The sequence below is a fragment of the Argentina anserina genome, chromosome 5, assembly GCF_933775445.1.
Source record: "Argentina anserina chromosome 5, drPotAnse1.1, whole genome shotgun sequence".
In the NCBI taxonomy this organism is placed as follows: domain Eukaryota; kingdom Viridiplantae; phylum Streptophyta; class Magnoliopsida; order Rosales; family Rosaceae; genus Argentina; species Argentina anserina.
In genome coordinates, this window is record NC_065876.1 from 27747301 (window position 1) to 27808363 (window position 61063).

Consider the following 61063-nt stretch of genomic DNA (forward strand, 5'->3'; position numbering starts at 1 on the left):
GAACAGTATTAATTTTTTTTTGTTTAATTGGAGCATTCTCTACTCTCTCCCACACTCAATCTCATCACCCACACCTACACTTACACCCACCTACATCCAATCTCCCACACCAACATCTTCAATTTCACACACATATACGACATTTTTTTTTCTTTTTTTCTTCATGTTCTTCTTCTCCTCCCTATCTTTTTTCCATTTTTTTAGTTCTTTGTTTCCCATAATCTTAAAAAACTCTTAATTCCTAAATTAAAGTGATTGATCACACTTAGGAGTTGAGACCTTGGGATTGAACTCACTCCACCAACCAGTTATGCACAACAATGCTGAATCTATAGGAAATGAAGAAGTTATAAAAGAGTTGAAGAGCTATCGACTCATAGTGTTAAATTTAGTTAGTTTAAGTTTTTCTATTGTATGCATTTGAGGGATTAGACTAATTATGTTCCCCATGACTAGGTGTATCCATTTTGGCTTCGATTAATAAAAAAAATTCACACTGTTGAGATTATCAATATTTTCTTCTTATTCGGTTTAAAACTTCAAGCATCCTCTAAGCAAACATCCAGGATCCGCCACTGACCGGGAATCCCAGGGATGATGAGTTGATGTAATAAATCAAAGTGTCGAAAGAGAAGTTTTAAATACACACCCCTAATTACTTAATACACATCCATATTGTATTGAAGTCTCAAATCAATTTTTATAAGTATGCAAATGACCGAAACGAACATGTGTAATAAATTTAGAGAATATGAAGAAATTAATGTTTAGAATGTTTTTTCTTTTGGAAACTAATAAAGCAAGAAAAGGAATTTAGATGGAAAGTTAATAATGGAATAAGAAGTGGAAATTTTCAATCATCTATATCTATCCATAAAAGGTTCATAGTTTCCAAATTTAGAATACGTCAAATAAAAATATTCCATGTTAAAACGTTATGAATTTCTAATTTCATTAAATTTAATCTTTTTTCCTTCATCCAAACACACAGTTGAGGTATGTATTCTTCATCTTGTTTATCACTTAAATCGGTAAGAATTTGCCAATAATCAATTAGAACATATGGTCATTATATATTAAAATATACTAATTATACGAAATTATAAGGTATTTTTAGTTAAGGGTATTGTGGGTGCTTTAGGGTGTGTATTTAGTTAAATACTAGAATGAAAAAATAAATGTGTAGTATATTAAGTAGTGGGTGTGTATTAAGTAATACATGGTGTGTATTTAAAATTTCTCGTGTCGAAATATAAAAATAAGGAGAATAATTTGGTATTATCACGTAGTACTAAAGTATCGTATACAATATATAAAATTTTCTTGAATAGACCAAGGCTTGAAAAATCGCATCAGTGGACAGTGGACGAGAAATGCATTCAACAAGACACATCAATCTGATTACTAATTTACTAAATGATCAATTCATTGATATCTATTCACTACAAGATCATTTCTTTTCTCCCATGAGGGATCGATGATATCTATTTACTACAACATTTGTTGATATGAATTCGTTGAATCATGCTTAAAGAACAAAGCAGACTCATGTTTAAGTCAACAGGGAGCAATTAAATTATTTAATCGAACATTTATAAGTTTTTACCAAATCTGACATACTGTACATACACAACAAATTGGGCAAGAAGGGTCAAATTCTCGAGTTCGGGTTTGAACTACAGACTTACAACTGCAAGTGATATAGTTACTCAGGCCTCGATCTCATCGATTATTGTGCTGTAGTTCGGTTTTCGATCAAACCTAGCTCTGATATATACCAAGTAGATATTTAAGAATATATGTGTTTTGATATTAAGAATTTAATATGGTTTAAAACTTTGAATCATATACGATACAAATGTTATCCTAATAGGAAAATATTTCCTACAACTACTACAGAATATATCTTACTATACATATAAGGAAAGCAATATCTACACAAATTCAAAGATGTGACTATCATCACTATAAAAACAACATCCGCTCTTGCTTACATCTCTGAATCTTTTGTAGCATAAAAGGACACGATAAATGGAAAACAATGGCGAGCTGTCGCGATACCAAATCCCCCTTCCACCCGAGATCATAGTTGAGATTCTTTCAAGGCTACCAGTGAAGTCCTTATGCCGCTTCCGGTGTGTATCAAAGCCGTGGCGTTCTCTAATCTCCAACACCAAATTCATTGCACAACACGACAAGAAAGCTCTCGAGGATAGAGAGGTATTCACAGGGGAGACGAAGAGTCCTTTTTAACAAAATGGAAGTACTTGGTCTTTACTCTATGGACCTAGATATGTTTCTCAAACATGCAGATAATCATGATCATTTAGTAACAGCCACCGAGCTCAATTTTGTTTGCAATGAGTTTCATGCAGATAAAGGACATAGTAGACAACCTTGGAAAGGATCCGTCTACTCCTGTAATAACTTGTTGTTGGGGGAGACCAAGTATGGGTATTATATGATCAATCCTGCAACCAGAGAGATGAAGAATGTACCGAAGACACCGACATGGAGACCTACGGCTGTCAGGCCCATTCTCATGAGCTTATGTGGATTTGGATTTGATTACTCCACCAATGAGTATAAGGTGGTTAACGGGCAGATCTACAATGACTACATTGTATTTAGTATCTATAGATTGAAAACTGATGTTTGGCGACGAATAGAGTGCCACGCTTACAAGTATGGTAATGGTTTTCAAGGGATCTTTCTGAATGGAGCTATTCATTGGGTTGCAGAGAAAGTTAGTGTCGAACCCCCTCAGGTGATTTTAACTTTTCTATTAGCGGAGGAGGAGGTTGGCGAAATTCAACTCCCACCCATCACTACTTGTTCACCAATAACACTGGGAGTGTTTAGAGATTGTTTATGTATAACCTTTGGCAATTATATTGATCAATTATCTGAGGAGTTTTGGGTCATGAAAGAGTATAGGGTCAGTGAGTCTTGGACTAAAATGAGGTTCTCCATGCCATATAGGGTATTACAGGGATTTGGTTTCTCTACGAAATCTCATGAGGTGATGTTGTGTGACAATTCATTTGTTATGTACGACTCCCAAAAAGAAAGTTATAAGAAGCTTCAAATCCGTGATACCCCTGCAGTGGCTTATTGCCTTGGGGTTTATGTTGAGGGGCTTTTTCCACTTATTGATCATGCAAGAGACGACGAATCAGATGTGACACCCGACGAAGCATATATGAAACAGATCATGTTCTAATTATTTGGGCGGCCGCTTTACTTCGTTTTCTTTTTTCTTGTAGCAAGTTTTTGAAAACTTTTATATTTCAATATGTTATTAATCTTTGATATCTTGAAGACTTTTGAGTTTTATATGCATATTTCATGGATTCAAACGTTTCGGTTACAGTTGCTTTTTTTTTTAACTGGTGTTACAACATATATACGAATTTGCAAATTTCAACGTGGGTCTTAATAAATCTCCTGGTCATGATGGTATGTCTGCTTTATTTTTCAAACAGTATTGGCATATTGTTGCCTTGTTGGTGATAATGTGAGTCAGTTCTGTTTGCAAGTTCTTAATCATGGTCATGATTTGGACGACTTTAATCATACCCTGATAGTTAGGAATTAGGAACATACCAGCAAGAGAGAGACATCTTCGCGTCATTGTTCCTTGCACACAACAGCAACGTCTAAAGCACACACAAGACACAGAAAACATAAGACAAAATCTCTTCTATGCTATACCACTATAATATTCTATATCTCACAGAATGGACCGTTTTGCTTAAAGAAAAGCGTGGCTAGCATAGGGACTCCTCATATATTAATATAAAAAGTCTTATAGTCTTATTGAATGACACATATATTAAATAAGTGGCGGCAAGAGTTTAACATAATATATTTCTACTGATTTTACACAAAAGTTAAATCAAAGCCAATTACTTAATCGACAAGATAAATGCGGAGTCCATTGTAATTCCAACGTCACAAACATACAGTCCCGCTCACCTGTAGGTAGTGTTCGAAATGACAGCCGATATATCAACGATTTTTATATAGTCTTATTGAATGACACATATATTAAATAAGTGGCCGCAAGAGTTTAACATAATATATTTCTACTGATTTTACACAAAATTTAAATCAAAGCCAATTACTTAATCGACAAGATAAATGCGGAGTCCATTGTAATTCCAACATCACAAACATACAGTCCCGCTCACCTGCAGGCAGTGTTCGAAATGTTCGATATATCGGCCGATATTTCGAATCTGATACGATAATAGCATATCGGTCAAAAAATGAATCTGGAACCAGTAAAGGAGTAACAAAACTACAAGAGTACAAGACATACGTGATAGCAGTGAATCCAGTGATAGCTTGCGCCCTGCTGCCTGCACAACTTTAATAATTGCTAAATGCCAATCCAAATCTCTAATAGCTGAATTTAAGGATGTAATCACCAAAACCCATGATTAATTGCAAATCAAACTTATACCTAATTACATATAATAAAAGACTAAAACATAAGCAAGAATGAATTTGGAATTAGTAAAGGAGTAACAAGACTACAAGAGTACAAGACATACGTGATAGCAGTGAATCCAGTGATATCATGCGCCATGCTGCCTGCACAGCTTTAATAATTGCTAAATGCCAATCCAAAACTCTAATAGCTGAATTTAAGGATGTAATCACCAAAACCCATGATTAATTGCAAATCAAACTTATAAATCTCAACAAGAATCAGTGAAATTTGAAATACTCATACCTAATCGGCTAATCCGATTTGGAGTTGGAGATTACTGATCGGAGGACTGAGAAGTGGAGGAACCAAGGGCCAAGGATGTGAGGACTGAGATATGAGAAGCTCCTTCTTTAGTGTTGGTCATGCAGTCTTGGACTCATTGAGGATGAGATTTCCCGATCGGGAAGAAGTGAAGAAGAATATTAGAAGAGACTGAAGAGAGGAAGTCGACTACTCCATGATAGTCTGATCGATTGTTATGTTTCAATGTTTGGTTAATTAACTCTCTTTTTTTATCTGGGACTGGGTATGAAAGATACATATATACATGGAAATATTTTAGCCCAAATTTCGGTAGGGCTATAGCCCTAAGGCCCCTAACAGCCTTACACTTGCTTCCGCCCATGCTCATCATTCGTCAAACTATGGCTTAATGGCTGGGAAAGATGTGCGAGAGAAACTGAGAAAGAAGAGTCGGGATTCCTAAAAACTATTTTCATTAGATCGGTAGGATTTAATGACTTAAGATCAAACGGCCATGAATGGGCTGTCACTTTTTGCCCCGTAAATCATGTCCCGTAGGTGAGCGGGACTGCACAAACATACAATTCAATCAATATCATCAAATTACTGGAATAAATAGAGTTAGGATTGATGCGCATGCACACAAACAACGAATGAAGGGTCACCTCAAGAGCGCCAGTCATAGTAGAAATTTTGGTTACATTTTTTTTACAATTTACAACAAGATCAAGAACATGCATGCATGCTCCAGTTAAGTCAGATACTCGGATCTGCTCTAGGGTTTCGAAAAAATTTTCGTCTTCGTCTGACGACGCGTTCTTTGATGCCGTCGTCGGACGGGAGTTTGGTGCGGGTCAGATGGTGGCCTAGCATGGGTGGGTGGTGTAGGTGGACCGAAAGAGATTGGTTGTTCTGGGTGGTTCACGTTGTTTGTCCTAGTTCTGGGTTGCCAAGGTGTTTCTCTTGAGGCGGTGCGTGGTGGCGATTCTTGGGTTGTTGATTGGGTCTCGGCTGTGGGTATTGTTTGCGGTGAGGTGGTGCTCTAGTAGGAGGAAGAGAAGGCGTTGATGTTTTCTCAGGTTGATGGCTTCGATCTGGGTCGGCCTTGATGTTTCTTCATGCTTGGATTGATTCCTGAAAGGGATGAACAATACCTTTGTCATGGACGAGGATGGCGGCCTGAGGGTGTGGCCGACGTTGGGGCCGGAGTGGCGGCTCAGTGGTCAGAAGGCGGGGCTGACTTATTGGCAACATGGATGGCTGGTCTCTAGCAGATATGGAGGTGTGTCTGGGCTCTTTTGGGCCTAGGTTTGGGTTTTTTAAGAGGGCTTGGGTCTATGGGCCCATGTCTGTTTTTCTGGTATTTTTTTGTTTGGTTTTTTGTCCCTCCCCTTGTGTGAGGGATTTGGATGTTAGTAGGTAGGATTTGGTTGAATCGTTGAGTGCACATGTTTATGGTACATGTCATTTTAAATGATTATTCTAAAAGTCGGTTCTTGCTAGGTGTCAGTGTAATTGGGAGGTTGTATTTGCAAATATGTCGGAGGTTATAGTATGTGATGTTATTGGAGCGGTTCTGTTCTTGAGATTGACGATGAGTAGGTTGTTGGCTACTTCTGGAATCAGACTTATTTGGTTTGAGATTGGACCTTCTTGGCTTATGTCTATCAGACTAATAGTCTTGGTGTAATTGTATTATTCTTTTGGTGAAATATAATTTTCTTTCTCTAAAAAAGAAGAAGAACATGCATGCATGCAACAAATCAACATCATGACTTGACATACGTAATCATTGTCATCAGCAAAGGTGCTTAGGTTCTCTGCTTAATTTCTATGACTGGAGTCGAAAAGGGCAGTGCCATGTCAGTGCCATCACCATGCACTTCGCACAAATCTGGAGTCGAAAAGTTCATCTGAAATTTCAATCGGATTTCGAGCTTTGCCTACTCTAAAGATTTTCTTTGACATGTTGATGATAATCCCCAAGGTTTTGAGTCCTCATTGACCAGGCTCACTTGTGATGAGCTTTTTAAAAAAAAACGACGAAATTGTCACAATATATTGATAAGTAGGTAAGTCTACATAAACATGTAACGCCCTTCATAGGACTTCGAGACATTAGAACCATGCAAAACTAAACTCTAATAGTCTCATGCTGACAAACCATGACATGAATCCAAAAAGAACCATTAACCAATAGTGCCATTGAATGTAAAACTACGCTCACTTATTGAAAAAAACACACCAGAACCACCTTATACAGAGGAAGGGTTACCCCAGTAGTGATCACTGAACCTAAAGCTCCAGGATCCTCAACTACCCCAATCACACTACCACCACTAGTAGCGTCCTCACCAACGTTGTCAAAAATAACCAAAGCATGCTAGGTCTTGTACTTATGCTTCTTAGCTCTCTGTGGACCCGAATTTGCCTCACCTTCTTTCACCACCTTGGGTTTATTAGTAGAACCCTTAGGCCGGCCGGCTTTCCTTTTCATGAGCTCTTTCTTATGATGAGCTCTATTATAATGAGCAATACATTATATAGGAGAGATATGAATTTATCAATGTCAACACAAATGTATCACAACCTATTTTATGTACTCCCAATCTCTAACCTTCACATTTTTCCAAATGCCTATTTATAGTAGAAGAAACTTCTTCCCCTCAATTAATGCACAAGCCATTGATAAGGAAAGTACATCAATCATAGATTATTTATTTTGGAAAACTTATTGAAACCAGAATATCTATAGTTACGTTCCTAATGTAACACAAATTCTTTTCCAAAACAAAACATCCTCTCTTTTTTCTTTTGAGGGGAATTAATAAGTTCATTTGACAATAGTCATGCACGGCCACGAGGACCAAATACATGGAGTGACAGAACCACTCCAAATGCAAGCTAAATTAAGCAAATAACAACGCACAAATGCGCTTATTAAACAAACTATAAAAAGGAAAACGTCCAAACAAACGGACACATACTAAGAACAAAAGCAAAGCAAAAATGGATCTCTTCAAACCCTAATCTCAATACAAAATCAACCGACTCGAGCTTAAGGTATCAATTGCGTACTCTAAATGGAAGATTCGTTGAAACTAGAATTTGAGGAGGACAAAAGAGGCCCAACCTATATAAGCCCATAGCCCTACAAGCCACCATCATCCACAGTAGTTCCGACCATACTTGACCACATGGGACTTCACCGGAACCTCAATCCGGTGCCATGTCAGGCTTTGGAGCCATGATGAAATTGGTGGTGGGACTCAATGCCGCCGCCACCGCTAGGGTAACTAAGAGAACAAGTTTAGATCTGGGTTGAAATCCCCACTAGATCCGTCTACAATGAACCGACAAGAAGTAGATGCGAACAACTTCTTCTAATCCACCACACTTAGGCTTTGTCTGGCCGAAAATATGCAGTCCTTAAGTAGCCAAGAGCCGCTGATTGAAAACTAGGGTTTGGTATCGCTCCACAAAAACAAGAGTCGATGCTCTGACTTGTATCTTTGTTTTTTAAAACAAAAAACATTTTTAAAAACTCATTTCAACAATATTATGTATGATATGCATGAATGCAATTTACCTTAAAATACAACTCATGAGGTCATTGACTGATATCAATCACCACGACTTGAATCTTCAATTTTCAATTAAATTCAATCTTTGATAAATTCCTTTATCAGTTCGATTATCCTTTCTTAATGAAATAACTTGCCATAAGATAAGTATAAATATTAATATCACAATCTGATAATTAAAGAAAACAATGTCAAAACCACATTTGGACTTCTTTTCTTACACATCAACATAGTAGAATAAGGAATCTAATTCCAATGTTAATGCTAATAAAATCAGCATTAATAAAGGAATTTAATAAGATAATCAAGTACATAAAAACGTATTCAAATTAGGTTTTTTTTCCTTTCAGCACATTTAAGTCATAATTAAATTAGAATTTCTTTTAAGTACATCACCTTAATTGTAAATTTTATTTCAACAAAATCAAAATTAAAGATAGAAATGCACAACCACTAAGAAACCGTATGCATATTGCACTTTGTATTGAATGCCAACATATATGTACTTTCCCTATCACATTGAAATTCGATTAAAAAACGAACCACATCACAAATGATGGGAGAGGCTTGAGTAACTATTATTACTTGTACGTTTTGAATAGTTGCTATCGCTATATATATGATATTGCTGTGTGTATTGGGAGCTGAGTTTCGAGTTCTCGATCTCTAAAGCCGTACAAGTATTTGAATCTCAACGACTTGAAAACTGTTTGCGCCTTCTTCTGCAATCAACTCGTACGCCAACTGCATAGTAAAGCTTGAAAGCTTGGAGAAGAAAACAGAGAAAATTGAAATTTTAACAAATTGATATTGAATAATTTCGGTAACTTGTTACAGAGAGAGGACTACAAGAGGATCAGTTCAAAGTTTTTGTGTAATCGGCTTCATTTAATAGCTTTCAATAATTGCTGTGTATCATTCTTCTTTATTTCATAGGCAAGAATCACTTGGCTAAAAATAAGTTGAAATACAAAATAATACTGTGATATGACTATTTGAACCGAGTTGAAATCCAGATAAGCTCATTTCTTCATCTTGTGCTTCATCTTCATCTTCGCCTTCTCCTTCTCTTTTCGTTTCATTTCTTCGCGTTTCTTCTTCTCTTTCTGTTGCTTCTTCTTCATCTCTTGTTCCAGCCACTTCTTCTCCATCTCTTTCTCCTGTTCTAGTTTCTTCTTCTTCTCCTTTTCCTTGGCTTTCCTTATCTTTTCCCTCTCCTTCAGTTCCTCCTTTGTAAATTCTTTTCCTATTTTGAAACACATTTTGCTGAAGATGATTACGATTCACTTTCTGAAGAATGAATGAATATATATCATGCCTTTGTTTTGTACTATCTGACTGGATTTTCAAGCGGCAGCCGTCTTTTTTGTTGTTATTGCCATACGCTTAAATTGTCATCTATACGATTGCCGTCAAATGAACATTTGGTGGTGGCATTTCCATATAGCATAAAGCAACCAAAAGACTCATTCTTAATACCTAAAGTTGAGATCTGCTACTTCATTAGCTACTGTATTTCACTATTTGAGATAACCCCGAACTTAAACAAGAGCATTCATGTAATGTACATGGTAAATAACTGTTTCGCCCCTCGCCCTTAATATCTAACAGGGGACAACATTTCCAACACATCAATACAATTTCTAGCTCTTCTATTTACCAATGCAGAACTTGCCAAAAATGTTGGTTAAAACCTCTTCCGAAATGTCTTCTCCACTTATTTGGCCAAGCGCCATTGCAGCTTCCCTCAAATCAATTGTCCAGAAGTCCAACGGAATTTCCTCCTCTATTGAGGATTTCAACCTTGCAAGAGCCTCTTTGGTTCGGACAAGCTGCTCACATTGTCTCTGATGGGTCATTGAAATTTAATACAACAATGATAAAATTAGCAACCAGCATGCTTTCAATTTTGGTGCGAAGAACAGACAATATATTAATGTAACCAACTCCTAACCTGGTTCACAGTCCATCTTCGACTTCCTGCAGGAAATTTGTTGAGACCAATGATATCTAAAATTGCCTTCTCCAGATCTTGGATTCCTTGACCAGTGATGGCAGATGTGAAAACATGCTTATTGAAAGAATCAACATTTTTTTGAACCCGCTCCAAGCACTCAGATGTAACACAATCTATTTTGTTGATTACAAGGATTATTGGGGTTGAAGATCCAGACGTTTTCTGTAAACCACAACAGTAACAGACTCATGGATACTGCATAATCAAAGACAAGGATCAACAATGAAGATACATGCATATTCATATCACAGAGGAATGTGAGGGAACCTTATTAGATTGGATTCTGTCAAGAAGTTCAGTGTCCTCTTGACTCCAGCCATCAAGAGCACTTATTGCCATAATAATGACATCAGCACCCATAGCAACTGCTTCTGACCTCTCCACACCTGTGATATAAAGGAGAGAAAGGACATGTAAAACCGAAATAGCAAAACCCAATGCCACAGTAACAAGCATACACAAGCAGGATATCATTGGTTGTCAGCAGTTGATATCAAAATAGCCACATTACACTTGCCAAATGGTCCGTGATTACATCACAAAAACTCAGAAATAAATGCAATTGTGTACTGAACTATCAAACTTCAGTGCTATCTTAGCTGTCACTATAAAATTGAAACTCAAAAATGACTTGAATAAAGTACAAATTCTTATGGATCTTCTAAGCAGCATAGACAAACACTCAACATGGAGTACAGTGAAGCATCATTGGTCCAACCAATTCAACTTGATCAATATTGGAAATAACACAAGTCTTATGTTACATTGTTACTACAAAAGAAGTCTAGTAAGAGCCAAACTTGGTTTCTTGTGTGTTTTGGTAAAAAATTATCACCCAAAAAATGAGAAGACGCTAAGTTGGTTTCAGGTTCCATTATGTCTAACATAAGAATACATAGCCATTAAGACTGAGCAAAAAGAGTTTACCAATTCTCTCCACTATGTCATTGGTTTCCCTGATGCCTGCTGTATCAAGAAGGGTTACAGGAATACCACTAACTGTAATACTGGCTTCAACCACATCCCGAGTGGTCCCAGCAATTTCTGTAACTATAGCTCTTTCAGTCTGCACGCTAAAATAAAGAAGCAGCATTCAGTAGCATTTCCTGCTTCAAGAATTTGTTAAATAGAGAAAGAGAACTAACAAAGAGAAAACCACATTAATAAGCACACCTATGGTCATTCACTATATATTTCCATTATCTTGCAATATAATTGTTAATTTCAACATATGACACCCAAAAAAGCCAACAGAGTTTCTATTATAAACTATGAAGACTCAGAATTTAGAAATGATAGCATCAACTGAATTTAACCTGTTAACTAAACATAACTGACATGTATACCAACTGCCACCGCTTGTATAATTCAATTTTCAAAGAGGTATCTATAAAACCCAAATCTTTCATATAGCTTGCAGATATTTTGACATAGATAAGTGGAGATGACTTCACTAATTTACAAATGACGGATTCTTTAAAGAGGAATCACATTCTACAAAACCATCTATGCAGATCTTTCAAATAATTAAAATTGACGAGATTGAATTCTCAATGTGATAGAGAAGCAAGCATGTGAAAGTATGACAGTCACACACATCAACAACAGGAAAGTATATAAATGTAAAACAACAGGGAAGTATACACATAGATATAAAATATACTGCCACCACATACTTTGCTCCATGCATTGAGGAGGCTTGACTTCCCAACATTTGGACGGCCCAGAATTGCAATCTGCAATAATTTCAGAAAAGCTCCACAAATCAGAAGCATGTCAGAATTGCAGAGAGTTGAAACATACACCGTGTCTACATTCATATGTTAAGAGATATAAATGGATACAGCAACAACGTGCCCCAATATTAAAACTAAATAGGTAGTGCCTTTTTCAGGAAATATAGTGATGACTATAAAGTAAACATAAAAAACCTAATATACCTAACTAGTAAGTAAGGCACCCTATAGACTTTTATCTAAAAAAACCTACATTTCACTTTTGATGGGAACATCATAGCCAAACCTTTTAAGGTTGATGAGCAAAAAGATAGCACCTATTCCACCTAATCATTCCCTTTCGAAAGAGCCTGGTCAATTTCTTTGGAGGGAAAGCTGAGCCTGATTCTAGAACTCACTAACCTTTGTGTCCTTTCAAATTTCTGCATGGTGTCATTTCAATTCTTGTTTCAGTTGAGGAGTTTAAGTTTTCATTTATTAGGTCTTTTATGTTTCTGTTTCAGAATTTTAAGAGTCCTAAAGAGTCTTTAGTGCTAATTAATGTCTGTTATAGTCTCTAGTATAAATATATGTAAGAGCCAAATGGCTGAGGTGGTGTTGTTGAATAAGAATGATCAGATTATCTGAGTTTTCCTGTGATGGGATTGGCGAGAAGCCTAAATTAAGGCAAGTTGCCAAGATTAAGGTGAGAAGCCTGGGAGAGAATCCTAAAACCAAAGTGTTCTGGGCGTGAAGCCTAAACTAGGGTGTGAGGCCTAAATAAGGGTGAGAAACCTGGGAGAGATTCCTATTATCAAAGTGCTCTGTGTGTGTTTTAGCTCTAAGATTAAGAGTTTGTTGATCCTGGTTCCAAGCAGTTACTGTGCTGCATCAGCTTTTATAACACAAAACTTATCATGAACATATCTAAGTCTTAAACTATAGCTAGAGTATTCAAAGTTGAAGACATAAGGGTATCCATAGAATATTGACTGGCTTCAGAACCAGATATATAAACAACACAACTGCTCATATGACATAAGAACTGAAGTGAAATAATATTCTTGATATAGATGAAGTACAGAAGTAAGAAAAACAAATTAGAGATGGTACCTGTAATCCAGACTGCAGAAGTTGATCATAATTTGCCGTCTCAAGAGCACTCTCAACATCTTGTGACATAGCATGTATCTTATTTACAACTTGATTGGTATCAAGTGGTGGCATCTCATCATCAAAATCTAACCTTGCCTCAATTTCAGTAAGCAACTCAATGCACTGAAACCTTACAGATTTCACCATTGTAGAAAAGCCACCCTGCCAGTATAAAATTATTTTAAGTCCTTACTTTATAAATCCCTCACACAAAAGAAAGCTTGGGTATATAATCTCTATACTCTAATCAGAGACGATGACAACAGAGACATGCCTGAATTGTAGCTAGTGCTGCATCGGCTGCAGCCACAGATTTTGCCGAAATGAGCCTGTCAACATTTTCAGCTTGAGTCAGGTCCAACCGGCCATTGAGAAAGGCACGCAGGGTAAACTCCCCTACACCGAAAAATCACAAGTCTATGTCACATGTCATAAACTTTTCGTATTCACTTGAATCTTATCAAACAAGTTACATACATGTAATCTATAACTTCAATTCCATTTCAAGTAAGCTACATTGTGCAAGTGAGAAATGAAAGTCACCTGGCTCCGCGAGCCGCGCTCCGGCTTCCAAACAAGCTCTGAGAACACGGTTCAGGCACACCTGAGTCCCATGGCATTGAAGCTCCACCACATCTTCACGTGTATATGATCTTGGGGCCAACATAGGCACAGCTAAAACCTACTCAATCAATCAAATACATCAACTAACAGACTCTCTTAAACCCTAAGAACCCTAAAAGTTGGGGGACTCTAAAACCCTGAAGCAAGAGACGTTTTAAGAAGCTATACCTCATCGACCACATTGCCGCTGGGGTCCAAAACGACGCCGTACTCAATCACGTGACTGGTCGGCCGCCACGTGCTGTCGCTCTTTCTCTTCTTCTTCTTTCTTCCCGGACGGAACACGCGGCCGACGACGGCCACGGCGGAGGGACCGGAGAGCCGGACGATTCCGACCGCGCCGGGCGGGCCGCCGAGTGAGGTCACGATGGCGGCGATTGTGGTGGCGTTCTCCTCCGGCCGCGGCTGGGAGGCGTTTACAGCGGCGCGGTTGTCCTTGCCGAGGAGGAGCGCGTGGGATTTGTAGTCGGAGTCGGCGAGTGAGGCGGAGGAGGAAGAAGAGGAGCAGTGGCAGCGGGGTAAATAGGGAGGGAAGCGGGGGCGAGAATTGAGGAGGGGTTTGAAGGAGGAAGAGAGGGGAGGATAAGGGGGTTTGAGTTTAGGTCTTTTGTAGAGAAAATGGAGGAAGCGGAGAGGTGAGAGGAGGAGGAGGAGAGACGACGCCATTTGCTTTTGCCGTGTGTGCCTTTTGAATTCTTCACTGCCGATGAGACTTGTTTTTAACGTTTTATTAGTAAACTTTGGGCCTCAGAACTGTACTACACACATTTAGGGTTGCCCCGTCAGCTATTGATATTAAAAAATAATTTTAATTGGTTGAGACAAAAGTTTAAGTACTCATGTTTAATCAACGGAAGCATTTAAAAATTATATTTGTCAGTTTTTTATAATTTGTTTAAAAGTTGTATTTAATTCTGTGAATTTAGAAAATAAACTGATTCATTAAACACCCTATTCAGATTATTTGAGAATGTAACCTCATAATCTAAGACAAACTCGGAGCCAAACTGATCCTTATTTTCTATCTCATTCCTTTTCTCTCATATTCTCTTTCTCAATCTCATTACGGTTTAGTAAACGTGCCCATAAATTTTTCATTGATTTACTAAAAATAATAAATTATTTTCAAAAATTCTTATGTAATTTTGAATTTTGTTAATTAACCAAACAGAATAACACGAAACTTATTAGCCTTATAACCAAAATAACTCAGCCATGATACAAGTTGCAAATAACCAGCAGAAACATACTTCAGTAACATCTCTAGCTATAGCAGCCTTCTCTTCTGGCATTTTTCCCTTTCCAAACTTACTGCAACAGGTAATAACTAACATGGGGTACAGTTGCCATATAATGTATATAAATGAGCCGGAAATATAAACTATTTTGTGCTGGTTACTTGACTATGACTCGTATAGGGAACCAGTAAAAAGATCAGTTACTTACACATCAGAGTTAGTCTTAGGCAATTGCATTGATTTCCATTCCTGTGAGACAATTAATATGATGAGTTCACTGCAGCTGATAGTAACTTAGTAAGACACTGCACTAGCAGAAGCTTAGGCAAAAGAAAAGACGGTCCAGAGCAAATGAAGAATCCTCAATCATAACTCTCAGCACATTATCTGTTATACATGATAGATCATGAGTTTTCAGGCGAGTTGGTCTGCGAGGGTGATATGGATTTAGAACTGATTCTTGAGTCTATATAATAATAAGCATGGTCTCTCTCTCCGCGACTCCCTCTGTCGCTTATCCATAGTCCCCTCAGGGGTAAAACTGTATTTTCCTTAACATATCCGATCATCTCCGGCAGATCCCTGAGTATAACAAACGCCCCGCTGACAAGTCTCTGAGTATATCATTCTTTTCGCCTGCAGAAACGCTCGGAAACGCGCCGGATGAGCTCTAATTCGAACCGCAAACGCTCGGATTCGTGCCGAATTCGTTGCGGAAAAGACTATTGTACCCCTCTTTGCGGAAAACACACACCGAAACAGAAACGAACCCAAAATAATGGCGCCAAATAACCAAAGGCCACCATGCGATCCAGACGGAATGGTCGTCTTCTTAGTCCACAGTGGAGCCATGTACCGTCGATTACAGGTTTGAAACTCAACACCTTTCACACCCACCTGTGTTCTTATCTCATTCATAGAGTTCTATTGAAGTTTATGCGCCTGCAATTTCAGATATGGAAGCAGAAACTGGTCCAAATGGGAGCCACTATAGAATTGAGAGTAACCAAAAACGTCACACACATATTGGCTATGAACCCAGAAGCTCTCTTACAAGAAGTGGGTAGTGAGAGATTGGGTTTCTTTAAAGGGGTGAGTTGTACAGTTCATTTTGATTTAAAGATAGAATCTTTAAGTAAATTATGAAATGGGGTGTGAATTTAAGCTTCAAAGTTTTAAACTTTAATGGGTTTTTTTGATGGCAGAAAGTTGTACTATATCAGTGGCTACAGGATAGCTTGAGCTCAGGTGAAAAGGCACCTGAAGAATTGTACCTTGTAAAATTGGAAGCAGAAAAGTCTTCCAATGATTGCAATTCCACTGAAAATGAAACCCCAAATCCCAAAAAGATTAAACTCTCTCCTGAGAATTTACCTCACACTCCCAGCCCTCAAACCCCCAAAGCTCTAAATGAGAACCAGGTCACACCAGTGCAGTCATTGTCACCATACAGCCCACCTGATTTGAACAGCAACGTAACTCAGATATTTGTAAAGCTTATCAATTTTTATAGAGGTGAGGTGTAATAATCCTAGATTTTTAAAACAATATGTGAATTGATTTGAATTCTATTAAGTTTTGGAATTTCAAATAAAATGAAACTTATTGTTTACGATGCTTTGAAACGAAAAACGGAAACGTTTTCGGAACGTTTATTAAGAAAAACGTTACGTTTCCGAACGAAATTATCGACTTTTATTCCGTCGCTCGGTTGCGAAAACTTTCTTCACGAAAGTTGTAGAGCTCGTCGATACGAGTTCGTGGATATGTGACGCGTTCGAATCGGACGACGTACGTAAAAATTATTAACGACGGAAGTTAGTTTCCGATTTTGGGAGGGGGTATATAAGGAATGATTTAGAGCTAGGGTTCCCATAATTGGAAACCCCCTCTTCAGCCCGCCTCCCTCTTCCCTCTCTCTCTCTCTCTCTCTCTCTCTCTCTCTCTCTCTCCCCGACCTTCACTCTCTCTCCCCGATCTCCGGCCTCCAGCTCCCCGTGGCCTGCACCGCCCCGCCTATCGACGTCGCAAGGACCTAGGCAGTCACCCTCCAGCCTGCCAGCACTTGCTTCGCCCCCGTGAGGACCCCCGACGTCGCCACAGTCGCTGCAAGCCGCAGCGCCGATCCACCTCGCCACCACCGAGCTCGAGACGAGCTTCCCACCATCGATTGAGGTGAGATAGATGCTAGGAATGATTATGTGATTGTTGTGGTGATTTGTTGGTGTGTTTGGAGTGGGATCGGAGGAGGAAGAAGGGGAGGATCACCGCCGCCTAGAGGCGGCGCGTGTTGGAGTGTGGAGTAGCCTAGGGGCGGCGTGAGCCCATGAGAAGGGCGGAGGTAGAAGGAGGATGATTTTGGGCCGGCGGTGGCGTCACACGCGCCGTGGGTGGCTTCGGCGAGTGAGCCCCACGCGCCGCCTGCCGGCGGGTGGCGCGTGTGCCCCACGCGCCGCCACGTGCGATGGTGTGACATTGTTATCCGATAGGGGTATTTTGGTAATTTACTGTGTATGGTAAATGTAAATGTAAATTTTATTTACGTATGGTAAATGTAATTAAGTTTTACCTACGGTAAATGTAATTATAAATTACTTTCAGTAAATGTAAAAAGTAATTTGTAAAAGGGTAATTTAGTAAATTTTATTTACTGAGTTTGTATTTACATTTAAATCGTACATATACATACAGAAATACGTATTAATATTTATACGTACAGAAATACGTATTAATATTTATACGTACAAAAATATGTATTACTATTTATACGTACAGAAATACGTATATAATATTTATACGTACAGAAATACGTATTAATTGAGTATTGTACAGTAACCGTGAATAGTGAACAGTAACTTCGTATAAACCAAAATTGCTGAACAGTAACCGTTTATTACTGTTTTGGCATTTAAAGGTTTACGAAACGATTCTAAATTCTTTTCTTATTCTTTTAAGGTGATCGTTAAATCGATGAAAGGAATTAGCATCGGGAATTGTGGAATTACGCTCAAGTCAATAAGGTGAGTAAAATCTCACTGAATTACGAATCTACCCTCGTAGTGATTCAACATTTTTGCAAGTGTGTTTATCAAATGAATTACAACATGTATATAATTTAGTGGACTACATATATACAGTATAATAGTAATAAGTACATATATATATAGTTCATTAAATTACGTACTGTTATTAATTCATTAACAATAGTCATTTTCGGTGACGGAAAATTGTGCATGAGTATGTGATTTAAATGGTACAATATGATGTGAGAATATTGTACGTAATTCTTCAGGTGTTTATGAAATATGACATGTATAGGATATAGTGGACTATGTATATATTGTATAAATGGTAAATAAATACGAATATATATAGTTTGCTATATAATATACTGTTATGATTTTTATTGTGGTGATATCGTGAAAGTTTTAAAACGTACAATATGATGAGTGATTATTGTACGTGATTTTAACATTGAGATTGTTAAAATGTTGATTTGTCTTCGGACGTGATTTGGTACAATATGATGTGAGATTATTGTACGTGTTTGGCAAGTCGGAACCTAGCCTTTGGCCGGGCGAAAGTTACGATACAGTTAGAGCTCTAGTCTGTCTGCCTTAGTACTGCATGTGAGGTAACGGGTGGTTATCTGCTCATGGGTACTCAGTATTTTGGATGTTGGGTAGCGGGTGGCTATCCAATATCAACGGTGTATTACGAGAGGGGTAACGGATGTGTACCAGCGTTCTTGGTACCCGTATTATAAATACTTTGGGTAACCAGAAGGGTTACTTAATTTCCTCATGAGCGTTTTGTTTCACATTTCTTTGGGTCAACCAGATGGGCTGACCATTGACTCATGAGGGCATTTATATTTGTTGTTTTGTGATCATTCGTATATTTTGATATGCGAATTATATTTTTGATTTTACTCATACGAGCTATAAGCTTACCGGGTTTGTGTTTATAATCCCGGTGCACCAATTCGATGGTGTAGGGGATAATTCCGCAGGTGCTGATTAGTGGAGGTTGAGTGACGACTACAGAGGCTCGAAGTCGTTCGGATCCTACTTGTGGTGAGATTTTAGCATGGATTCGTGTGTGAGGATTTGTGTATTTTCATTTGTGAGATTTGTGAGTGACTTGTGAGGATTATTACATTTCCATTTTGTGTATGGATTATAATTTGGGTTGTAATAATTGGTTGTCTGAGTTGTATTGAGAACTCAGAATTGATCCGCTGTTACACTTTAATGATTTCGATTTTATTTGAGATTATTTGTGTTTAACGACTTTAGAATTTTGAGTTTTTAGGCTCGAAATTTTGGGGTCGTTACATGAGGTTCAGTCAGTTTATGTAGTTGTTGAAATGTTGCATTTTTGGTTTTATGAGTTCTGATGTTTAGACTGTTTAGTGGCTGTTTCATGTGCTGATTTATTAAAGCCTTGGACGATGATCGGAGATCTTTTAGCTATTCCAAGGCTATACCAATTATAGAGAGATTGCCGTTCAAGATACAAAGTTAGGAACAAGTTAAAGGCTTACCTAACATTGGAAAGTCAATGCAAGACCATGTAAGTGAGCATATATGCCTCGGTTTTGATTTGTATGTTTGGTAGATTCTGTCCTATAATGGGGTTGTAATGTATACAACGGATGTTTTAGCCTAGTTTCCATGTGTTAAGCTGCATTGTATGAAGTATATTGTACCAAATGTACATTATCAAGCCATGAGTCTTGTGATATTATTTGTGTATTAAATCATGTAATTCGAAACTTAATATGGTTTGTGCTCCATTCTCAAAGGATGATTAAAGCAGGAAACTTTCTTAGTTTGTAAGCTGTAATCAGAACTAGTCTGATGTAAAGATTACCCATCCCTGTTGAGCTTTCTGTTCTTAGAAATGCATAATTCTGTATGTTAATGGAATGTCTCCTTAGTGGTTCTTCCTAGTGTTGTTAATTTGATGATATATTCTTTTGACTGGTGGGGCAGATTCAGGAAATAGTGACCACGGGGAAGCTTTCCAAGTTGGAGCACTTCGGAAAGGATGAAAAGGTGATCGAATTGTTATCAGTTAAACAATAGTTTCTACTAGTTCCAGTATTCCAGTTGTGATTTGAAATCCGGATCTTTATCATCTTATTTAGTTCATACTTCGATGGACTTTACTCAATAAATATAAGATTGGTGTTTTTGTATTTGCATTTGGCAATAAGATATAGAAATTACAGTATCCCTATAGGTAATGGCCAACACACCTTTAGTTAGCCATATATAGCTTCATATATTCATAGCTTGACAGTTCTGATTTCAATCTGTTAATTGCAGGTAAGAGCTATCAGCTTATTTGGGGAAGTTTGGGAAGTTGGTCTAGCTACTGCACAAAAATTGTATGAGAAAGGACACCGCACATTAGATGATCTGAAGAAAGAAGAATCATTAACAAATTCACAGAAGTTAGGTTTAAAATATTTTGATGATATCAAAGAGAGAATCCCATGCAATGAGGTAATGAATTTCTATACTAACTTGAATTTTTGTTCTAGTATAGCCTTTTTCACCCACCAGAAACGGTGATTGTTTATATTTTATTTTTTATTTTCTTGAACAGGCTCAGGAGATGGAACATCTACTACAGAAAGCTGGAGAAGATATATTGCCTGGGGTAATCATGATAATACATGAAATATCTGCTACATGATGTAAATTGTAAAACATAATATTAGAGGCTAACCTTATTTATACGAGTGCTGTAATTTGAAGGTAATATACTACAAAGAATTTAGAATTGTGTGCTATAGGGAAGAATGTGGATAATTGTCAAATGCATTGCTTCATCCTCCAGAACGCATTTATCATGAAGAATTATGGCAATGATTCTATTCTAGTACGCTTATTAGATATGCCTACAGGTAGACATTGTATGTGGAGGATCATATAGACGTGGGAAAGCTTCTTGTGGGGATCTGGACATTTGAACTAGTGTCCTTAAATCTCTTCATTTGAGGACATATATTAGCATGTGTGCTAAATATTTAGTAGGCACAACTCATGTGTCTCTATTTTAGCAAAAGACACACTTATGTGTCCCAAAATTCTTGACATATGAGTATAATTGTATATAGGGACACTTATGTGATCCTCTTTTGTATAATCCTCATTAGTACAACTTGATCATCCCTGTAGAGAGATAGTTTTGCTGTGAAATTCAATGTACAAGTATTATGTATGCAAAATATATGACCAAATATTACTCAATTGTAAAGAATTAAATGCCATCTAGCATGACAACCTTGCTTCCAATTTATTGGACTATGAGTTTGTATATGGTGAAAGAACTGTAATTGGAACACTAAGTAACAGGTATCACTTAGTTTAATCTCAGTTTACTTGGTAGATTAAGCAAACAAATTAGTAATAGCAAATTCTCAAAGACAAAATGTCTTGGAACACCAATTTTTTTTTTTGGTAATGAGGAACACCAATCTCAATCTGATACAACTCTAGCACCTAATCAACTCTTTACATCTGAACCGTTTGATTAAAACCGTTTCCAATCTGATGGTCATCGAGCTATATATAATCACTAGTGACCAGGTGAACAAGAGAGACTACCGTACAACAACACTTTCTTTGCCAACACTAAAATCAAGCGCGTGTGGCGCGTTCTGTGTTTACGATCGGCAACGGAAAAAGGAAGAAGAGTGAAATCGGAAAAGATGCATTACTGGGTTCGAGCTTCGTCCTCTGATTTCGCCGGAACTCTTCCCCAACCTCGCAGGCAACTCCTCTCTCTCTCTCATCTATTATATTCAATTTGATCTGATTTTGAAATTCTGAACTGTTCTTCTTCAGTGGTCACACCGCCGTCAACATCGGAAAATCCAAAGTCATCGTCTTCGGCGGCCTCTTAGACAAGAAGTTCCTCTCCGATATCGCCGTCTATGACATTGGTACTCACTCTTCTTCTTCTTTTTTATCTTAGGTTTACTTTTTTTTTTTACTTTTACTTTTACTAGATTATATATAATTCAGCTGTATTAAATTACTGCAATTGAAGTAAACATGTGTGATTGTACTTGGTTTTTATAGCATTGGTTCAAGTGCCGTAATGTCACTCGGACATGTAGTAAAATCACTAGTTGTTATAGAATGTTGAATCATAAGGAAGTTATAATTGTGCGGCAATGTATTTCATTTCAATTACGCCATCGTATCCAGGTTTGAAATGATCATATTATGTATTTACTCGCGTGTTTTTTGTAATCTAGCAACTAGTTTTCCTGAACATCGATTCGACATGTGTATTTTAATACATCTCTTCCACACCGTGTCATTGTGTGCTTAATACGCTTCTATATTGGAACAGAGGAATATATATACGGACAGCTATGATTTATGTAAGTTTTTTTATTTTTATACAAACAACATGCACCATGGTAGATCAAATCGAAATGATTTGTGTGGTTAAAACTTCTTCTTGTATGGAGTTAACTGTTTTTTTTCTTAAGGAGTGAAGAAAGTGGTGAAAGTAAAGAATCTCATTTTGAGGGTTTTATTTGTTTTCAGATAATAAACTATGGTACAAGCCAGAGTGCACTGGCAGCACTGATGGACAAGTGGGTCCGAGTCCTCGGGCATTTCACGTTGCTGTTGTGATTGATTGTCATATGTTCATCTTTGGTGGCCGTTGCGGTAGCGAGAGGTATGTTGGAATTCAATTTACGTGTTCTTCTCACAATATATCATGCTGTATTTCGATGAACTCCCTACATGGTATTAACTATAAGGTTGGCCATTTCAGGTTAGGTGATTTTTGGGTCCTAGATACTGGTAAGAATTTAGTTTTTTTTTCTCATAAAATGTGCTAAAGTGATATGGGTTAATATCATTGGTTAATGCGCTTGTTTTGCCTCTTTTTTTGTGAGTTGCTGCGGATAAAATTAAATTTTTGTTTCTTCCAGATATATGGCAATGGTCAGAGTTGACAAGCTTCGGTGACTTACCCTCAGCACGAGACTTCGCTGCAGCTTCAGCTATTGGAAATCAGAAAATTATTGTGTTAGCAAATAATTATTGCATTTCATATTTACCCGTTCATGTGACAACTTTCCAGTACTTTTATCAAGTAAAATGTGAATAAATGCAGGTATGGAGGCTGGGATGGTAAAAAGTGGTTGTCAGATGTATACGTCTTGGACACAAGTAAATGGTTTTCCGAGTCTTATGCTTCATGTTTGGTTTAGTTGATGCTTTCTAAAATGAATCAAACGATCACAATTTTACTTGGATCTTTACTCCCTGAATAGTATCACTAGAGTGGATGGAATTGTTGGTGACTGGATCATTGCCACCACCTAGATGTGGCCACACAGCTACTATGGTTGAGAAACGGTTGCTTGTCTATGGTGGAAGAGGTAAAGTACAATGCGGACGACTCTGTTAATCATTTCATGTTAATTTTGTTTTCTTTTAATCATGGTCACCCAGATGATTGCCTTTCAGTATAGTAAAGTAGTATAATTTGTTAATGATTGTGTACCTTCTATATGGTATATGTCATATTCTCTTTCATTGACTCGATTATTATTTATTTTTGATAGTCAAAATCCTAGAAAGTGTTTTGTAGAATGAATGAGGAGAAAGAAAACATGCTATGGGTGTGCTTACTTTTAACAGTTTCTTTCATCCAAAGTTTTGCCATGAAACTCCACGCTGTATCAATATAGAATGTGACTGCTGATTTTCTGCAATTTCCTGAATCCCATATAAACACTCTCTTTAAGACATATGGAAAGTTAGACATATTTTATAATTTCATGGTATACTACTAAATTCTTGATATAAAAGAGAGGATATATGAATTCAGTAAACAAACATGCTAGTCTCAGAATTGTACAAGGAAAGCATAAGAAAAGTTTTTTTTAAAGACCGCTTTTTGCTGACACTATCTTGAATGCTGTAGGAGGTGGAGGTCCTATCATGGGTGATTTATGGGCTTTGAAGGGTCTAATCGAAGAAGGTTAGTAGTGATCTGATGCTTATTAGTTGATCCCTTTTTGGACTTTGTCAAGATCAGTTTCATTGGGCTTTTTATTTCTATTATTAAGATTCTGGCCATCTTAATTTTCTTATTGCGGTAACAAATGTCGTTCTATTAACTCACCTGTCTAGGTGATGCCTTCTAATTCATGCCATGTAATGAACAATACTGTCTACTAGACAGTCAGCTATACGCTTAGATTTCTAATGATGTACTTAAAGTATAGGATTCGAGTAGACATTGATATTGTACATTGTCAATACGCCAATCCCCTACTTTAGAACTCTTTTGTCCCTAAAAGCCATATCATGTTTGTTCCGGCTTTTGTTCTCTGTGGATTCCCTCTTGGAATCCTACTTGATCTTTGTGTCGAGATGGTGTGCAAGCCTAATTATGTGTTGGTCTATACTTTTATCTATGGCTCGGTTTTTTAGTATCTCAACTTTCTTCTTGCTTGATTTTCACAATGTACTCAGCTTCATGAGTTATTGGGCCTATATAACTTTATTCAAATTATTAGACTTAGCTGCTTAGTCTTAGCTATTCCCACCTGGCTTGCCAAGACGATGGAATACACTCTTTCAGCTTAGCGAACCATACTTGTCCGGTGCTTCTGGGACTTAAATTTCTGTTTTGTCTTTGTTGTGGAAGGTAGAGAATGAAACACCTGGATGGACCCAACTAAAGCTTCCAGGTCAAGCTCCTTCCGCACGCTGTGGCCATACCATCACATCTGGAGGACACTATGTAATTGAAATTCTAAAGCTTTTTTCCGCTTTACTAGTTTTTCTTTCTGAATATCATTGTCAATTAATATTAAGAATCTCCTTTGAATTCTCATGAAAAAGTAAGAGCATCACGTGCGGAAGTATTTATGAATTTGAACATCTTTAACTCTTTTGTTTATTCCATCAATATCACCCACACAAACATAATAATTTAATAATTTTGTACTACTGAGACCCAGAAGTAATCACATTCTACAAAGATAGCTATATAGTACTATGTTCTAGTTGAATTTAAAACAAGTTTTATTGTTTATCGTAGTTAGGCTAAAAAAATAAATTTGGACGGTAAATTTGTCAGCTGCCCAATATGAAGTACTTCATCTTTATGCAGGAAGACCTCAATTTACTGAATTGAGCAGTTTCATAAAAACTGAATAGATTTTGTAGTTATTGAATAAAGAGGAAAATTTCATTTGTGTGCAGACTTTTCAGCTCAGTCATTATAGGGTGGATAGAAAGATCATAACTTTATGGTGGTTTGGAGATTATTAAATTATCTTAAAATATTTCTCTTATATTGAAATTAACATGTCCTTTGTAACTGAGTTTAAATTAAAATCATTTATGCAGCTGTTGCTGTTTGGAGGCCATGGAACTGGTGGCTGGTTGAGTCGTTATGACATCTATTACAATGACTGCATCATCTTAGACCGGGGTGAGTGCTTCTTGCCTATACTGTCAAAAAATTATTTGCTGATGATGAGTTGATCGCCATTATGTCAATGAGCCATCCATCTTTGACCATGCTACTATGACATATATATATATATATATATAGATGATTTAGTAGAGAAATGGTAGGAGTAAATTTGTATATAATGCGTTATTACCCTTCCCCCAACGCACAAAAAACAGTCACATAAAGGAGTAGAAAAAATAGGTGCAAAAGTATAGTAATAGAATTTTATTACCATGTGGATATGGAACCTCTAATGCTCTTATAGTTAATTGGTGGTTCCCTTTTACATCCACGTTAATTGGGTTCCACAATAAATGTCTTTACTTTTGGAAAAAGTACTTTATATGGCAGAGATTTTCATCTCATGTCAAGATTGCAACAGCTTATTCATCCATATGACCATATTCCTTACCCGTCTTTTTCCCAAAATGAAGTTTCTGCCCAGTGGAAGCGGTTACCTACCGGCAATGAACCCCCTCCTGCTCGAGCATACCATTCTCTGACATGTATTGGCTCACGTCATCTATTATTTGGTGGCTTTGACGGCAAATCCACATTTGGTGATCTTTGGTGGTTGGTTCCAGAAGGTAATACACTTCCTTCTTATAGTTTCTCATCTAACTTCTCTGCTTGCCATTGTGACATCGTGTGATCCCTTTCATCTAGGATTTTATCATGACCAATCTTCTATGATACTTACTTGGTGCCTTACAGTAACGGCTGGAATGCGGCTGTATTATGTGATAGCCTCAAATATAACATAGCAGATTTTTCTTGTAAACTTTGACTCTTCGACTGTTTCCTGTTTCCACTGGGTTATATAAATTACAAATTCATTAAGAGATAACTGATTGTTTATCTTGATTCAAGTATTTTGTTTCTCCTGCTGGTGCATATTCAACTTCAATTATGTGATAGCGCATAAAATTGGTTGTAAAATTTTGATCTGATGACTGCATACTTTCAACAATACTGTGTTAAAGGGAATACCAAAATTAATAATGAGAAGGCTCTAAAATCATCTCCCCAGAGATATTGAACATAAAGAAAGAACTTAGAAGTTAAGTTAAGGAGAAAATGTTGTGCAGATCTTGGTATGGAAAACTTTTTTTTGGTCCATTTCTATATCTAAGCAGATGGGAGCCGTGTTTCTAAGATGTTTCATGCAGTTTATGTTGAAACCCTATTTTAATAAATTCTAATTGTCATATTGTGCTTCTTGTATAGAGGACCCTATTGCAAATAGGCTACATGCAACTTCACCAACCAATCTTACTGAAAATAAGAATGCGACGACGGAGAATAATAATAATCTCCAATCTGAACTCGAGGTATTGGTCAACTGCTTCTAATTATGCTAATACTATTACTTGATTTTGCCAGCAGCCATACTGCCTTACCTCTACTCCACCCTGTGTGCTATGAATCATGTCTCCTAACATCTTAATATCTTATTGAACTGACTTAGTCATCTAGACTAGGTAACTGTTCTGTCAAAATTGTACGCATGACTGTTTTATCTTGAATATTTTCCTCAATTACTAGTACACTATTAGATGCTAACTTTTATTTATGGACTGGTATTAAATTTGTACGTCGTTCTAACAGGAAAGCCAAACAGAAGAATCTTCTGTCTCTGAATTGCGAAAAAGATTAGGAATATCAGTTTCTCTTCCTAGTAATGGGGTTCCTATTGTGGATGAGTTAGAAGATAGAGAACTTAGTGAACTAGCTTCAAGTTTTGTTGGAGAAAGAGTTTCTACCGGTGAACATCTTTCACATATTCAGGTAGGATATTTAATCATCGTTTTTCTATGAAATGACAAATGTTCTGTATGCTTCAGGAAAGTATAATTCTACATAAATGTATTGCAGGCGCTTCGTGACCACTGGAGGAATGCTACTGCAAGGTCCATACCGCTTAAAGAGCTTGGGCCTTTGCTTCGGGACTATCAACGCCGAATTACTCATCGTCACCTGTAAGATTGATGTTTCACACAGTTCACTGATTTGCGGTTAGCTAAATTTCCTGTTTCTATAATTGTTTACAAGAGTCTAACGAGCTTAACCAGCTTTATTCATCAAAGAAGTGAAAACTAGGAAGTAATTAGATAGTTGTGTTTAGTTCTCTCTTTCACTCACAGTTCTAATGGTAACAACATTTGACAACAGAGTCAATAATTCTAGGGAGCTAAAATTTGCACTCTTAGTTTTGCAAACCACACTCCTCTTATGTTGCTTTTATCAAATCACCCCTCCTCATATCCCTAAAATTTCAACCTCTCTGCTTCCTGGGTAAAGAGTTTAGTTCATTTCTTTCTCTTCTGCGTTTTCATCTAATCTGCATTGCTCTGTTACATTTCTTGTTCTTTTTGAATAACCAGATAAAAGGGAGAAATCTCAACTGATAAACCTCCTCTTCCTCCTATCCCTTCTTCTCTTCCCTAAACCCGTGTAACCCAGTTGAACCAATAAGAAATCATAGCCGAGCACATAAATAAAGCTTCAACCTTTCTCAAAACTCCAATTTTCTAGAAATACGTGTCTTCTTCTTCTTCACCGACCTCTTCCCAAGCTTTCAGCCTTATCGTCAATATCATGGCTCACAAGCCTATCTTCTCTTCTTCACAAACACACCCCTTACACTCACAGACTCGTTTTCTCTCCATTTCCGTCGAAACCCACCTCCAAAGCTCGCCCCTTTTGCCTCATAACTGATGGGTAGTTTGGTACTCCTATGTGTTACATGCCATTGTAAAATCTCGAAAACCAATTGACTTGGAGATAACTGATGAGCAGAGTGTGAGTCTCAGATGCGCATGTTGTAAGGAGATTGGGAATTCTCCTCTCAGACCATGATGACCATCTTCGATTCCAATTTCCAGTGAATCCCTAAGACCATCGTCTCCTCTAAACAAAATGTGCATTTCAAACAAATTGATTAGTTAGATATATGTTTCTTTTCGCACGGCTGGAGCTAAATGATTCTTGACATTTTGATATATCTGATCTGGTTCTACTTTTATTATTTCAAGTCTGGGAATCTTGAGAGAGGGAAGTGCATTCTGTGTGGTATCAGGGGAAGATGACCCAAGAAGTGAGGGTAATTGTGGAAGAGAAGTAAGAGTGTCAAACAAAATACTGTTAAATAATTGAAAGGGAGTGTGGTTTGCAAAACTAGGAGTGCAAATTTCAGTTCCCTAATTCTATGCATTATAATGAGTGCTTGCTGTTGTATTATTACTGTTTAAATCTGGCATAGGATGGTGATGGCCCAGGTTGATTCATCAAACAAATGAAAAACTAGGGAAGAAATTAGACCAGATGGTCAATCCTCTCTTTTCCTCACGGTTTTCACCCTGATGACAACTGAGGCAATGTTACCATACATTTTAATGGGCGGGCTATCTGAATGGATCGTATCATTTGAAATTAGATTAGAGTTGAACCATGGTTCAACTTAAATTTATTACCTCCGCACATATGCAATGAATGTAAAACATAATGGTTTCTAAGAGCACTCCAAATGAAATTTGTTTATCGTACATAAGTTTTGTTGACTTTAAATTTCTAAACTGGGTTGATTACTTTTTCGTTTGTTGGTGGTATTTGCTTGGCTATGGTAGGGAGAATGGCGGATCTGATGCAGAGTTGATTGAGTCTGCTTCTAGAAAAATGGCTTATGGTTTCTATCATATTAGAAATGTTAACCAGGTATCCATCATACTGGTACATTGTGCAATAATTAATTATCATTTCTAACAAGATGCAACATGACAAGATGCAACTGATTTACTTACCCTTGATATGTTTAAACCTTAGCGAGAGAGCTTTCGTCTATTTTATATCCTCTCCATTTAGTTTTCTTTCTTATCATGTTAATTGGATGCTGATGATTTTCAGTTGCGTATGGATGACATCCCAAAGCTGCTGGCAGAGTACAAACAACTACAAATTTAAGGTAGTGGCATATCTTCTGGTAAATAGAAGAGGTGGAAAAGGCAAAGCACACAAAGCCTTTATTCTACAGATATTCTGAATCACATTTTGCTTTCTCATGTTTCACTGGTATTAACCTCCCGTTGTGAAATATGTATTCATCACTAGAGTAGTGCAAACTGCGAAGACCTGAATGCGTTCTACAGAATTGCTGTGACTGACAGTATCAGTAGTTTAACGTCCGCAATCCACTGATGTTTTAACTGGTTTTATTTGAGTTACTTAAGTTGACCTTGTCAAGGTACACAGATGTTTTGTATATCAAAAATTTGTCGTCTAAATGTGTCTTGTTGAGTCATTTTTCTTTTAGTTCTTGTTCTTTTATCTATCGTAAGGGGAACGGAGCTGCTCATGTCATCGCTAAAGTGGCTCTACATTCCCCTGCTCCTTCAGTTTTTATCACTGAAGCTCTTCCTTGGCTGCTTCGTTTTTTGGGTTCAGATTTTCTAGAAATCTAGATGTATGTCTTTCCTCTGTTTCTTCCCTTTGTGGACAGGCTCGGGTTGAGAGCATCTGCTTGTAATCTCTTCAATCTAATGAAGTTCGATTTGATCCAAAAAAAGAAGAAGATGGAATGGTGAGTGAACAAAATATATTCAACTGAATGGCATTCACAAGATTATTTGATGATGTAAATGGAAGAATTTAGAGAAACATAACAAAAGCTATGATCAGTATGATGAATATTGAAAAAGAATATTATTGATTTGGTCTAAAGGAGTTTCAAGACAACATTATGAGTCAAATCCACATCTGATATGTAGCTTTGTCATGGCTAACATACAACTCAAACTGATGATGTATAATGATTTCATTTTACCTATATTTAACTTAAAGACTAAATAATGCGTCAGTCGTATCTTATATAATGGCTTTGTTTAGTGCGACCGCAATTGAACTAAAAATGTTCATGTGAAGCGGTCTTTTAGTTCTGTTGGGAACATTTTATATGTTGTAGTGTATTTTATTGTCATTAGAGCTTTCAAGGTATCGTTACAATTAATATGTTTATTTATTTATTTATGGGAAATACGTCAATCATATAAATGTGAAGCCAAGAAGACCCTAATGTCACGTCCCGTTTTTGGGAGTGTCTATCGTGGGTGTCGCTGGTTATATTAGCTTCATGCATATGTGGGATTGCTCCAAAATCAGAAGTGTGTGAGATATATGGCTACTCCTTTCTAGGGGTTCAAGCAGACCGACCCGGTTAAGTTTGAGGAGCTTGTCGCTAGCAGGGACTTAACGTCGAAGAAGAGAGTAGGCCGCCCTACACACTGGTCGGGGTCTGGAGCCGATCCCCTGATGAGCCCAAGACATGACGAAACCAGTGCATTGCCCCGTTGGATAAGGCTGGCTCCATGGGGATGGAGCGCCGCATGAACCAAGTGTGGCAGCCGAATGGCTTGGTCCGTGACACTAAGCTCATCAAGACTGCAACCATAAAAAGATCAACGTCAGCTGGAAGAGATCACTTTGTTAGCCTTTCAGCAAGAGAGTTGGCCTTCCTGTAGACATGAGAGATCAGGACGTGGAAGCAAAAGTCATGTCAGAGCAAATGCAGCAATGGCTTAATTGATAGCTTGAACTGGAGAGAGACTATCTGACACGAGGCAAATGAGAGCCAAACTATACTCAATAGCAAGAAGAATAGCTAAATCAGTAGCAATGACGTAGTTACACAGAGGTTACGATGTACTATAACCCACCTCAAATTACAAAACAATTTGAAATTCTAACTAAATTTTAGTGTAAAAAATAAATTTTAAATATTAGTCAATCTTAAATTTCTATATATATAACTCATATACAGTAAAACCTCTATAAATTAATAAGTTCAGGACTGAGCAAATTTATTATTTTAGAGAGATATTAATATATCGATAAATTAATAATCTATTAATTTATCAATTAATTAATAATATATTAATTTATCGATTAATTAATAACTTATTAAGTTATCAAGATATAATAAATATTTTTTTCATTTTTCCGAAGAAAAAATAGTTATACTTTTTATTCATGCATTACATTGTTAAATTTATCACAGATACCGTTATTCAAAATATTATATTGTTCGATGTATTGTATTATTTTATATGATAATTGAATCAATAGAATTCTTCAATGACATCCTCATAAGAAGTATATAACTTATGTCATTATTAATATATATATTCGATTAGGTCTATATGAATTCTCAAATTTATATTATTTTACAAATTTAGTGAAATATTTATTTAGCACGTTAGTCCCGAGTTAGGACAGACAAAAGTATTATTTTAACGATGTTATTATTTAATCGGGTATTAATTTAACGAGATTCTACTATATTATTATAATTTTTTTTTTCAACCCAGCCTGTCATGAAATTTTAACTCCGTCCTCGATCGGCAGCCTTGGCCTCCTCCACCTTCATTAGCTTCTCTATTCGTCAAATGTTAATAGAAACTTAAGACTTTTACTTTTCAACCGTATTCTCATTCTCGAATTCATTTATTTTTTATCTTGTTAGAGGGAAATTAGACCTTAATTTAACATATTTCGAACGAATTCTCAAATTCTTCCGCTCAAATTAGGCCAACCCCGAAGACTCTTTGCTTTGTATTTTGTAATTTATATCGATCTTATCGTTCAAAAAAGAAAATCAAACTGACCGGTGTAGCTCTAAAAGCCAAACAAAAACAAAATAGAAATATGGACTAGGCTAGGTCTAAATTAACCCAGTTTCATTTCCATTCAATGATTTATATCTGAATTATTCCTGAAACTGCTCACAAGCGCACACAGTTCTGTTTCTATTTTAATCTGGAACTAGAAAGAAAATTGAGTCTCAAGTATGACTCGGTTTCTTATCCAATCACACGAATTTTCTTCGTCATCGGAAAGAATACTATAAATAATTCCCCCGGAATTGATTATAAGATTTCCCGACGGAAGGAGCTCGATCGGAGTCTTCAAAGCCCAAACAAAATCATTCTTTACTGGTCATACTAATGATTGTTAGGTCATACTCAATTTGAAAATCATAATTTATCATTGATTAATTAATTGGTACGTATGGTTTGGCACGTACTACACGAGCATCTTCACCAACTTGTAATTAAGTAGGAGGGCATCGCGCGGGCACAAGTTGTTTAGTATTCACAAAAGTTAAAAAGCTCTAGATTCTTGAAGAGGTAGAGGTCTTCGATGGTGTTTGACTCATATATGCCATTCCCTGGCTGGCTTGGTTTGAATATTTTGGATCAAAGTGGGTTTAATCATTACGAGACGACGCGAAATTATTGACCTCACTGAACATGAGGGTCTCAACTCTCAAAGATAGCTAGCTAACTCGATCGGCCGTGCTCTGTGTGTGTGTACTGGTTCTGCCGCTGTTTGCCGGTTATGTGATAGTGATTAGTGAAAGACACAATCGAAGTGAAACGAGTGTGCTCCATATAGTCAAAAATGCACCACTGCTTATGTATGAACTCTTGACTAATAAACATTGCGGCAAAGACTTCCAATATTGCTCGCAGGAGATCGAACAACATTGATCTACTTTCTACCAACCATTTGTTTATCTTTCCATTCACATAGATGATCTCGATGTATCTGAACCCCTGAATATAATCTATCACTGTTGCATTGCATTGAAACCCTTGATATAGAATATATTAGACAAAAAACTGACTTCATAAAAGTTGATGAGATTTGGTTGTATGTGAATGGGTTTAGCTGTGCAGCGTTACATACTATACATACTTAATTAAACGGTAGATAGAATGTTGTCTTAAAATGCACGTGGGGTGTGTTTGTGGTGGATTAGGACCGCTACACGCCATATAACACTACAGCATAAAATTTTCCGTATGGGAATGACCGATATTGCCGACTACATAAATTAAGATTTTTAAGAGAAATTTTGGTACGTGTAGGAACAAACGAGAGGTGAGTAGGCAATTACATGCCCTGTAGGGAAGAAACTGCGGAGAAGACCAAGAGTCCAAGACTATGGTTACAAAAAGACACTCCTCCATAAATATCTAATAGGGAGAATAGTGATGTATCTGTACTATATATCACTGTACATCAATTTGTGAAGGGCCTTCTACGTACTATTTGATTTTTCGGTCATTTTAAAGAAATGTAAGATTCTTGTTGATTTCTAAATCAATCAATGACATCTACCCACCTGATGAACAGTTCATCTTTTATAATTGCACAATGAATTATTAGAGGACTTTCTGATCACACATTTATACCTTGACTGTGTTAAGGAATTAAGATCTCTCCCAATATGGCTCACAGAGTATACTGATAGAAAAGTAAACAAACTATAAGATAAGCAACAAGAGAACACCGAGATTAACGAGGTTCGGCATAAACATATGCCTACATCCTCCGAGAGACACCATATTCTTCACTATGAGAAATATAATAGTACAAACTACATTTGAGTTAAATCTCATAACCAAAAACTCATAACTTACTGTTTGGGCCTAAAAAGAACAAGTCGTGTTCTCTATATAAATGGGTTGAAGGCATAGAATAACATACGTAACGTCAAACAAACTATCGCGCAACCGCATAGTCAAAATCTCCCAACGAAGTAAAAGTCCGATTAACTTCGGCAAAAACCCGATTAACTTCGGCAACCAAGTCTCCCATAGGAGCGGAGCTACCCAGATGTACGCCTCGCGCTGCATGTAGCAACAAGTCCGATTAACTTCGGCAATTCGAGTCAAGTCCATCGAGTTGCTAACCTAGAGCAAACCTAAAGCCTGCACTAGTCAGCAAATTTCATTCGCGAGAGAGTCCTGCTATTAACGACACAATATAAGCTCTGCTTTTCTCCAAGCGGTCAAAAGTAAGATCGGTCATCTACTTGAGGTGGAGTGAAAGGTACCTAGCAACTCCGGTTGTGTATAGGTCATTCGAACTTCAGCGGTTTATCAGCAACTGCGGAGCAATCGTTTGAGACGAAGACAATACGTGGAGCGCAATCATCGTCAAACAAAGCAAGAGTTGTACCTAACTCAAAGGTACTGGCACGCCGGCAACAACAGAGAACGAAGGGTCGAACGTCTAGGGTTCGATACCGGGGCTTGCTGATTGTTCTCTAAGGAGGATCCGTTTTCCCAGCTCGAATACTTATGTACAACCACACGCATAGAATTTCCTAAGAACACACATTCATTCAAGAGTTATCCTCACCTTTGACATCTTTGCTCCCTTACATAAGAGATATACACTCCCTTGTCGATGACTGTATCCACCTTACCGTGATGGCCACGCCCTGATGACCACATCCACGAACTAAGTCATGACAGTCACATATTGGTTAACTACATATGTCTCATATATATAGGCACACCAATTACAATTCATTTGGTCATAGGAAAACCAAAAAAATTTCATACTAGAAAAGAACATATTCCTGAAATAAATAAACTTTGACATAAACCATGTCCAATTAGAAATAGTAACCAAGTACAACTAGGATTTACTTTCCTAATTAAATTAAATTTCAATATATATAGGATTCATTTAGGTTGATGATCTGTCATGTCATAGGAATAATTCTCTAAGATTAGATTTTATTACATTTTGTATCTTAATAATATCGTTAAATTTACTCCTAATCGTTGTTGTGGTGAGTTTAACGAAGCTACTGTATATTCCTTAATTAGTAGCATCCTGATTGATGAAGAAAATAATTACGAAGCTGCTAAAAATTGCACATCAAGTTTCTCAACATATCAGATTATCATACGTGCCAAGCAGCCATAAATTCTTGCCAATCAATCAAGCAAGCAGGTTAAAGTAATTCTTTTTGTGTCTATTTGATTGCAAAAAATGGAACACTATTAATTAGTGTGGCTTAGCAATAATCATTTTTACATCTTGTTGGGTGTATTTGAACAATAATAAATTAATAATTGAATAGGTAATGGAATAATATTAGCAATACTAATTAATGTGGCTTAGCACGTGCTAAAAGAAATATGATCCATAATTCCATATAAGCTATTATATGGCTGGCTTTCTTTGACAGTAACTAATTAAAAACGTGATCACCAGTCAGCACTGGCCGTCGGCCTACCCCAGTTATTGAGTTCGACACAAATAATTAAATAGCAATATTGCAAAATATTTCTCCGCGTTGAAAATATGAGCTCGCCTTCTTGGCTATAAGTAGCAACTCAATCGTTCATCAGACCTACACAACAAACTCCATCATTCTCTTTCATTCCCTCAGACCTTTAAAAACACACAGGTCTCTTTCTCTTTTCCCTCTCCCAAATGGCACCTACAACAACCACCGTTGCTGACGAAGCCAAAGTAGCAAGCATTAAGACACTTACCGACGCCGGCGCTGAACTCAGCTCCGTCCCATCGGAGTACACCTACATCAAGGACCCCAACGATCAAGCTGATGCCAGTGACCCAGAGCACTCTATCCCCACCATCGACTTCGCCCACCTCACCTCAAGCTCCCCCGAACTCAGGTCCAAGGCCATTGAAAAGCTTGGCAAAGCTTGCGAGGAATGGGGCTTCTTTCAGGTCATCAACCATGGTGTACCTGAGAGCCTGATGAAATCGATGATCGAGGCGTGCCACAAGTTTTTCCAGCTTCCTGAGGAGGAGAAGAAGGAGTTCCAATCGAGAAAGTTGTTGGAACCAATCAAGTGCGGGACAAGCTTCAACGTTGCCATCGACAAAGTTCGTCTGTGGAGGGATTACCTCAAGGTCATAGCACATCCCGACTTCCACTCCCTCCACAAGCCCGCTGAATACAGCGACGTTTCAATGGAGTTCAGCAAACAAACTCGGCAAGTTGCTACGGAACTGTTGAGTGGAATATCAGAGAGCCTAGGGTTGGAGTCCGAGTACATAGCCAAGGCTATGAACTGGGACCGTGGCCTACAAATCCTTGCCGCTAACTACTATCCGGCGTGTCCACAGCCCGATCTAGCCATCGGAATCCCCCCTCACACCGATCACGGACTCGTAACTCTCCTCATTCAGAATGACATGGGTGGCCTTGAAGTTCAGCACAACGGCAAGTGGGTGCTCGTTGATTGTGCTCCGGGTGCTTTTGTTGTTAACATTGGTGACCAAATGCAGATCTTGACTAATGATAAGTACATGAGCGTCTGGCATCGTGCAGTTGTGAACAACAGAGCTACAAGGATCTCCATAGCTGTACCGCATGGACCTGCACTTGACACTGCTGCTCTGCCAATCCCGGAGATTTTGGGTGGCGAAGCACCAAAATACATCGGAATGTCCTATGAAGAGTTCATGGAACTTCAGGCAAGCCCAGCGGCTTACATGATGCCTTGCTTAGATCATCTGCGAGTCAAGGCCGAGTGAACTAACTCGGAAGCTTTGCGTTCTCATCCAACTCACAGCTCCATATCTCTTTCGATCTCTATCTCACAACAGTAAATAATTAATGCTCCTGTATGAGCTTTGGTGCTCTAACGGTGTAGCCGATAAGTATTATCTTTTCCCTTTGTGAATCTCAAGCTGGTGATCCTGTTGTCGGATTCTGTGTTTTGATTCAGTTTTTAACGCCGGATTTCTATCCTATTATATATGTAATACAACAGATCGAGGTAACATGAGTTCAAAATTAATTATTTGTATCTTCTTATCATATGTACAACTGTCTTGTGCCATTTATACTCTATACTATTATTTCTTGAGTAATGCAAATTAATAAATTAATCACGCAAGACGTGCACAATAATACCAAATCAATAGAAACAGCTCAAAATTTACCCATTTCAATTCTTCGTGCCCATTCCAATAAATTTTCCATAATGACAAGAATAACCCCTGAGAACCTCCCCTATCTGAATTCAAACTAGAGAATTCTCACCTCTCTCTCCTCCACGTCGCGGCCTCGGCGAAGACGGTGACACCTACTCTCTCTCTCTCTCTCTCTCTCTCTCATCCAGATCTGCACTTCACGCTGGCAACAATAACTCCTCGACCGCGATAACCCGACCTCACAAAACGATGACGATGATGTTCTTTCCTAAGCCTCGATATCCAATGAAGCGATTTCATTGAATGTGAAATCTGTTGGAAATTGATTGGTTTTGATTTGAGCCATTTGGAATCTCACATTGAAAAAATGTGAATAGTCATTCTTAGGTTATAAAGATTGATATTGATACCGTACCACACACTAATGTCGAGGCTTTTTATGAAAAACCTCATATCTGAACTCCACCTGGTGGCTAAAGTGGGAGGAGTATCAGCATTATTGGACCCGTGTGTATGTGATTGTTGGTCGCTTCCCACAACAATTGATATCATATCCAAGTTACGTTTGAGACTTGGTGTTTCGTACGATCGAATTTAGTGGAGTTCCCATTTGGATTAGGGTCACATGAGATAATTGGTAATGACTCGAATCATGCCAAGGTGGAGATTGTTGGAAATTGATTGTTTTAGATTTGAGCCATTTGGAATCCCACATTGGAAAATGTGAAGAGTCATTCTTAGGTTATAAAGATTGATACCACACACACTAATGTCGAGGCTTTTTATGGAAAACCTCATACCCAAACTCCACCAGTTGGCTAAAGTGGGGGCAGTATTGGCATTATTGAACACGTATGTGTGAGATTGTTGGTCGCTTCCGCACAACAAAATTTGTAATCAAACCGCAATCTGACGAAACTGTCACTCTCTCTCTTTCCTCCGGCGAGGTGAACCTCTTCTGACGAGGTTTGGTCTGGTGTGGCAGCTTGGATATAGTGCGACAAATCTCGATTGGATCAAGAGAGTGAGGTGAGATCCCTTCCAATTTGTGCTACGGATTCTACTCTCCTCTTCGTCATCGATGTACCCTCGGAGTACTCGAGACTGGTTGGGATGGAAGGCGAGGGGTCGGCGGGTTTCAAGAGGAGGAAGACCAAGATGAGAAGAAGCTAAATTTGGGGCTTTGGTTATTGGTGGTGTTCATTGTGAAACACGTTGATCAGATTTTATTTTCTTTCCTGGAGAGGTAGTAAATAATTATTGAGGATCAGTAACATAATTATTAGAGTTATTGGTTCTGATTTCAATAGTTATATGAGATCAGTAAATCAAATAACTTGAATTTATTACGGGTTTCTGAGGGTCAGTAATTTGAATTTATTGCAGGAACCTAAGAGTCAGTAATTTATAATTGTGGGTTACTGGATGTCAGTAATTTATTGTAGTAGTATCGATGACCAGATGATTGAATTTCCGATTCCGACCACTAGTGAATAGAAATTTACTATGGGTTAATGGGGTCAATACATTATTGGCGATCGGTGGCCGGAGTCTGGCGATCGGAGACCAGAGTCTGGTGAAGTTCTGACTTAATGTTCTGTCTCATCAACTTTCTTTCTCTATAATTGTTTTTTTTATATGAGGATAAAATATCTAAATATATATATATATAATATTTTTTTATACTAATTCGGCAAATATTTGGTTACCTTGTGTTGAAATGTGCACATTTTGGAATTTATCATTAAAATGGATAAAGAGGGTGTCAAATTTGTACTAAATGCAAATTCTGTTATATAATTATATATTTATAATCAATTCATTAGAAAAATGATGCAATAAGTACTAACACACACAAAAGCTTTGCCTATTAATCTTCAGATTAGAATTATCACCTTCGTCGATCGATATAATAGACTAGCTAGTGAAATTGGACCTCTAGAGACCTAACTCAGAGTATTTATATATTGCTTGAATCATACGTTAGGTTTCTAAACCCTTTATCTGCTCAAATTTACATCGAATATAAGGACTCGGCATTAAAGCTTCAATGCAAAATTCCATTACTAGTATGCATAGAAACAAAAGCTGTCGATCAGGTAAACTAGCTGATTTTTTATGCGCGCCACTCTGATACATATTTTTCCTGATCAAAGCATTCACACAAAAAAATGCATTTATCTTTAACCATTCTATTCTATATATTTCAATCTTCTCCAATTTAGTGGATCTCATTGCATGATCATACCAGTTGCAGATCTAGAAATTGAGACCGAGTGGGACTTAAATTTACACTAAAAAACATTTCGACGGTACTTTAATATAAAAATAAAAAATAAGCTCAATAATCATCCTAGTATATCACAAAAGAAGCACATGCATACTTATCTTAATATAATTCAAAATAGATAGATGCAAACCTAAAGTTAAAGAAGAGAAGTGCCTATTTAGTCATTGCAACTAGCAAGTTCGCTTGGTCTGTTTTATTATTGACTAGCATTCCAACACAGTATGCGTGTGCAAAAGGGTTCCACGATTCCATGCACAACATTAAGTTAGTCCAAAAGGGTTGCACAATTCCATGCACAACCTTAACTTAATCTTTAGTTTTCTTTAAAATGAACTGAAAAGTAAGATATATATATATATATATAGTCTCTATTCAGAGTGAAGTTCCAATTTTAGCACAGTTTTCGGTCAAATTTTTTCATTATAAGCGATTCAATATTTAGATATTCTATTTAATATCATATCTACAAAGTTTCATCCAATTTGACAATGGTTTGAGCTTTCAAAATTGAGATTTATACGAACGGTTCACGTTGAACAGTTTTAATTCATTCATTGATTTAATCTAATTTCAATACCTTAACGATATCCGAATTAGATGAAATTTTGTAGAGATGATCTTGAATATCATACCTAAATATTGAATCGTTTGTGGTAAAAACATTTGACCGAAAAGTGTGCCAAACTTAGAACTTCACTCTGTAATTTCAGAGTGAAGCTTCACTCCGGATAGAGACTATGTATATATATATCAAAAGATTATGAGAACAAATAAATAAATTAGGTGTGAAACAAACCCAAAAAATAATCAAACACGACTTTGAATATAATTTGGGTGTTGGGTTGTTGTTATAACAACAATCATATATGTATCTATTAATAGTAGTAGTTATTGTTTTGGGTGGGACTTGCTATAGATATTAACCTAATTACCCCATGATATATAGCTTAATTAGATGTAACTTTTTCTTTGCCCCCAAAATTTTGGGTGGGACTTGAGTCCCAAGCTAGCATGTATCTAGTTCATGATAGAAAGATTAATTATGATATATTCAAATTACGCTAAAATCATTAACATGCAACACTATAGGCTCAAATTTTCGATCATAATGAATACAAAAACCGTGGGCTATTTTGACGTTATTGCATAGAAGATTATCCCGTGTTTGACGTTATATTGTGGGCGAGCGATCCGGTGGGCGAGCTACTATTCTTGACGCCAGTGGAGGATAATTCCAACAATAATTCCTTTGTACAAATTGCCTACTTAATTTCTAATATAAGAATTCAGTAGTTTGTTGTGCAAATTAATTTCGCCTTTTTCCATAATTTAATCATTGGACACATGCATGCAGATCTATGAAGAGAATTTTGTTGCTGGGTAATAATTTTGCATCCATTTCAGAGTCTTAGATTTTGTGTTTATCTTTTATGAGCTTAAAACGTCCTTAGTTTGTGTATTAACCTTTATAAAAATTAAACTTAATTAAAAGATTAGTTAAATGTCTGATATGAGATGGTGCTTGCATGTATTAATACATTAAGACATTTTGTGTGTGATTGATTCAAATTTTTTTCCCCCACTCATTTTTGTTTCTCCCTCCGCCACTGGCTTTACACATTTATCTTTACTCCATAAAAGGGAATAGCTAATGGTCAGGGCTCATAAGAAATATCTACCCCACTCATTTTCAGAGTTGCTATGTCACATCTGAAGTATATCATATATCATCCTTAGTTTGTTAAAAGCTATTTTTTTGTGATGGAAATGAAATGGATCACATATTTTTCAACCAAGTCTTTTGTATATATGTTGGAGGCCGGCAGCAAATTGATAATGGCAGTTAATTTCTTTCGCATGGTAAGTAAAATTAATATATGAGTGGGGGCACAAATGATTTAAACATAAAGATAATCAAAAACTCAGTGGAGGCAAGGGCCCTCACTGGTCCTATACTGCCTCTGCCAATGGGCGGCCTCTAACAATGACAATATACGGGGGTACCACTATATGTGTTATGTAGCTCTGCCCTGACCAAGACTACGTACTTTATTTTATTTTATTTTTAAAAAAGTTAAGAAAATGAAAAACTACACCACAAATCCCCAACAAAGCAGACTGCATACGAACTTGTATCAACCATATATTTGTTGCCGAATCTCATCTCTAACTGCAGATATATTTCTCGATCGAAGTCCACATAATTAGGTCAAAATTATAATTAATTGGCAAATTGGCGCGGATACTGTTATACGAGGACAAGTGTAGCACATGGATCACCAATATACCGATATTGTCCAAACTTAGTTACTTTTAAGGTGTTGAGGTTTAATTTCAAAAAGCCTCGGTATAATTAGGTATTACCCACCTACTTATAAGTTATATTTTAGTTGTATTTTATTGTCACTATTCCGATGTAGGATCTCTCCTCCTCAACACTCTTCCTCACGTGCAAGCTAGTTTTTAGGTCTACACGTGTAATTTGTTTGCATCAATTCCCAACATCGAAATTAGTATTATGTGTTGTGATGATCTGCTCCAATTTCCATTTCGGAAATTGGCACTACAGTCCAATGCCCACTGCGGCACTTGGGGTATGAAATCTGATGAACCCAAATTCAGGCCCATTATCCGCTTTGATACCATGTTACATAGGGACAAACGTGACCCGTGAATCACCAATATATCGATACTATCCAAATTTAGCCACTTTTAAGGTGTTGGATTTTCATCTAAAAAAATATCGGTACAATTGCGTATTATTCACCGACTTATAAGTTATATTTTATTTTTTACTATTTAGATGTGGAATATTTTATCTTCAACAAATACAATAACTTGTTTGAAATTCTAAACATTTAACACTTCATATCAATTATACTGTGAGGCCGAAGTTGTGAGACTATCAAATTCTCTTTTGATAATATAAGCCATAATTATGCGTAGGAAGAATTTCACCGACAAAAGTTAATGAAGTATGTATACAAATTAAAATTAAAAGTATAGTTAATGAGAGATTTTAAATACACACCTAAAATCTCTTAATACACACTCATACTTAATACACCACATATTTCAATTCTCATTCCAATATTTTTACTAACTACACCACATAAAAAAATCTAAATTACCCTTGAATTAAACAATCATAAAATACGTCATTATTTGGATATATAAGGCTACTTTTTACAGTTATTAGTATATTAATATATATATTAACATCGTATAGATGTTCATATCGATTCTTGTTTGTTCTTACGAATCATTATAGATTGTAATTGTTTTTTTTCAAATTCTTTAACCATAAAAATGATAAACAACATGAAGAATATAAATATATATATATATATATATATATAAGAGACAAGGATGAATTGATTGTTTGAAGAAGATGAACATTTTTCTGTTAAGAATGTATGAAGATGAAATTTAATGAATGATGAAAAATCATAATTCTTTTTCATGAATTATCTTGTTTGGACTCTAAAAATAGAAATGATCTTTTTCGGTGAAAATTAAGGAACGAATTGATTGTTTGAATCTCCCACTTAATTTTTTATCAAAATATATACTAATTTAAATTTCCCTGTAAATTTTCTTATTTTAATTGTTTCTAAAAATAAATTCTTAGTTTTGATAATTTAATTTGTTTTTAATTTTATGAATTATTATATGTACTTATTTTGGTCATTTAACATACATGTAAAATGTTATTTGAATTATTAAATAATAGAAGTGTGTATCAAGAGTTTATGAGTGTGTATTTAAAACTTCTCATATTTAATACATGTCTTAGATGCATGTTAATTTTCTTGTATATATGATTCCCAAAAATAAGTGCATGTGAATTGTCTTCATATCATTGTTCGTTTCCTTGTCCGGTTTTTGTACTTATATATTCCACTATGTTGATCTTCCAAGAAAGAGAGACCAAAAACCAAAGAAAATTGAAAAGGACGGAAGGGTAATAAGTTAAAAGGTGGTATAAATTGCCACATGCAAGTGTCTTCCACTGACATCTGCATGGACTTATTAGTAACACATTTGATGAATCAGTAAAATCTTTGGTCAGTTTTGGCTACGTACCCACCTTGAACGCGGAAGGTTTCGGCACTACGTACTAAAATATAGAGCCAACCTTATTTTCTCCATGTGGAGATTGAGCAACCCTTATTCTTTTGGCTATAAATAGCAACCCCGACATTCATCTGACCTACACAACCAAGCTTGATCCCTTCTTTCTTACATTTCTATTCTCTTTGATTTTAAAACTTCCACTCTTCCCAAATGGCACCTACAACAGCCAACGTTGCCGATGAAGCCAAAGTAGCAAGCATCAAGACACTAACCGGCTCCGAACTGAACTCTGTACCGTCGGAGTACACCTACGTCAAGAACCCCAACGACCAAGGTGATGCAAGCGCCCCAGAACACTCTATTCCCACCATTGATTTTGCTCAACTCACCTCCAGCTCCCCCGAACTCCGGTCCAAAGCCATTGAAGAGATTGGCAGAGCTTGCCAGGAATGGGGCTTTTTTCAGGTATACATATATACATAGAAATGCCGAACCACTAAAGCAAGTACTAATATATGAGAATCAATCTGTACCAAACCAATTGAAGATAGGTAATAAAGGTTTTTGATTGTTGTTAATTATTAGGTTGTCAACCATGGTGTACCTGAGAGCCTGATGAAATCAATGATCGATGCGTGCCACAAATTTTTTGAACTTCCTGAGGAGGAGAAGAAGGAGTTCCAATCAAGGAAGCTGTTGGAACCAATCAAGTGCGGGACAAGCTTTAACGTTGCCATCGACAAAGTTCGTCTGTGGAGGGATTACCTCAAGGTCATAGCACATCCCGACTTCCACTCACTCCACAAACCCGCCGAGTACAGCGACGTTTCAATGGAGTTCAGCAAACAAACTCGACAAGTTGCTACCGAATTGTTGAGTGGAATATCAGAGAGCCTAGGGTTGGAGTCCGAGTACATAGCCAAAGCTATGAACTGGGACCGCGGCCTACAAATCCTCGCCGCTAACTATTATCCGGCGTGTCCACAGCCCGATCTAGCCATCGGAATCCCCCCTCACACCGATCACGGACTCGTAACTCTCCTTATTCAGAATGACATGGGTGGCCTTGAGGTTCAGCATAATGGCCAATGGGTCCTTGTTGATTGTGCTCCGGGTTCTTTTGTCGTTAACATTGGTGACCAAATGCAGATCTTGACTAACGATAAGTACAAGAGCGTATGGCATCGGGCTGTTGTGAACAACAGAGCTACAAGGATCTCCATAGCTGTGCCACATGGACCTGCACTTGACACTGCTGCTCTGCCAATCCCGGAGATTTTGGGTGGCGAAGCACCAAAATACATCGGAATGTCCTATGAAGCGTTCATGGAACTTCAGGCAAGCCCCGCGGCTTACATGATGCCTTGTTTAGATCACCTGCGAGTCAAGGCCGAGTGAACATGCAAGTCTTTGGTGACTACATGACTTGTTATATATATATGCTTTCTCATTATATTTATCTTTTTTATTTCTATGAATAGTACGTATTTCAATAGACAATTGTGAATGTGCTCATGTATCATGTCTGAGCGAGAGATTTCAATAGTTGTATCATGTAGCACGAGTTCCGAATTAATTATACTTATATCTTTCATGTTGTTTTTTCCCACCCTAAACCCTAAACAAAAAGACACATTCATCAAATGTTGTATTGATATCAATAATACATGCTCATAACAAGCCGGCATATCTCTCCCTATCAGAATACTGGAAGTAAGGTTAGTAAGCTAGCTACATACAACTGACATCCAACTTTTAAGACAGTTTCAGTACTATCCCCATCTAAAATTTGGATACTCCCAAACACAAGCTAATTTAGCTAGGGGTTTTCTTCTTCTTATTCTTCACAAGGATTCTAGAGAAAGCTATGCATGAACTGAAGGATAACTACGCTTCGGCTATTATAATTACATATGATGTGAAAACATGAAAATAGAAAAATACGTCAACATATGGAGAAAATGAGACGAGCGGTTCATGTAGCCTTTGCAACTACCTGCAAATCAAGCCCTGATATTGCCTCTGGGAAATGGAGAATGCATGCATGGTATCTGCTAAACAAAGACAGTGTTGAGATATGAATCTCATATATTGGAAATATGAGAACTTGAGTTTTTGGAAATATGGGGCGGGTGCTAGGCGGTTTGGGCTTTCCGGGCAGATGGAGCTATCTTCCCTCGCAATTTACAGTCACTTCAAAAGCGCTTTATTTTGCATAATAGTGAACCTCTGTTTTCTCCACTCTTAATCATATGAGAGTGAAAGAGCTTTCATGTATATCTAATTATATATAAACACATTGGGTACGCATTAGCGTTTTAAAACACTGATATATATACACAGTTATACAGCTTGAACTGTTGGACAATACGTATATATCTCTCTGAATAACACTGTCAGCATTCAGATTCTAATCTGCAAAGGATTCTGATACTTTTAGACCACCATCTTATCTTTCTGATTATTCATGATACAAAGTAATATCTCCTACTTTCTGGTACTGGGTTTGGATGAGGATCCCACTTCAACCTGCCCTCTTTTTAAAATGGCCCTCATGCATTTAGTCCTCACTCCCCCACCCCATCAATTCACCACTGAAGCTGGACTTGTTCCTCTTCCTTATTCATCCATTTCTCATTCCAACTTCCAAGTCTCCATTCTCTTTCACCCTCATATTAGTTATATATATACTCTTCCACTTCTTTCTCACACATTGACAGCCCTTTTCAGATTCATCAAGCTTCAGAGTTTTACCAATTAGGTTCTATAGCTTCTACAACTGAGAGGACGACTAGCAGTTTTTTTGCAGCAAACTCTGCAGGTAAGGCATGCAATTTTGTTGAACTCAGAAGCCATCTATTTAACTAGGTACATGCATAAGAAGATTTTTTTTCTTCTTTTTAAGAAGATTATACAGTTGGACAAATGAGATATATTTTGTGTTATATATCTAGCTTCAATCTCTCTCATGCTCACAGTCTCACACTATTCCCATATCAAATGTTTTCTCTGCTCTAGCTTGTATGTAGCTTGTGCTTATTAATTTAATCTTCTACATGTACTATATACATATGCCGGTATGTTTTACATATACGTGTGTAATGAGACCACTGTGCTTATTGGTTCCTTACTTCCTTTGTTAACGATTTCTTAGTTTCTTAGTCCAGAGATGGTATTATACAAAAAACCAGGAAAACATAAAATACCACAAAGGTGTATGCTTTCCAAGTGAAACCACTAAACCGCATTCATCAACTAAAATAACAAAATTCTGCATTATGTCATGTACTCAATTCTACAAAACAAGCTATTATGAAGTTGGAGCTACATATATAGAGAAACATGGGAATATGTTGTGAAGTTACAAGTTTTCAGAGTGGCTCAAGAGTCAAGAGTTACATTATCATCCTGTGCACATATCTGTACTTAAACACACTTACACTAACCATAGTGCCCCATTATGTACCTTTTTATGTCTTTTTTATATTCTACTTGGACTGGACCAAGGAGGCACTTTCACTAAAGTCCTAAACCACTTTCATAACTGGCTTCCCCACCATCACCGAGTGCTCCTGTTATGCAGCTCCCTTTCATTTTCAACTATACTGCATACTTGTTTTGGCAATCCCATTTCTCTCAGTACAACCATCATATCCAATAATTTTCATCCTCAAGCTTCTTCCACCAATTTTGGTGAACAGGATGAGACAGCTTCTGCAACCGTGAGAAAAATTCTGTCTTCACCGATCAAGTTTGCAACATGGGATGCATGAAGTTTATTGATCACCACTGGACCGGGATTTGCGAGAACAAGCTGCACAAGGAGCTTGCAGGTAAGGAATTTTGATGAAATCCAATATATATATATATATATATTTACATTTGTTCATTAGGAGAAGGTGAATTTATAAGATCTCTTTTAATCATGGTGGGAGGTTCTTCCCACTTTCTAGACCATGAAAAGCATAAATTAGATCGAGTTTTTCTCAAATATGTGCTCCCAGATTGACAGGCTAATTATTCTCCAAAAAAAAAAAAGATTGTCAGGCTAATTAATAAATTAGCACGCGACATATCTGGAAACTAAGAGGGGCCATTAAGTGAATTTATATACCTGAATGTCTCTCTTTCGGAGACTTCTGTGCAACTCTTCCAGGGCATGAATACCACTGGTGTCAATGTCGGTCACGGCTGCAACAAACACACGACAGAAATGAGAGATGTATTTAGATGAGATCTGGAGAAGTGAATCAGTTTTTTTTTTGGTCGGTTAGAGTACTGAATCAGTTGGTTATCTTGTTATGAAGTGTTGGTAAAAAAAAAAAATGCTTACGTGACATTTCCACTATCAAAAACTGAATGTTTGGTACATAGGCTGCTTTTAGCTGTTCTTCCTCATCCGCCAGCCATCTCAGTATCCTGCAAGGAAGTCAAACTTGAGTTCAAACTAAGAAACATATCAGCTTATTTCTAGTTATGAGTATGGACTACTAGATATGAACATAATTAGTTACTTAGAAGGTTAACTGTTTCTCATCGTCTTCTGTACATTTGGATTTCCACCTGTAGGATTACCTTACGTCTAAATCCTCTCATTTATAATTCGTTCTGACAATTCGGTCAACTATCAATTTAAGATATTAGAGAGCATCTGTACCTCTCTCTAATGTAATTGGAGTTGGAAAAGTAAATAGCAGAATCCACTCGTACAATCATAACACCCGGAACCTTGGTTGCTTCTGGATACTGTTGGATGTTTCTATACACAGTTGTGCTAGGAATCTTCCCGAGCAATGCAGTTCGTGGCCTGGTGACTTGTAAGAGGATTTTAGCAAAGGAAATTGAGACCTGGGTGGAAACAGAAGTTAAGTTAGACTACTGATCTCTACATGATAATATTGATATATAAGGCAGCAGTTGACAAAGATGATTTATACCGCAATTAAGAGGCCTATCTCAACAGATGCAAAGATCACTCCAAAGAAGGCCCCCATGCAAGCGACAAAATCAAATTTATCAATCTTCCATATGAGGATTGCTGCTTGAAAGTCGATTAGGTTGATCACAGCAGATATAATGATGGCGGCAAGAATGGCATTTGGGGTATACTTGAAAAGAGGAGTAATGAATTGCAAGGTTAGGAAAACAACAATGGACATAATGATGTTAGAGACTGCAGTTTGGCAACCGGCCATGTAGTTCACTGCTGAGCGAGAGAATGAACCTACAAGTATCAGCATGTATAATTAGTTTAATTCCATACCCCTAATCCGTAAACCCTAAGTCACCAGAGAGTTACACCTAACTCTGCCAGTGCTGGGTTGCTAGGTTTTTTATCTTTGCTTATAATCATGCAGTAAGAATTTTCACTCCTCAAATTTTATCAAATGGACTTTGATTGTCCACCTTTTGCCAAAAAAGGTCCATGAATACTAATTACAGTCTACAGGAATTGACCCAGATCTGGCAAAGAAAAGTGCATTTCTAACTACTGTTTTGCATCATTGTTCATGTAGTATGCAAGTTATGTCATTATAATGGCACTTTTCTTCTCACCAGTCGCCACATAGCAGGATGTGAACGAGCCAATGATATTCATTGTTCCCAACGCAACCATTTCTTTGTTTCCATCTATTTGGTAGTCCTTCATGGCAGCAAAAGTTCTTCCAATTGCTATAGCTTCCTGATCATTCATAAAAAATAAGAGAGAGAATTTACAAAGGGTTTAGATACATGTAAATAAAATTAATTCTACAGTTGATAGAAGAAATGAGTTGTAAGATTACTTACTGTTAATGCTATCATGCCAGCCACAACGCCAATCTTAAAACCCTTAGCAACAAAGCCACCAGTGAAAAATATTTGCTTTACAGATGAAGGATTGATTCCCTTTTCAATATACCTCACCTTTATACATAGACAAACAGTTAGTACTTCTGCTCATAGCTGGTATCACCCCTTGCACTAAAATGGTAGTAGAAAACAGAAGGAATAGATACTAGGAAAATAAGTGCTTACAATCTGAACTCCTTGCTTGTCTGCACGAGTTATGTACACAAAGAAAGTGGAAAGAACAACAGATATTAGTGGCGCAATTGCTGGAACCCAGAAGAATTTCTTATTCTTCTTACCCTGTTCCCAAATCATGTTAATGTCAGACAGTTAACAACAAGCTTGTATCATAGTTGGGAAGTGATGGTAAGGTTCTGGGGATTCTTACAATATATTTTGCAACTATCAAAAATGTTAAAAATGACGCTCCTATGACTATTGTCTGCCAGTTCCACTGCAAATTTATGAATCACGCAAATCAGTATACTGATATTGCAGGTTTAAGACCCATATATGGATCAGCGAGACACAAGTAGAGAAAAAGCACAAGGATAAATGAGTTGGAGAGGTAGATATAACTTACTCCATGATGAGCAGAGCTAAACACTGAGTCCATTACAGAGATTATATCAGTTTTCTTTGTGAAATTTTTTATTCCAAGAAAACCCTTGAGCTGTTGGAGGGCAATTGTGATGGCAGCTCCACCCATAAAACCAACAATGGCAGCATGAGATAGGAAATCAATCAAGAAACCCATCCTGATGGTAAAGAAAAAAACAAGGTATTTCACTATTATTACATAGAACCGAATGATAAAATAAGCACAGTTAGAATAAGTCTTACAGTTCGACCTTAGAAGTTAGAACTATTTAGACAAGAAATGCATTACCTCAAAATTCCAAGGGTGGCTTGGGTTATCCCCGCAAAAAAGGTAGCTGTGAACGCCAGCTGCAAGTAATCTTCTGGCTTAGCAGTAGGGTCAATCTCACTCTGCAGCAGAGTACCCAACAAGAGGGACACCACTGCCACGGGTCCGATGGCAATATCTCTTGAGCTGCCCATGACAGCATAGATTAGAGGTGGAACAAAGCTGGAGTCTGAAAAGGTTTAGGACAACAAAAGAGAAGTCTCAATCTAACTAAAACTTCCAACAAAAGCAGTCATAACCAATGAATGTACCGTTGAGTAGCATAGATACTTACAGAGTCCATATTGAGGAGCCAAATTTGCAAGCTTTGCGTATCCAATATCCTGATTTTGCAGTTTAGAAAATCATTACAAGCTATCAAACACAAAAAAAATTCTATACAATTATTTGACTTTGCTGGTAAGCTACCTGAGGAATGCAGAGACTAGCAATAGTCAGTCCAGCAATTAAGTCCCCCCTAAAATTCGATAGGGTGTATTTTCTCCCCCATTCAAGTATGGGGAAAATGGCTTGCATGCCAAGGATGAGCTTTCGTGACTTTGGTTGATGCTTGAAGGACCGTAGAGGATCGTCCGAAAAAAATGTTTCCTTCACAGTGTTCATGAATTCCTTGAAGAGCTTTTGCTTTGGGGGAACTCCCACTTTGTGAATATATGTTCCGCCCTGTGAATCATCCATCTCTTGATAATCAAGGTCCTCATTGCTTGAATGAACCGAAGCCATGTATGGTATTCAGTTCACCTGTAATGAATGAAAAAAAAACAACAGAAATCAACAACAATTGCCAGAACTAAATGATTCCCATCATGAATAGACTGAAAATGCAGAAGTTAGCCACTATAAGTAGGCTATAGTTTTGCACAAATGTTCCAGACCATGTAGGCTCAAAGTTTATAATGTGCACTGATCAACTAGTCAATGGAAATATTGGTCTCAGTAAACATGCATTCAATTCAAATAAGAGACCATGATACGAATTTTCAGCCAAAGGTGATAGTCGTAGAGACTAAATCTAACCCAGTGAAAGGAATGGATGCTAGACAAGGTCTGCGCCAATAATTCTTTGAGGCTTATGTGAATGCTAAAGGAAAATAGGAAGTTCTTCCTTATATAAGCACTTCAAAGGGGCTTCTAGTCAAATTTTTCGAGCTGGAAGACAGAAGCACATAAAAGCATAGTTATTAAGGAGTGAATCTAGATATATTACATGTCATGTACATGATTAATAAAAAATCAAGCAGAAATTTCAGTCGCAAACCAGCCAACCCTTGAATTGATTATTCAATCTCAGTTGGTTGATGTAAGACTGCTCATCATCTCTTCCAAAATTATGGTACTTAAGTGTATAATATGTCGTGAAAGATGGTGTTGACTTCTAAGGCCGATGCTAGCAACCAAAATACCAGAAGAATTTACATATTTATAACATATCCATTTCTGCAACTTTTAACGTCTCATATATTTATTTAATAGCCCAACTTTCCCACCTTAAGAAGTCCTTCTGACCAGATACCAGTGAAGCAGTGGCGGACTTACATAGAAGCAAGCCCAGTTCCAGCCCGTTAGGTTTCAAAAGCCCACATTAGAAAAACAAAATAGCCCGGTAACTAGAAAGAGCAGACCCAGTGAGGCAGTAACCCACTTACCTAAAGAAAAAAATAAATCTGCTCACCTAAGTTTTAAACCTTGGATCCGCCACTGCAGTAAAGTCTAGCTTGAAGTAGAAGTTTTGATATATAATTGGTGTCCCAAATGAGAGGTACAAAAAACATTTGAGTCATGGAATAAACTTTTTAATTAGGGTCCATATTTGACAAAAACCTCTATTATTCGCAAGCAACAAAACTTGCTCTTCACCAAATGCTAAGAAGTATTTTGAGGACCACAATCAGATTTGACTGACCAAAGACAAAATGAACCAGAATGAGGGCGTAGGAAATACAGGATATGAAATTTTCATTACAGAAGAGACCAATATAAGCAACACATTGTTCCCACCCCAGATTTTGAAATTTCACATTGTTGATTGATGCTGAAATAGCAGCATCGAAGGCTTTAGCTTTAGAATACTACTGTCACACGAAAAATATGCTATTCCTAAAAAAGGATGAAAATCACACTTTCCATCTAAATCTGCATAAATGTTCAAGAATCAATTATGTCCCCTCGGAATACCTTAAAAGCCAACTCGATCCATCCAAATTGCAATGCATGATCCTCACACTATTTCATTTTATCATTATAGTCACCCCTAGACCCTAGTATAGAACTCCACATTCACTTGTAGCCAGTTCAGTGTATCAGGCAAAAGAATAAAACCAGGAATGATGTTGATATGCACAACCAAAGACCAGGACATTAGTCTTAAGTTTTTTCTAGTAATGTGTCACTTCCAAATTGCAATAACATGTATTAGTTTAGCTAGGGAAAGAGAGAAGAGAATAAAGTCTAAAACAGAGTCATGTACAGCTCTCACCTCCCTACATATGCTTCTCATGAAAGCCACTGATAGTGGGAGGTACAAATTACACACATCTGAACCAAAAATCTTCTCCTTTTGAATATCTCCACTCAGACTCAAAGCTCCTGTACCAGAAGGCAAAAAGAAACAAATATGTAACAGAGAAAGAGCACGAATACCTATCTTATTCTTATACACAAAAAAGCATAACCCATCAATTGTTTTTCACCTTCTCTTCCTTCCCACACTCGATGGTCCTCAATATCTCATGCCTCAGAAAAGAAGAAGAAAATTCGAAATTTTAATCAACAAAAAGGGGAAACCCAATTTATATATGTAAAGGTGCAATCTTTGAAGGAATAGAGGAACGAAGAAGAAGCCCAGATCGCGTCCAGGTTCAGTGGACCCTAAAATGCTTCTAAATACAAAGATTCACAACAGAGAAGAAGTCCCCCAGGAAAAGGGAACAGAAAAAAACCGCAACAAAATAGGAAACCATATTTGGTTAGAACTCATAAATGTCACCCACCTTTGACAGATAGAAGAGTCTCAAAACGATTCGGGTAGTAACAAGAAAACCAAAATCAGATTGGTTTTGTCTCAGTGAATCATTATTCATCAGTATAATGTATTGGTCGACGACGACGACGACGAGTAAAAGTGTTACGTGGTGGTTTTCAGGTCATCCACGACGTACTGGTTACCACGTGCATGTAAAGAAAGGTCAGCGAGAAAAAGGAACAAAGCTCGTATGGCTTGCATGTCTCCGCCTGTGTTTTTCTTTGTTTCAATTTGGTAAGATTGAGATGGAAGTGGAATCGAAAGTTATTCCCTCCACACGAGTTGAAGGAGGACGGGAATGAGGCCAGGTTCTGGACGAGGCTAATTGTCAATACTCAATACTTCCAAATCGTCGATGTAATATTGTTTTATTAATTTTATATTTAATTTTTCAAGATGGCAAGACTCGAGAGTGAATATATATATATATATATATATATATAATAAATCATACAACTCGCAATTGTCGTGTAGCTATCGAATACTACTCGATACTATCTCGATGGTTAGGACAAACACATAGATGTTCTGTAACCTACAAATATGAACAAGTTAAAATTGCATCGTGTAACTAGACTCCATTGTATACGTACGTATAAGGGTCTTTTTACGAATCAATGTGAAAAACACTAGATGGAAATAACAATCTATTGATCAAATAATAAGAAACAACAGAGAAAGGAGAACACTAATTTTTCACTAAAGTGAAACCTTCCTCAAGGCAAAACACTGTGGACGTTTGTGTAATCCACACGATCAATCAATTCACTATATGATAATCAAAATACAAACTTGTTCAAGTAGTGTAGTTATAAACTCACACTTTACAGGCCAACAAAGTCTACTTGTCCAATACGTTTGATATCAAGCTAAAACCATAAAGAGAAGCTAGATCTAGTAACACCACACTGTGTATCAATAACTAGACTAGACTATAATATGCATACGCACTCCTCAAGCTATGCTATTGCAGAAAACTCAACACAGTTGACTAATAAGAACCACTCCTTCACAAGGCACTAAGGCACAAGAGCTACATCCTTTGCACACGGATGCACTGCTTATATAGAAACTCTCCCCCATAATCACTGCACAAATGAAGACAGATCAAATCGTCCAATATATAGAAAGTTCACAACACATTTAACCAGATCCATACATCAAGCAGATGTAAAAGGAAACAAGAATCACAATAAACAGTAATAGCACAACTAACACAACTTAGCTTATTTTGTTTCTCCTAGATAACATAGGAAATCTCAGATACCTTCACAATGCATTAAAACATGTATGTGGAGAGAAATTCGATCGTTTTTAGTGGGACGATTTGTCATAGAACCACTACAATTTTTTTTGTCTGATCAAACATGGTAAAAACAAAGAGTTGATCACAACATTAGTCCTCAAGTGGTAAAATGTGACCTTGATTGGTAATTAGATCCTTTTAAAATGGTACAAAATAAAAAAGATTGACGCATGAGATACATTAACACACCATGGTCATACCCAAAAATTTAATATACAATAGTTATGGTGGTAAAAACATCAATACGTTAAGAAGAACAAACGCATTGAAACCTATGAAAATTGAAAACTATAAAAATCGACCGAAGATTATGATCGAACTCTTACCATCCCGTGCTTTTCTTTCGGAAGAATAGTCAAGTTGCCACTTGCCAAGTGGAATTCTGATAGCAGAACGCAGAAGTGATCAACTCAAAACCAATGAAAGTATGAAACCCTAAAGAGACATACCGATACAGTTTGGTTTGAGATTCGGTCTATACCGATAAAGTTATTTTATTCAGTTTCGATTCAGAATCGTAAATTTCAAGTATTGATACCGAACTGAACTCGTACATATGAGATCAGTTCGGTATAAATGTATATTTTTGCATGTATTTATATCTATTGATAATTATTAGTTAATGTTATTTAATCTTATAAGCCTATAAAAGTGCAATGAAGACCTAAAAAGCTAATGAAAACATTAAAAATGCATAAAATTTATATATTTAGTACATTCGGTACGAATTATACATGTACCGAACCGAACAAGTTACAAATTTTTGGTATTAAGTTTAGTATGGAACGATTTACCGATTCATCCCGACCCATCGGTATTCAGTACGGAACGGTTGGTTTCAATACTAATTTTTCGATACTAACTTTCAGCCCTAGTAGAAGGGACGAAGCATTTTGGGCCTATTTTAATGCACTAATTTAATGTATACGTACGCGTACGTGTCGGAGGTATTTGTTAAAAAAATATGAATAAGCAGCCGTACGCGTAGAAGTTGGTTTACAGACTATTGTGGCTTCATTACACATTTTGTATGAGTCAAGTCCACTCATCTCTTCACAGATGCATAATATTTTCTTGATCATACTGCATTATTTCCTGCTTCTCGCTTATGTCTTTAGTCTATATTATCGTAGAAATGAGGTGAACTCCGGCAGTCCGGATGCATGGCTGTCTGACTAAGCCCAGCGGCTGTCCAGAACTATAGTCCCTATAAATGGCCCATAATTGGCATGCAAGGTGAAGATCAATATTCATGATCTGCTCACGTTTGTTATACAATATTGTATATTGATACAATCTTCAATCTTGTCTAAAATGTAACATGCGATATTTCAATCAAAATGGAAGTTAATATATCAGAAAGATTAGTATACTGATGGATGTGCATGGACTTTTGCTATGAAACAATCGTATCAAGTTAAGTATCAAACATCACCTTGCTAATAAGTTTGCCTTGCACGCCAAACTGATTAATTTGCACACACTACTGGTCCTCCATGGTGTTGGATTTCATTGCTGCCGAACTAGAAGCTTATTGAGTACGTATCTCGTTGGTATATATATATAGCCATATAGGTACGTACGTGTTTTCCCCAGGAAATTTCAACTAGTTGGGCTGGTGAAGTTACAATGAATAATTAACCCATACATATATATATATATACGGATATATGGAAAGCCCCGATATACGGAGCTTTTCAGGTGCGGAGGTCCGTACCTTAAGCTAAGGTACGGATTTTCATTTTTTATCAACTTTTCGATCGAGTTTTCACATCTCCACCGTGTAATATCTAGGTTATAATGTATAGATTATCTCTACAAAATTTCAGCCGATTTCATTATCGTTAAGGTATCAAACTAATCAAAATCAATGGAGGTATTGAATTTACCGAACCTGAACCGTTCATATTTTGAGAAGAAAATCGAAGTTATGAGTACCTTAACAGTGATGGAATCGGGTGACATTTTGTGGAGATAATGTATACGTTATAGCCTAGATATTGGACAGTGGAGATGTGAAAACTCGATCGAAAAGTTGGTCAAAAATGAAAATCCGTACCTTAAGCTAAAATAAGGGCCTCCTTAATTGAAAAGCCCCGTATATATATATATATATATTCTCTCTCTCTCTCGAGATCATTAAACTAAGACTGTCCTTAATTAGTTGGGACAGGGGGAGGAGTCCCCTCATAGTATGGAAAATGTTCCGTGGCTCGCAGGTTTAATTGATACGACGCATACGGCCGGCCAGTGTAGCCATCTTCTGGAGTCTTTTCCGGTGCAATCGAATTAGCCCTTGTATACCTTAATTAATTCTATAAGTAGTTTTATAAACTGTGAAAAAACCCCCCTTTGTAATGTCACTATTATATGATGAATTATATTATTTCAGAGATAATGACAAGGAGAGTCTTCAATGCTTTGTTAGGGTTAGGGTCTGGCAGCAGCCATTGGCTGCCTAACCACTTCAGCAACCTCCCCATTTCTTTTCGGGGAGCCCAGAGGATCCCATTCAAGGGATCAGATTTGTCTTTCCATGGTGGTATTGGTGGTGAGAGAGGGAAGCTTCTTTCTAGCCTCTTGGTGCACGGTGGATCTGTTCCCTAGCGTTCGGAGGAGCAGGGTGCGGTGTTGGTGGCGTGGACAGTGGCGTTGAAGATTGGAGTCGGTTGCAGGCCCGATTGGGGCCCTGGATCCGAGTTTGAGATCCAGGTCATCATTGCAGCATGGCTGGGAGAGTGGTTTGGTGGAGGAGCTGGGTTTTGGTGCGATGGCGTCTCTTAGATCTATTGAGGCTGGGTCGGTCAACGGTCCTCTGGTAGCGGGAGGCTGGTCTGGCGAGCTGGATCTCTTCGTTGTTTCGGGATGGTCGAAGCTCTGGGTTGAAGAGTCGACCGCTGAAGGTGCATCGTTTAGAGTGCGGTCGACGATGTGGCGGTGCCCAGTTGGAGGGTGGCATGAGTAATTCTTCTTGGGCTCATTCTCCTTGGGCCGTCTCTTCTTGTGGGTCTATTTGTGTGGGGAGGCCCAATTGCTTGAGCTTGTGGTTGGGTGTTGTTTGAGTTTGAGCTCGTATTGTGCGTTACTTGTTCGCGGGTCAGATCTGGATTCGTATTTGGGACCCAGGGCACACTAATTTTTGGATCATCCTGTAATAACCCTAGTTTTCGGAACAATATTTGGTGTTGATTTGAATTCTATAAAGTTGTAAAATTCAATTAAAAATGAATTTGGTTGTTTGCAACTTTATGAAACGAAAACGGAAAAGTTCTCGGAACGTTTAATTAGAAAAAACGTTACGTTTCCGCAACGTATATATCGACTTTTATTCCGTCGCTCGGTCGCGAAAACTTCCTTCACAAAAATTGTAGAGCTCGTCGATACGAGTTCGTGGACGCATCACGCGTCTGAATTGGAAGTCAAACGTGAAAGTTATTAACGTCGGAAGTTAGTTTCCGATTTGGGAAACTAGTATAAAAAGAGATTTTTATCAGCTAGGGTTTCCAAAATTGGAAACCCCTCACTCTCACTCTCTCTTCACCCCCGCAGCATGCCTCCAGCTCGCCACCTCGCGCCTCGCCGCTGGGAAGTCGCAAGGACGTTGACAAGTTTCTGCAATTACCTCCGCCGCACCCAAGCCATCTCCGGTGGTTTTCAAGCTCGATTGAGGTGAGGGTTAGCTTAGTTATGTTGTTGTGATGCTTGGTTATTGATTTGTGGTTGTTTGATGTCGAATTGGAGGAGATCGGAGGAGATCGGAGGAGGGTTTTGGGGGAGATGTCGCCGCCTTAGGCGGCGCATGTGGTAGCATGGTGGAGGTAGGGGCGGTGTGAGGCTGTGGGAAGGAAGAGGAGGAGGAGATGAAGGTTTTGGGAGCGGCGGTGGCGTGCTACGCGCCGGCCCTAGGCTCGGCGCGTGTGCCCCGCGCGCTGCCACAGTGAGTGTAAAAAGTAATTTCAGAAGGGTAATTCAGTAATTATTATTTAATGAGACAATATTTACATTTGAATAGTATTCGTACGTACAGAAAATACGGAAACAGTATGTACACGTACAGGGATACGTAATTGATGTGTATTTGTACAGAAATATGTGAATAGTAAATATATGTAAATAGTGAACATTAACTTATTATTACTATTTCGGCATTTAAGGTTTACGAAACGATTCTAAATTCTTTTCTGATCTTTTCAAGGTGATCGATAAATCAAGGAAATGAATTATCTTCGGAAATTGTGGAATTACGCTCGAGTTGATAAGGTGAGTAAAATCTCACATATTTACGAATCTACCCTTGTGGAGATTCGAGATTTTGCAGAGTATTAAAGATTGAAATACTACACATATATGATGTAGTGGAATATATATATATATATAATTGTATAAATGGTAAATATGCACATATATATATATATAGTTTGCTATATTATATACTGTTATTATTTCATTGAGAATATGTCATTTTGATGACGAGATTTATATATCGAGCATGTGATTTGATTTGTACAATATGAGGTGATGATTATTGTATGTGGTTTTTAACATGGAGTTTGTTAAAATGTGTTTATGTCTTCGGACGTGTTTGGCAAGTCGAAAACATAGCCTTTGGCCGGGCGAAAGTTATGATACAGTTAGAGCTATAGTCTGTTTGCCGGAGTACTGCATGTGAGGTAACGTATGAGTTATCGGCTCATGAATACTCATATTTTTGGATGTTGGGTAGCAGGAGGTTTGTAATAACCCTAAAATTTCAAACAATTTTAGTTGATTTGAATTCTATAAATTTCGAATTTTAATTAGAATGAAGGTGATTGGTTGCGATGTTATGAAACGAGAAACGGAAACGTTCTCGGAACGTTTAATTAGAAAAACGTTACGTTTCCGCAACGTATATAGATCGACTTTTATTCTGTCGCTCGGTTACGAAAACTTCGTTCACGAAAGTTGTAGAGCTCGTCGATATGAGTTCGTAGACATGTCACGCGTTCGAATCGGACGTCGTACATAAAAGTTATTAATGACGGAAGTTAGTTTCCGATTTTAAGGGGGGGTATAAAAGGAAAATTTGTGAAGTAGGGTTTTCCATTTTCAGAAACCCACTTCTTCTTTCTCACCCGTGCCTCCTTTTCTCTCTCCCTCACCCCTCGCGATTTTCTTCCCCGAGCCCTCTCTTCCTTGGGCGCCGATCTCGCCTCTCCGAGTGCCGTGAGTCTCACCGCCATTCCCAATCGCATCGCACGGACTCCCTCTGCAAACCCCGAAGTGAAGACACCCTCCCTCGCCGTCATCAGTTCCAGCGCCACAACTGGACCTCCTGCGATTCTCACCCCCGCTTGCTCCGCTCCCTGCGACGCAGAACCTCCAACGCTCATCCCTTCCGCCGCTCACACCATCAGAGCCATAAACACGGGGACCAGAGCACGAATCGCGACGCCCAAATCGTAGATCGCTCGATCTCGACTCCGCCGAACACCTTGGGTTCTTCAGTCATTTTAGGGCACCGTATGGGTAAGGAACGCATTTAAATTGATGTTGTGATGTGTGTAGTTGATTTGGGATTGAATTGGGATTGATTTGAGGAAGTTTGGGAGGGAATCAGAGGATGAGGAGATTTGGAAACACCGCCGCCTTAGGCGGCGCGTGTGGACGTGTGGAGGTGGCTAGGCACGGTGCGATGCCGTGGGAAGGAAGAGGGAAGGAGGAGGGAGAGATTGGGCGCGGCGGTGGCGTGCTACGCGCCGGTTTTGGGCTCGGCGCGTGAGCGCCACGAGCTGCCTGCCGGAGGTGGCGCGTGCACCCCACGCGCCGCCACGTGCGGCGGCGTGAACAGTGATTCCGAGAAGGGTATTTTGGTAATTTACTTACGTACGGTAAATGTAAATGTAAATTTTATTTACGTATGGTAAATATAATTAAATTTTACGTACGGTAAATGTAATTAAATTTTACGTACGGTAAATGTAATTAAATTTTACGTACGGTAAATGTAAATATAAATTACTTTCAGTAATTGTAAAAAGTAATTTGTAAAAGGTAATTTAGTAAATTTTAATTACTGAAATTGTATTTACATTTAAATAGTATGTATACGTACAGAAATACGTAAACATTATGTATACGTACAGAAACCGTATGTATGCGTACAGAAATACGTAAATAGTATGTATACGTACAGAAATACGTAAATAGTATATATACGTACAGAAATACGTATTATTTTGTGTATTTGTACAGTAATACATGAACAGTACTG

General features: G+C 37.6%; 7 protein-coding genes and 1 pseudogene across 8 annotated transcripts; 5 read left to right on the forward strand and 3 right to left on the reverse strand.

The window, feature by feature from the left end:
* Nucleotides 1-2049: 2049 nt before the first annotated feature.
* LOC126795143 (F-box/kelch-repeat protein At3g06240-like) lies at nt 2050-3237 on the forward strand. Its single transcript, XM_050521968.1, has one exon. The coding sequence runs from the start codon at nt 2258-2260 to the stop codon at nt 3221-3223; it is 966 nt and encodes a 321-aa protein (XP_050377925.1). The 5' UTR covers nt 2050-2257; the 3' UTR covers nt 3224-3237.
* Nucleotides 3238-3451: 214 nt separating this feature from the next.
* LOC126795144 (uncharacterized) lies at nt 3452-4956 on the reverse strand. Of its 2 annotated transcripts, XM_050521969.1 has the most exons (5): nt 4742-4956; nt 4560-4646; nt 4325-4364; nt 4194-4241; nt 3452-3659 (listed from the first exon to the last, which is right to left on the reverse strand). In XM_050521969.1, the coding sequence occupies exons 2-5, from the start codon at nt 4585-4587 to the stop codon at nt 3452-3454; spliced, it is 324 nt and encodes a 107-aa protein (XP_050377926.1). In that variant the 5' UTR covers nt 4588-4646; nt 4742-4956. The 2 variants fall into 2 exon arrangements, 1 of the variants encoding a protein (XP_050377926.1); XR_007672237.1 differs by lacking the exon at nt 3452-3659 and having other exon boundaries at nt 4042-4241; nt 4325-4411.
* A 4813-nt stretch (nt 4957-9769) lies between these two features.
* LOC126793780 (uncharacterized) lies at nt 9770-14524 on the reverse strand. The gene is made up of 9 exons (XM_050520402.1): nt 14005-14524; nt 13756-13894; nt 13487-13608; nt 13171-13374; nt 12019-12078; nt 11270-11408; nt 10610-10728; nt 10280-10504; nt 9770-10172 (listed from the first exon to the last, which is right to left on the reverse strand). Exons 1-9 carry the CDS (start codon nt 14500-14502, stop codon nt 9978-9980), a joined length of 1701 nt encoding a protein of 566 aa, XP_050376359.1. The 5' UTR covers nt 14503-14524; the 3' UTR covers nt 9770-9977.
* Nucleotides 14525-15852: 1328 nt separating this feature from the next.
* Nucleotides 15853-21057, forward strand: LOC126795221 (DNA polymerase lambda-like; annotated as a pseudogene).
* A 649-nt stretch (nt 21058-21706) lies between these two features.
* On the forward strand, nt 21707-29869 carry LOC126794439 (protein GLUTELIN PRECURSOR ACCUMULATION 3). The gene is made up of 16 exons (XM_050521157.1): nt 21707-21860; nt 21935-22032; nt 22649-22784; nt 22884-22912; nt 23044-23140; nt 23229-23284; nt 23389-23496; nt 24045-24101; nt 24778-24869; nt 25481-25565; nt 26024-26176; nt 26817-26920; nt 27198-27377; nt 27465-27568; nt 29216-29303; nt 29493-29869. The coding sequence occupies exons 1-16, from the start codon at nt 21799-21801 to the stop codon at nt 29547-29549; spliced, it is 1506 nt and encodes a 501-aa protein (XP_050377114.1). The 5' UTR covers nt 21707-21798; the 3' UTR covers nt 29550-29869.
* Nucleotides 29870-35788: 5919 nt separating this feature from the next.
* Nucleotides 35789-37241, forward strand: LOC126793488 (2-oxoglutarate-dependent dioxygenase 19-like). The gene has a single exon (XM_050520026.1). It carries the CDS (start codon nt 35880-35882, stop codon nt 36951-36953), a length of 1074 nt encoding a protein of 357 aa, XP_050375983.1. The 5' UTR covers nt 35789-35879; the 3' UTR covers nt 36954-37241.
* Nucleotides 37242-43851: 6610 nt separating this feature from the next.
* LOC126793489 (2-oxoglutarate-dependent dioxygenase 19-like) lies at nt 43852-45319 on the forward strand. Its single transcript, XM_050520027.1, has 2 exons — nt 43852-44187; nt 44308-45319. The coding sequence occupies exons 1-2, from the start codon at nt 43933-43935 to the stop codon at nt 45118-45120; spliced, it is 1068 nt and encodes a 355-aa protein (XP_050375984.1). The 5' UTR covers nt 43852-43932; the 3' UTR covers nt 45121-45319.
* Nucleotides 45320-46975: 1656 nt separating this feature from the next.
* Nucleotides 46976-51759, reverse strand: LOC126793264 (sulfate transporter 1.3-like). Its single transcript, XM_050519725.1, has 14 exons — nt 51500-51759; nt 50891-51223; nt 50757-50805; nt 50444-50651; nt 50138-50312; nt 49943-50008; nt 49741-49854; nt 49513-49629; nt 49279-49405; nt 48660-48946; nt 48380-48570; nt 48056-48141; nt 47837-47913; nt 46976-47536 (listed from the first exon to the last, which is right to left on the reverse strand). The coding sequence occupies exons 2-14, from the start codon at nt 51203-51205 to the stop codon at nt 47393-47395; spliced, it is 1956 nt and encodes a 651-aa protein (XP_050375682.1). The 5' UTR covers nt 51206-51223; nt 51500-51759; the 3' UTR covers nt 46976-47392.
* Between the last annotated feature and the right edge of the window lie 9304 nt (nt 51760-61063).

Excerpts from the sequence above, each read along its gene's own strand:
- LOC126795143 (XM_050521968.1), top strand. The coding sequence starts at position 2,258 with ATGGAAGTACTTGGTCTTTACTCTATGGACCTAGATATGTTTCTCAAA.
- LOC126795144 (XM_050521969.1), bottom strand. The coding sequence starts at position 4,587 with ATGATATCACTGGATTCACTGCTATCAC. Across the intron at positions 4,365-4,559 it reads ACTGGATTCACTGCTATCAC|GCAGCAGGGCGCAAGCTATC; the intron begins GTATGTCTTGTA and ends AAAGTTGTGCAG. Across the intron at positions 3,660-4,193 it reads ATTTCGAACACTGCCTGCAG|ACGTTGCTGTTGTGTGCAAG; the intron begins GTGAGCGGGACT and ends TGTGTGCTTTAG.
- LOC126793780 (XM_050520402.1), bottom strand. The coding sequence starts at position 14,502 with ATGGCGTCGTCTCTCCTCCTCCTCCTCTCACCTCTCCGCTTCCTCCAT. Across the intron at positions 13,375-13,486 it reads CAGCACTAGCTACAATTCAG|GGTGGCTTTTCTACAATGGT; the intron begins GCATGTCTCTGT and ends TTATACTGGCAG. Across the intron at positions 11,409-12,018 it reads TCCTCAATGCATGGAGCAAA|ACTGAAAGAGCTATAGTTAC; the intron begins GTATGTGGTGGC and ends TTTAGCGTGCAG.
- LOC126794439 (XM_050521157.1), top strand. The coding sequence starts at position 21,799 with ATGCATTACTGGGTTCGAGCTTCGTCCTCTGATTTCGCCGGAACTCTT. Across the intron at positions 26,177-26,816 it reads TTGGTGGTTGGTTCCAGAAG|AGGACCCTATTGCAAATAGG; the intron begins GTAATACACTTC and ends CTTCTTGTATAG. Across the intron at positions 27,569-29,215 it reads CGAATTACTCATCGTCACCT|GGAGAATGGCGGATCTGATG; the intron begins GTAAGATTGATG and ends TGGCTATGGTAG.
- LOC126793488 (XM_050520026.1), top strand. The coding sequence starts at position 35,880 with ATGGCACCTACAACAACCACCGTTGCTGACGAAGCCAAAGTAGCAAGC.
- LOC126793489 (XM_050520027.1), top strand. The coding sequence starts at position 43,933 with ATGGCACCTACAACAGCCAACGTTGCCGATGAAGCCAAAGTAGCAAGC. Across the intron at positions 44,188-44,307 it reads AGGAATGGGGCTTTTTTCAG|GTTGTCAACCATGGTGTACC; the intron begins GTATACATATAT and ends GTTAATTATTAG.
- LOC126793264 (XM_050519725.1), bottom strand. The coding sequence starts at position 51,205 with ATGGCTTCGGTTCATTCAAGCAATGAGGACCTTGATTATCAAGAGATG. Across the intron at positions 48,947-49,278 it reads ATCCTGCTATGTGGCGACTG|GTTCATTCTCTCGCTCAGCA; the intron begins GTGAGAAGAAAA and ends TGATACTTGTAG. Across the intron at positions 48,571-48,659 it reads AGATAGGCCTCTTAATTGCG|GTCTCAATTTCCTTTGCTAA; the intron begins GTATAAATCATC and ends GTTTCCACCCAG.